The sequence below is a fragment of the Lemur catta genome, chromosome 7 (genome assembly GCF_020740605.2).
Source record: "Lemur catta isolate mLemCat1 chromosome 7, mLemCat1.pri, whole genome shotgun sequence".
NCBI lineage: Eukaryota > Metazoa > Chordata > Mammalia > Primates > Lemuridae > Lemur > Lemur catta.
The window spans coordinates 62,375,561-62,439,274 of NC_059134.1; the positions used below are offsets into that span (position 1 = coordinate 62,375,561).

General features: G+C 44.6%; 4 protein-coding genes across 7 annotated transcripts; 3 read left to right on the forward strand and 1 right to left on the reverse strand.

Annotated features, from left to right (window-relative positions):
- The first annotated feature begins 8,588 nt into the window (after window positions 1–8,588).
- On the forward strand, window positions 8,589–9,653 carry LOC123642347 (olfactory receptor 52W1). Its single transcript, XM_045557345.1, has one exon. It carries the CDS (start codon window positions 8,661–8,663, stop codon window positions 9,621–9,623), a length of 963 nt encoding a protein of 320 aa, XP_045413301.1. The 5' UTR covers window positions 8,589–8,660; the 3' UTR covers window positions 9,624–9,653.
- A 5,053-nt stretch (window positions 9,654–14,706) lies between these two features.
- C7H11orf42 (chromosome 7 C11orf42 homolog) lies at window positions 14,707–19,982 on the forward strand. The gene is made up of 3 exons (XM_045557346.1): window positions 14,707–14,798; window positions 18,686–19,484; window positions 19,758–19,982. The coding sequence occupies exons 1-3, from the start codon at window positions 14,727–14,729 to the stop codon at window positions 19,886–19,888; spliced, it is 1,002 nt and encodes a 333-aa protein (XP_045413302.1). The 5' UTR covers window positions 14,707–14,726; the 3' UTR covers window positions 19,889–19,982.
- A 235-nt stretch (window positions 19,983–20,217) lies between these two features.
- FHIP1B (FHF complex subunit HOOK interacting protein 1B) lies at window positions 20,218–43,286 on the reverse strand. Of its 4 annotated transcripts, none has more exons than XM_045557341.1 (12): window positions 43,152–43,286; window positions 33,396–33,723; window positions 32,630–33,268; window positions 32,121–32,279; window positions 31,844–31,930; window positions 31,469–31,636; window positions 27,794–27,873; window positions 27,424–27,587; window positions 26,196–26,975; window positions 23,581–23,759; window positions 23,259–23,421; window positions 20,218–20,740 (listed from the first exon to the last, which is right to left on the reverse strand). In XM_045557341.1, the coding sequence occupies exons 2-12, from the start codon at window positions 33,531–33,533 to the stop codon at window positions 20,379–20,381; spliced, it is 2,919 nt and encodes a 972-aa protein (XP_045413297.1). In that variant the 5' UTR covers window positions 33,534–33,723; window positions 43,152–43,286; the 3' UTR covers window positions 20,218–20,378. The 4 variants fall into 4 exon arrangements, with proteins under 4 accessions (XP_045413297.1, XP_045413296.1, XP_045413298.1 ...); XM_045557340.1 differs by having other exon boundaries at window positions 27,382–27,587; XM_045557342.1 differs by having other exon boundaries at window positions 20,649–20,851; window positions 27,382–27,587.
- A 4,058-nt stretch (window positions 43,287–47,344) lies between these two features.
- CNGA4 (cyclic nucleotide gated channel subunit alpha 4) lies at window positions 47,345–52,210 on the forward strand. Its single transcript, XM_045557347.1, has 6 exons — window positions 47,345–47,523; window positions 47,663–47,764; window positions 47,974–48,080; window positions 48,328–48,973; window positions 49,714–50,063; window positions 51,680–52,210. The coding sequence occupies exons 1-6, from the start codon at window positions 47,462–47,464 to the stop codon at window positions 52,138–52,140; spliced, it is 1,728 nt and encodes a 575-aa protein (XP_045413303.1). The 5' UTR covers window positions 47,345–47,461; the 3' UTR covers window positions 52,141–52,210.
- The last annotated feature ends 11,504 nt before the right edge of the window (window positions 52,211–63,714 follow it).

The window sequence follows — 63,714 nt, forward strand, 5'->3', positions numbered from 1 at the left end:
TCCAGCCCAGGCAACAGAGTGAGACTCTGTCTCAAAATAAATAAATAAATAAATAAATAAAGATAAAGGATGTAAATCATCAATATCAGGAATGAAATGGAGGATATCAGTATAGATTCTATTATCACCACAGGTAATAAGGAAATACTATGAACAATGTTATGCTCATAAATATGACTATTTAGAAGAAATGGATCAACTTCTCAAAAACTACAAACTAAAAAAATAAATAAATAAAATATATAATCTGAAGAGTCTTATAACCATTTATAAAAATCTAATTTGTAATCAAAAACTTCTGAGAAAGAAATCTCCAGGCTCAGACTGCTTCACTAGAGAATTTTACTAAAGGAAGAAACAACACCAGTTTTCACACTATCCCTTCCAGAAAATAAAAGGCTAGGGGGGACACTTCCTAATTTCTTTTTTTTTTTTTGAGAGAAAAAAGTCTCCCTATGTTGCCCAGTCTAGATTTGAACTCCTGGACTCAAGCAATCTTCCCACCTCAGGCTCCCAAGTAGCTAGGATTACAGGCATGTGCCATGTGCCTACTATCCAACTCATTTTACAAGGACAAGATTATCCTGAATGAAAACCAGATAAAGGCCATACAAAAAAGAAATCCTCAAGAAAATATTAGCAAATCAAATGCAATAATATATAAAAAAATATATACACCAGAACCAAATGGCATTTATTCCAGGTATGCAAGGTTGGTTCAAAATTCAGTAATCAATCAGTGTAATTTACCATATCAATAAGACAAAGAAGAAAAATCATAAAATCATATCCATTGAAGCAAGACAAAACTTTTGTCAAAACCCACATCCATTCATGACTAAAACTCCTAGCAACATAGGAATAGAGGGGAACTACTGCAACTTGATAAAGAGCATTTACAAAAACCTACAGCTATCATCACACTAGTGGTGCAGAAAGTAGCAGTGGCACACTGCAGAAGAGGCAGATTTAAGTAATGTGAAAACTGAGACAAAACTTACATTTGTAAGGAATCCTCAACCCCGGACAATGACACACTTACAGTGTAGCAACTTCTAGAGGGTATTTTACATTGCTGTCAGTACACAAGGGAAGGGAGAGGAGAAGGGTGCTGGCCAGGAAATTATGGAAGATTGAATGTGTCTTTAGGGAAGCTGGGAGTCACAGCTGTCAACCTTTGGCAGGGAGGGTCGTAGAATTCACAATAGCAACTACAGAGGGGAGGCAGAAGGTCCTAAATGTATCAAGAATAAAAGCTATAATGGAAAAGATAAAGAAGATAATTATTTGGATAGATGCAAGAATATTCAAGTAAATTCAGAGTTCAGGAGAAAAGCCATCTTATTTGCCTATAGTCTTTAGGCAAAGCAATGTAGCTGCTCCTTCAACCCTGAATGGTACATTGTTCTAGGAAAAGGAGAGGAAATTCAGTCTGAGGAGAAATACAATTATTCATGAGAAAAAGATGAAAATCAACCTTATTTAGTTTTATGAAGCCAGCATAACCTTGAAATTAAATAGCCATTAAGAATATCTGTTTTGAACTCACATTGACTTGGATTCAAATTCAGAGTCACTAGAAGTTTTCTCATCAGAAGTTACCTATGCCTCAGTTATTTCACCTGTAAAATGGAAATAACAATAGTGTCTACCTCATAGGGATATTATATTGAATGAGATGATACATGTAGAGTGCTTAACCCAGTGCCTGACTTACAGTAAGTATCCAATAAATCATACCTTGGGAGATGATACTAAGTGTTGTCAAGGTCTATACACTATAAAACCTCATCACAGGAAAAGACCTAATAATACACAAAAAGCACATGTCCTAGACGTGCTTTTGATTAAAATTCAAATTTTACTATGCTGTAGTTAAAATTAAAAGACAACAGACTGAAAGGCAATATTTCCAACATGAAACAAAGGATCAGTATCCAGTATACACAGAGAATTTCTACAAATAAATACGAGGGGGAAAAGACAACTTATTAGAAAAATGGGAAAAGAAAATGATAAGGAAATTTACATAAGAGAATCCTAATTGACCAATAAGCATATGAAAACAAGATAATATTTCCTATTAATCAAATTCACAAAAATATGAGAGTCTGATAATATAAAGTATTTTCAAGGATGTTAAAAAAACAGAATCTTTCATAGTGGGAATACAAATTGAAACAACTATTTTGAGGAGCAATTTGACAATATCTGCTAAAGATAAAAATGTACATACCTTATGAGCCAACAATTCCACTTCTAGATATAGTCTCAATAGAAATGTTCAGAGGTGAAAATGGAGAAATGTATAAAGATATCAATAGCAGTATACATAGCAAAATAATCAGAAACAATTTTAAGTCTATCAATAAATATTTGGAATAATCATGCTATAAAACTATACAGCAATTTAAAGGAATGATAAAGATTTATTTATATGCATAAACAGAACTCAAAAACATAATTTCCTATATATATTAGTAAATAGTTTATGTAAATATTTAAAGGCACTAACTAGCAAAAGCATTAAAAACTGAATTAGAAAGGTATAATCTAAATTCATAATTAAGGCCAGGCATGGTGGCACACGCCTATAATCTCAGCACTTTGGGAGGCCACAATGGGAGGATCACTTGAACCCAGGAGTCTGAGACCAGTCTGGGCAACACATCAAGACACCATCTCTACAAAAAAAAAAACTTTTTTAATTAGCCAAGGGTGGTAGCGCATGCTACTCAGGAGGCTAAGGTAGGAGGATTGCTTGAGTCCAGGAGTTTGAGGTTGCCATGAACTATGATGACACCACTGCACTGCAGCCTGGACAACAGAGCAAGACTTTGTCTCAAAAAAAAATTCACAATTATTGTCTCTAAGGTGACAGAAGGGGATAGTACAGGGGATAAAAGAGATTTAATTTTATCTGTAATTTAATTACCTTTATTTAAAAAGAGCTAAAAGCAAGTGGGACAAAATTTTAATAATTTTCAACTATGGGTATGTTGATACATGTACATGTTCTTATTCTTTGTACTTTTATATCTACTAGCCACTTCTCAAATAAAAGTATGGCAAAAAATAAAACACACAGGAGCATATTGAAGATAAGATCAGTCATGAGGCCGTTGCAATATTCCAGACTAAGGACATGAGGTGTAAAATAGGACATAGTCCAGTGGAGATAGAGAAGAGTCAGATACACAAGCTCTTATGGAGATTTAAATATTATCTTAGTCGACTTGGGCTGCCATAACAAAATATTATAAACTGGGTGGCTTAAACAATAGACATTTCTCTCTCACAGTTCTGGAGGCTAAGAAGTCCAAGATCAAGGTGCCAGCTGATTAGGTTCCTAGTGGGGCTCTCTTACTGTCCTGCAGTCAGCTGCCTTCTCATTGTGTCCTCACATGGAGTGGGAGGAAAAGAGGAGAGAGAGAGAGAGAGAGAAAGAGATATTTCTCTTTTTCCTTTATTATAAAGACATTAATCCTATTCATTAGGGACCCACCCTTATGACCTCATCTAACCCTAATTACCTCCCAAAAGCCCCATCTCTAAATACCATCACATTGGGTGTTGGGACCACAACATATGAATTTGGTGGGACACAAACATAACAAATGTAGTGATAAGAGAAGCTATTTATCTATCCATAGTACTTTGACCTGTAATGAGTTAATAATGTTTGCTGAATTCTGTAAATGACACTGGTCCTTTTCCCAGGTGTGAGTGTTACCCACGCAATGTGAGCTCAGAAGGGGGGAAGTGATGGTGGGAAAAGATAAAAGTGCTATCTATTACCTCAGAGAAGAACCTCATGGAATTGATTTCTTGAGAGATGGCCTCAACTCAGTCTCAACAAAGGGAGCTATTTCAAGAGCCATCTTCTAAATGCTAGAGAACTCTTAAAGGGAACTACTTGTCTTCTATTTAAAAAAAAAAAAAAAGACCCTTTGGAAGATGATCCCAGAATTCTTCTTCTCAGCCATTATTGGTCAAAGAGGCTTAATCAAAAAATACCTTTTCCATGCCTCACATTAAAAGGAAAAGAATGATTGGATAAGTTAAGGAGGTTTCAGGGTCCTAACCCAATCTTACAGGTATAGAGTTGCCTTGGAGACAAGGATGGCAACCGTGACCTCAGTAAGCAGGACAAAGGAGTCATGGCGGTCTAGGGTCAAAGCTGGTATCATCCCCAAAGATTTTGGGACTGGAAAGAATGACCCTATTGTAGAGGAGGGAGAAATGAATAAGAAGAGCAGACAATATTACAGGAGGATTGCTGTGATCTATTCCACACCCCTACCATAACCTGACTTCTACCAGATCCTATTATAAAGAGAGGGAGAACAGTTCCTCTCTCAAATCTACAACCTCAGTGCAAGCACATCTAGCACATCTACTATCCTAGGAACTGGGGACTCCCAGTGCTCCAAGCTTTATGGAATAATAAAGACTTTCTCACAGAAGGACTGGGAAGCCCGAGGTGGAGGGGAGAAAGTAAAGCTAGAAAACAGAATGAGCATGGTGGTTCCATGACTCCTTCAAAATCTCCATAGGGTAGGGCAACCTGATCTTACAGGATCCCTCTACCACCCCTGAAACTGAAGGAAGGTGAGGCCTGGGATACTGAGGTGTCACACTACTCACAAAAAGGTCTTACTGACCTGGGAACTGAAATTTGGTAACTGAGAGTTTGCCTTAGTAGGTTTCTAGAAGAGGATTCAGTGCAGTGTGACACCACTAGGACCTAAGAACTTCTGATCTATAACCTATTGCCTATTGTGTAAATGGATAATATACTCTCATGTGTTGTTGCTTATGGACCATTTTAAACAGAAAACCATAGAACAGGCCCACATGGATACAAGTTGGTATCTGAGAACTCTATTCTATAGAAGATATTGATGGTGGCTTCATTAGCCAAAGAAGTGAGGAAAATCAGGGTCAATCTCCAAAAAGAACCCTCCTATTCTATTTTCCATGCCAGCCTAGAAGCAACTGATAGGTCCAGTGAGCCTCCCTTCCTCCCCCTACTCCACCACACTCCTTGCAGAGAGCTGGCACGTAGCCCCACAAGGTCATAGGTGTATTGTCAAATCCTCTCCTCTAATGGCCAATATCACAGGAAAAGACCAGCCTCTTACTGCCCCTCATGTGTTCAGAGAGCTTCTGTAAGTATGGACTAAGGTCTGGGGGACCAACGAAGGAATTTTCTAGAGACAGAGTCAAAGATATCTTCCAATGTATCTTGTATTACTGGAGAGTAGGAAATGTAGAATACTTTAGATTTCCAAGAACTTAATGACCTTAAATTTGGACTTGTTGTATTTAAGGGCTTTGTGATTTATCTAATGAACAATTTGCACAAAGAGCAAGCATCTGAGACAGCCAAAAGTCCCATTAGTGTCCTCTTGAGGCTGAGAGCACTTCTACACAACCCTCTCCTTCACGGCTCTCAACCCACTGCTCCCACTTCCCAAGTGCTCCTCTCCTCCCTCAATGGATGAGAGATCACCAACCAATGCCAAAAAATTGTAGCTCTTTCTACACCTCTCTATTCAGAAATCTTAGTACCACTTGCCAATTCCAAAGTCTCCTGAATGCCTTCTCCCAGGAACAGGTGCATTTTTCCCCAAGTATTCTAAAATTTCCTACTCATGTGCTAAATCTCAGCTGAAATCTTTGAAGTAGCTAAGATCAAGTATGCTAAAGCCAAACTGTTTGAGTTAGTATCCTAACTATGCTATTTACTAGCTATGTGACCTTGGGCAATCTCTGTGCCTTAGTTTCTTTGTCTGTAAAACGGGAGAAAGAATTGTACCCACCTCAAATGACTGTTGTGAGGTTAGGGCTTAGAGCAGTATGTGCACCTAAGAAGCTCCATGGGACTGTTAGCCATTACAGTGATTCAGAGATTTCCCTGACTCCTCCAGAAGAGTGAAAGTCTTCTTTCTCTGTACTTCCCTCCTATCTGGTATTGACCTGAGTTAACACAACTACCTTAATAGTCCTTCAGTTACTGTTTACATTACTGTGTTTGCTAGACTGTGAACTCCTTGAGGGAAGCAGGGTGTTATTATTGCCACTGTATCCTCACCACGTGGCACAGGGTCAGGCACAAAAGAGATTCAATCAGTTCTGCCATAATGCTGATTTTAAAATGAAAATTTGTTCAAATACAGTTGGAGTATGCATTAAGGAATTCAGCGTGATGTGAATTTCATGTTTGCTTTTATGTGATTTCATTTTCAAGAAACTATGAACACAGAAAACTGTACCCAGTTGAACTGAACTGAGTAGGAAAGTCTAACATGCACACACCTCAAACGTCTATCAGCTACGTCAGTTCACCACTTGAGTTATGAGCCACACCCAACCACATCTGGGGTTACAACTTTTCACCCAGTTTCAGACAAGCCTCCTTCACTGCTTCACAATAATTCACAAGGTGCTTCCAACACTCACTTCCACAGAATAAACCCCAGACTTTTTCAAGGCAAAGTGTCATATTTATTGCAGTATTTATGTACTTTATAACCATTTAATATGTGAAAATTAGTGCTACCACTTTTATTAGGTTCCTGTCTTTTTTGAAATGTTAAGTTTGAATGTTGTTCCCCTACCCGCATTTTCCCAATAAGCCCTGTGGGTTTTATCGCATGATTTTGCATAGTGTGGTGCTTTAAGGATATGTCTCCTTATAATAGAAAGAACTGTACTGGGTAGATTTGTGGTTGATGGTAAATTCTTTCTCTTTTCCATGGATACCTAAGGCTCCTGAAACTATAGGAGCCCCTGTTAGTGAGCAGAGGCTATCTGGGCTAGCAGTTCTAGTTCTTCACAGCCAACTACATGCCAGACATTGTGATGAGCAGTAAAGATACTGTGATTAATAAAAAGCAATGCTTGTAACTCTTTCAGTCTAGTGGGAAAGAGATAGACAAATAATTACAATACAGTGGGACAACAGATGCTATTGAAGAACAAAGGGGGCCAGCACGGTGGCTCATGCTTATAATCCTAGAACTTTGGGGGAGGCTCACTTGAGCCCAGGGGTGCAACACCAGCCTGGAAAACATAGAAAGATCTTGTCTCCACAAAAAATAATTTTAAAACTAGCTGGGTATGGTGGCAAATGCCTGTAGTCCCAGCTACATGGGAGGCTGAGGCAGGAGGATCACTTGAGCCCAGGAGTTTGAGGTTGCAGTGAGCTATGATGACACCATTGCACTCTAGCTGGGACAACAGAGCCAGACCCTGTAATTAATTAATTAATTAATTTTCTCCCAGACGTCAGGGAGTCAGCGAAGATCTCCCAGAGAAAGTGTTCCACTTTCCCAGATCTTTCTACTCCATACTCTTTCCTTGCTTGCCCCCACCTCTGCCTCCTTACTCTACTTCCTGAGTTACTGGCCCATCAGCATTAAGCTAAGAAGCAGAACAGGGAAGAGTTAATGTGGCACAGGTGGGAGGGAGAAGGGTCCTGAGGGAAGCAGGTAGAACAGCCTCATAAAGGGCCCCACAGGCACTGGTCAAGACAAAGAGAAGCTGCCAACACACAGTGCTCAAGATCTTTCCCCAGTCCAACCTTCTGCTGGAGATTTCCTCCTCATTCTTTTATCTATTCAACATTTTTTAAGCTTCTGCTGCGGGCTAGGTTCTGGGAGGAGTCGGTCTACTTGCCTTGCCTCTTCCAACATCAGAGATGCTTCTTCTTCAGGTGGCTGCTACTCTGGATTGAGGGCCATTTTCTCCCTGTGTGTCACCTCTACTCCCTCTGGTACCCCAGGAATGAGACTCTAGTGGGACCCCTTTCTGGATTATGAAGGAGAGAAAGTAAGTTCCTTTTCTTGCTGCCATCTGTCTTTCTCTATTGCTCCCCAGCCCCAACCTCAACCCTCCAGCTAGTGTTCAAGTTCACTACTTCAGCATCAAGTTCAGAATAACGTAAGCACCCCATGCCCCAAAAACCCACCAAGTTTTCTTCTGCCACACCATGTCCCCACCTTCACTCCAGATCCCATCTGCCTCCCACTACTGTTTCTCCCTTTCTTTCCACCCTGCCTCCTTTCTTCTTAAAGGGTTGGTACCCAAAATGTTAGAGCTGAGCAACACTTAAGATCATTGTGCCCACCCCCACTGTACAGCTGAAGAAACTGAGGCCTAGAGGTCCCACCCAAGGATACACTGTCAGGGACAGGGCAGCCTGAGACCTGATCCTCAACCAGCACTGGCTTTCTCCCTATATACAGAGACTGAGACTGACTCTACTTGGACTCTGAGGAAGAAAAACATTTATCTCAACTCCACCTTCAGCTGACCTCCAATTGGAGGGCTCTGGCTGTACCAGCTACTGCAGCAGTCAGCCCTACCTCACTACCCCTTCCTCACAACCACTGTTCCCTGCTTCCTCCCCCTACAATATTATGGGCTTTTAGGAGCAAAGGATTCTCCCATCCTAGCTCGAGTTGTGGCCTTAATTATCCATCCAAAACCCCCACCCAAAGGTTATAACCTTGTGATTCTCCCAGCCCTGCACTACCCCTACACATACGCCATGGGTGGGTTTGTGCCACTGTGACACCCCCAAAATCTCTCCCCTTGTCCTTCCCTTATCAGGAGTCATGCCTCCATGATCTCTAAAGCTTTGCCCACCACAAATGGCAGAAACACCACAGCCCAACTCCACTTTCCTACACCCAACCTTCTTCATACTGACTGGCATTCCAGGGCTAAGAGGTGCCCAGACCTGGCTGACACTGGTCTTTGGGCCCATGTATCTGCTGGCTCTGCTGGGCAACGGAGCACTGCTGGCAGTGGTATGGATAGACTCTGTGCTACACCAGCCCATGTTTCTACTCCTGGTCACACTAGCAGCCACAGACCTGGGCTTAGCCACATCTGTAGCCCCAGGGTTGCTGGCTGTGCTATGGCTTGGACCCCAACCTGTGCCATATGCTGCCTGCTTGGTCCAGATGTTCTTTGTACATGCGTTGACTGCCATGGAATCTGGTGTGCTTTTGGCCATGGCCTGTGATCGTGCTGTGGCAGTAGGGCGTCCACTGCACTACCCTATCCTAGTCACCAAAGCCCGTGTAGGCTATGCAGCCCTGGCACTGGCACTGAAAGCTGTGGCTATTGTTGTCCCCTTCCCTCTGCTGGTGGCACGATTTGAGCACTTCCGAGCCAAGACCATAGGCCATGCCTACTGTGCACACATGGCAGTGGTAGAGCTGGTGGTAGGTAATACACGGGCCAACAACTTGTACGGGCTGGCGCTTTCACTGGCCGTGTCAGGTGTGGATATTCTGGGTATCACTGGCTCTTATGGACTCATTGCCCATGCTGTGTTGCAGCTGCCTACCTGGGAAGCCCGTGCGAAGGCCTTTGATACATGTAGTTCACACATTTGTGTCATTCTGGCCTTTTATGTACCTGGTCTCTTCTCCTACCTCACACATCGCTTTGGTCGTCACACCGTCCCAAAGCCTATGCACATTCTTCTCTCCAATATCTACTTGCTGCTGCCACCTGCACTCAACCCCCTCATCTATGGGGTCCGCACCAAGCAGATCAGGGGCCGACTCCTGGAAACCTTCATATTCAGAAAAAGTCAGTTCTAACAGACAGAACTGGGGATGGAGGTGGAGGTGAAGGGATCCTGGGGTGGAGGTGGAGGCACACGAGGAGTCTGAGGTCTGGGGGTGTGGATTATGTCATCTTTGTCCCACTGTCTGCCTATGATTGTGATCATCACTCAACAGATATTTGCTGTGAAGCCCCCACTATGTGCACCACTAGCATGGGTAGACTGTGGCCTGACCTTGTCCCCTGCATGGGAGGAGGCAGGGGTCATCACTAGAAGCACAGAAAGTTAGCACAACATGATGAAATAGGAGTATTTCACATGGCTGCTGCTGCCACAGCATTGAGATATCAAACAGGAAGTATCATGGTGTTGCCCATGGGGATTCATTTTCATCTAAGACTTCACCACTCTGGAAGGGACACTGCATAACAAAAGGTCTTTCACACCAGAATGGAGTTCAGAATGAGCGTAATTTTAGACAGAAAGCAGGGAATACTGCTATGAGGTCAGAGAAAGCTAGAGGCTGCACAGGCAAACCCAAGCTCTCCAGGAAAATTATCATAACCACAGGTATTGGAGTTAGCCATGAAGACCCAAAGCCAGGATCAACCCAGCCCACTCAGCACAGATAGCTGGACCAGGCAGCATGGGACACCACACAGAAGACACTGCAGATGAGAAAAGGCAGATGATGCCATCTCCAGTGCCACATGGGGGGTACCACCATGTCCTCATTAATAAGGAACTGAAGAGTCAGCCCAGAACCTCTGTGATTTTCAGAAGTGTCATCACATTGAATCCAAGTGGATTGGGAGGAAATCTATAGTCAACCCAAGTGTGGGCTCAGTCATTCTCAAGACTAATTTTTTTAATGAGGTTCTGAGTTTAAATGCCCTCTAAGCATGATTTTGTGTATAAGTGTGACAAAATTCTAATCCTAATGGGTCCCGAGTTGTTAAGATGTTCATATCCTTCTCTTAGTAATTCCCCTTTAATAAATCTGAGAAAATAATCAAAGTGTGAACAAAGATGTATGCAGTATGATATTTATTACATTATTATAAATATAAAGAAATGTATGATAATCCCATGGCACACATACGTACACACACACCATTTTTTGTCTTTCCCCTCTGATACATTAAAAGGGAAATTATATGCAGCCAATGTTCATAAGCAGTGAATTCTGTCACCCTCCCACCACAGGAAGATTCTTCTAAGGCACCTTCAACCTCTGGTTGTATACAACTCCCCAAAGCAGCTGGTTTCAAAGCAGTACTTTTTCCACTGTAAGAACTTTGTTCCTTAAAGCCAAAAATCCACCCCCTTGGACATTGTATTTTGTTGCAAATTGAGATTGCATACATACTTACCATGTGATATGTTTAGAAAACTTTGCCATACTTTCTCATTCCTCATGACAACCTGAGAAGAATTCATTATAAGCCCACCATCCCTTGTCTATAATTAATTCCAAAATAGAAAATCTCTGACAAGTTTTTTCTTAACTTTGGCCCAAAACCTGACCTCAACCATCATGACCCCATTTAGTATGAACATACATACATTTAATGGCAGAAATGTTGATGCATTTAATTACAGGGCACTGTTCTGAATCCCACTGGGTTATTCCTTAATATATAATATTTATACTATATTCCCTTTCTATAAACTGAAAAATTCTGAATACCAAAATATATCTGTCCCCAAAAGTTTTGAATAGGTATTAGAGACTTGTATGATTATCCTTGTAGCCTGAGAGAAGTGAAGAGACTTGTTAGGGCTCTTTATCAAGTCTTTACCATCAACACTATTCTATACTACCCTAGAGGTTTGTGCAGGGAATGTCATGTTCTCTGGATAAACAGCCCCATTTGTTTGTTCCTCTTAGGGTCTCCACTCAGGTCACTCTCAGATACCCTGCTGATGATCTGTGCCTCTTTACCAGAGAGACCCCAGAACACACCACACCAAAGGCAAACCCTACGAGCAGGATACAACCCAGACAGCCCAGACCTTGGGCTCACCAACTTCATCCAAGACTCAGTTGTCATCTGTTTTCCTTCTGTACCTTTCAGTCTCAGACTCTCTGAGCCAAAAAGAAAGAAAGACTTACTTAATGTCAGGGTAGAGCAGTATGAAATTTAGGGAGCCAAGAGAATCATGGGAATCAGACAGCAAGAGAAAGAAAACAGAGGTATGGGCTTCTGACTGAGGAGTTCATCAGTATAGTTTCCCCTCTTATCCCCTATCCATGAACAAAAAGCCTAACAAAATCCTCCTCATTCTACTGAGGATGTAAAGAGACCCTCCTCGTCCTCCTCACCAACAGCCCACCACCCCTGTACCTCCCTCATCCACCTCCTTCTCAAGCTGGAGTCTCCTTGGGATCTGGATATGCATCATTCTCTGTTTCTGCTTATCAATCACTTTCATTGTCTCTGTACTGCTGTACCTCTGTCTCCTTGCACCATCTGTCAGTTTTAGCCCATGTCTATGTCTCTTGTTCTTGTGTATGTCTCTCTCACTCTACCTCTGTCTGTCTCATTCAGAATTCCTTCCTGGAGAGAACAGAGATGCCAACTATACTACACCAGGTGACCTCTTCTTGTCAACCATAATAAAAAATGTGCTACAGGGGCATTAGGAGGAAAGAATTTGGTTTCACTTGTCTTAACAAGAAACTTGGAATTTCTGACTTGGTCCATTGTGGGTCCTCTCTCATCCTGCTCATTTCCTTTTCATTAAACCACTTTATACTTTCCACCTAGCATGGACCCCTCCCCACCACACACTAAAATGAACACAAGGAACATGCTGGCTTCTCCCTTCACCAAAAAGAATACTGTTTAATGGTTAGAGCCAGAGTTAAGCAGACTTTTTTTCTGAATCCCAGATCCTCTATAAACTCACTGTATGCCTTGGGCTAATTATTTAACCTCTCTCAGCCTGTTCTTTCACTTGTAAAATGGGATAGTAGTGCCTACTTCAAGAGATTATTAAAAGGATTAACTAAAATAATGAATTCAAAGTATTTGGCATAGCCCCTAGCACAGAATAGCTCAAGAAATATGATATTGGGCAGCTCGGTGGCCCATGCCTATAATCCTAGCACTCTGGGAGGCCAAGGCAGGAGGATTGCTTGAGCTCAGGAGCTCAAGACCAGCCTGAGCAAAAGTGAGACCCCGTCTCTACTAAAAATAGAAAAAAAGTTAGCTGGGAAACTAAAAATATACAAAAAATTAGCCAGGCATGGTGGTAAATGCCTGTAGTCCCAGCTACTTGGGAGGCTGAGGCAGGAGGATCACTTGAGCCCAGGAGTTAGAGGTTGCTGTGAGCTAGGCTGACGCAATGGCACTCTAGCCCGGGCAACAGAGTGAGACTTTGTCTCAAAAAAAAAAAAGAAAGAAAAGAAAAGAAATATGATATTAATTCCTCTCCTGGAAAAAAGGAAAATGTCCACTGTCAAACTTTTGCTCAAAGACCTGGCACCTATCTATATACCCATAACTCTGTCTAAGGAGAGACCCTCCTTCCCCTGAGGCCAGTTACTTCTCCTTTAGGAAAATTTTCTTGGTAACACTCTTTCCCACCCTTCCCTATGCCCCTACTCATACCACCTCAGCCAGCTCAGAAGACAGCCAACTTTGTGGGATAGATCTACATGTTGGCTGGGCTGGGGGAGGGTACTCCCTACACACAAGAGATCTTCCTGGGCACAAAAGAGACTCTGCAGAGGGACTCAGAGAGAGGACTCCTTGGATAGATAAGGTACAGCGTGGGAAAGTAGGTACTGGAAAGTTCTCCAAATAACCACTCTTCTATAGCAAAACACTAGGTGAGATTTCTGGACAAAGACACAAGAGGAGATAACACATAGATAAGAGCTGGAGTGGGAGTGGGCGAGGCGCTACTACACACAAATCAGACTACGACAAGAAGTGGACCATAAAAAAATAAATTCTTCAAATTTACCTGGGTAATTCTAGCTTGCTGAAAATTCTCTCCAGTTACTAGGGCAACATTATTCCAATTACATTCTTACTCTCCACATTGTCACTGCTTAGCATAGCACCCTCCTACACACACACACACACACACACACACACACACACACACACACACCCCTAGTTTTCATTGCAATTGTAATCCACCCATTAATAATGGGATTCAGCCTAAGCCACACATTAAAATTGCCTTAGGGGCTTTTAGAAATCATGTGCCCAGGCACACTCCAGACCAATTAAGTAAGAATCTCTAGAGGTAGGATCCAATAATTTTTAAAGCTCCCAATTAATTCCAAAGTGCAGACAAGGTTGAGAACCATTGCTGAGTTCTCAATATAAGTCCTGGTCTATACTGTCATAGGTTGCTTAACAACGGGGATATGTTCTGAGCAATGCATCATTATGTGATTTCATCATTGTGTAAACATCACAGAGTATACTTACATAAATCTAGATGGTACAGTCTACTACACACCTAGGCTATATGGTATAGCCTATTGCTCCTAGGCTACAACTGTGTGCAGTATGTTACTGTACTGAATACTTCAGGAAACTGTAACACAATGGTAAGTATTTGTGTATCTAAACATAGAAAAGGTATAGTAAAAATACAGAATTATAATTTTCTGGTGTGGGACTACTGACATAAATGTGGTTCATTGTTGACCGAAACATCATAGTGTGGCATGTGACTGTACTTTCTCCCACGTCCTTCAGGACCCCCATCCAATCTCACGAAGAAGTTATCTGCAGCTAACCAGATAGCAAATTACTTCATGGAGGCTGCTGAAGGGAAGAGAGATATGATCCTGTTTCCTTAAAGAACTCAGACCAAGAACTACACACAAACACACACTCATAGACATATACAAATGCTCCCTAACAGATACCTGTATTTTTCTGCCCCTAAAGCAGGAGGATGGATAGGTGACTCAGAGTATGAATTACAGGCTATAGTGAGGCTAGAAAAGTTACTGTCCTCTCCCTACTCATGACACCACTAACTAGCAGGACCTCTATGACCTCATGCTGCAGTAGCTCAGAGCCCAAGGCCTAGGGTCTCACCTCCCTGGGCAGCTTGGGGTTCCTGCAGCAGCCACGGCCCTGCCAAATCCCTCCCACACCCCACCATGTTGGTTGGTACCCCGCACCTGCTGACACTGGATGAAGCTGATGCCACTTGGACCCTCATCAAGGATAAGGTGGGTACAGTAAGGAGGCTAAAGAAGAAGTAACAAAGTGTGGCCTGGATGGATCTGAGCAGCCTGTGAGTAGGAAGGGGTGGGAAGCCTGAAGACAATAATAACTAACATTTACTCAGTGCTTGCTTATGTGCCAGGCACTGCAGTAAAGTGATTAACAATTGCAAAAACAGTAAAAAACGTTCCTTGAAAAGCAAAGTATGGGGAGCTATGAGAGGAGAGAGGAGAAGCACTAAGTCAGAGGTAGGCCTTAGGAAGTCAGGAAGGCTTCCTAGAAAGAGTAACATTCTAGCTAGTCAAATAGGAGTTACTCACACAAAGAAGGAGAGGAGTACCTGGCACATAAAAAGTGTTTAATAAGTATCTGAATGAGTTAATGAGCAGGTGGGTGGGTGAGTGTATAGCATACTAACTAAAAGTAGAGCATATGCAAAAGCCAGGAGAGGAAAAAGAAAAATGCATGTATGTGAACTGCAAATAGTCCTCAAGAGCAGAATCTAAAGAAGTAGGGGTGAAAATGAGGCCAAAGGGGTATAAAAGGATCATAAAAGACCCTTTAAGCTTCCTACAGAACCTGGACTTTACCTTCAACCCCTTCACCTATACTCCCTCTTCCTTAATTTCCACAGTATGAGAAATTTGGATTTTGAGTAAAATATGTAGATTTCAAGAAGGGAGATCACAGCTGTATCTGGGTTGCAGGTGTCCAACAAATCCCACTAAATCACTTGTCAGTTGCAGGCTACATGTCAGCAAATTTCTCACACTGGAAAATTTAGGGATAAGTTTCTGGCTAAGAGATATGAAGGAAAGTGAATTTAAAGCATTCATAGAAGGCAGTCTACCAAACTTAAGAAACCATCTTAAAGCAGTGCCTACCACACTCTAAGCAGCCTTAATGGTATGTAGCTCTCATTCCAAATCTAGTAGCTGCTCACCACAAAAGCCAACTTTCCAGGGAACCAGAAACAGGAGAGCCCAGGGTCTTCCCAAGTGTTATAGTACCTGGTTTCAGCAGTGTAGAGGGTTGATCCTGGACTAGATCAATCAGAATTAGGGTGAAAGTAAATGAAGTCTATATACTATCAGAAAGCTATGCCATCTGAGTAGCAGAAAAACTCACTATCCTATTCAAATGGAAAATTGTCAGGAAAAGCAGGGTAGAGATGTGCAAGATAAATCCCTGTTAGTATACAACAAATTTAAGTATTAGGGCACCTTTGAATGACCTGGTTTGCTGTCCCCAGAACCACTAACAGTTTATTGGGCACTCTGTACAACATTTGGCTAAACAGGATGGGGCTAAAGAGTTCCCCATTCAGAATTCAAAGCAACCAAGGTATATGTAGGAAGACAATCTTCCACCACAACTTTCCTGGGCTGCCCCTGGGAAACCTAAATTTGCTGGCCTCTAAGGTCTATATAACTTCTACCCAGAAGCAGAAATTCAGTAGTAGCAGGCAGTAGTCTCAAATGGTGACTTTACCAAGAACACAGAAAAAAGAACTGAGCAACTGACTTCATTATTTTTCCTATTTTAGGATAACCACTAGGACCTCAAGGGCAAGAAGGAGGGTTAGAGTTAGGGTTAGAGTTAGAGTTAGGCAAATTAACACCTATATGCTGGGGAAAAGCCTCAAGCTAAACCATAGATTCATCCTTTTAGCAGAAACTTGGACAGTAAGAACCAGGTATTTTAAATGTCACACTCCTGTTAGAGGGACCTCTCCTGGAGACACTCCCATTTGTCTTATTTGTACAGGATCCTAGACACCAAAGGAACAGATAGGGTGAGATTCTGAAGTTATGCTTAGTGACTATAATTTCATGGTCATGGGGCAAGGCATTCCATCCAAAAATGTCAACCCACCAGTGCTCTGTTCTCATCCCTGGAAACCCAACTGGCCCTTCTCAGAACCCTGTTCTTCAACCTTATGTCCCCACACAAAAGAAAGGTGTTCCAGGTCTCAGTGAAGCAAAGGAGAAGAAATGGTGGGAAACTCTTTCACGCAGACCAAGAAAGAACACCAGTTATTTCCTTGGCCTGGTAATAAAAGACAGTAGTAGTCTTCAAGCTACCTCAGCTTATCCAAAGTACAGATGAAGCTCCAGGCACAGTGGCTCACACCTGTAATCCTAGCACTTTGGGAAGCCGAGGCAGGAGGATCACTTGAGCTCAGGAGTTCAAGACCAGTTTGAGCATGGTACCCTGTCTCTATCAAAAATAGAAAAATTAACCAGGCCTGGTGGCACACATCTATAGTCCCAGCTACTTGGGAGGCTGAGGCAGGAGGATTGCTTGGGCCCAGAAGTTTGAGGTTGCAGTGAGTAATAATGATGCCACTGCCACTGCACTATAGCCTGGGCAACAAGGGAGACTCTGTCTCAAAAAAAAATAAAAAATAAAAATACCTCCAGAGTTACCTACCCTCCTCTTATGCTAGGGGACAGCACTTCCAAAACAGCTTTATGTAACTGTTTTGGGGCCTTAAGGGGCCATTGGTGAATTCTACCAGAAAGCCAGCAAAGTGGGCAATGCCATTCATTAGTAGGGGCACAGACATGGGATCTGGAGCTGGAGGTAGGGAGTAGAATATAGTTCTTTAAGCATGGGGCTCAAATATGAAAGAGGCCCAAAGAGGAACTTTTGTGTGCCCTTGCTCCCTAGCAGAAGAGACAACAAGTCTCAGCCAACAAAATCCTGAATGGGTCAAGATCATTAATACCTAAGTACAATTACTAGAGAAAATCTTACAGGGTTTCACAGTTGGTCATGAAGTAAACTTTCTAGAATTGGGTTACTAAGCCCAAAAATGCCAAGACAAAAAGGACAAAAGCAAGAGGAACTAAAATTCCTAAAAGCATATTAGAACATTACAAAGATGAGGCCTGAAATTTCCTAAAAGAACTACCCCCTACAACTAGGGCAAAAGGTATATATTGAGAGGTATATATATAGTATAAGAATGGACATTCCAAACCTATTTCCGTGTACCCATTCTTGGCCAATGACATCACCTATGTAACTGGTCACCTAGTAATGATCCTGAGGATTCCTTTTCCCATACCTCCTAAGTGACCAAGCTCTACTAATTCTAAAACCTAAATATCTCTAATATCTTTCCCCATTATTTTAGCTCAGGGCCTAATCATGTCTTGCCTAGAGTATTGCAATACTCTTAACTGATCTCTCCTTATTTTATGACTTTCCATTAAAAATTAGCTTTCTAAAATACGTATCTGATCCTGTCCCTCCTACCCAGAGCCCTTGAAGTAGCTTCCCATTCCCCTCAGAACAAGATTCCAGCCACTTAGTACAGTCACAAGGCCTTTCATAATCTAGTACCTGTGTGTCTTTCCCTCTTCATATCCTACATGTAAGTAACATGAAATGGTATTCCTAAATGTGCCCTTCCTGGTTTGTAAGTTCAGGTTTTTTTCACTGGCTGTCCCCTCTGCCTGGACTGACCATTGTCCTATCTGGCTAATTCCTTCAAAACTCAAGTATTACCACCTGAAAACCTTCTTTGATCCTCTTCCATCAAAGACAAAGATTGTCCAATCACTTCTTATCTCCTTCTCACCTTGCTCTCTATTATTTTACTTAGCTGTTTATATTTTTATCTCCTCCATTAGACAGAACTATATTAGGACAAGGACAAAGTCTCATTGTTTTATGTATCCCCAGTATCTAGCATAGTCTGGCACATAGTAGACATTCAAGGTTTTGCTACAGGAGAGAACTGGAAGATAAGCAGGAAGTATAAGTCTGAGCACACTGCAGAAATGTAATTGAACAGTGAATGGTGGGAGAGTCAATCTAGAATAAGCAACCAGTCAACTCCTGACCCTAATCAGTTCCTGACCTATAAACTGGACACCTGCAGGTCATCGAGGAGCGCTTTGGGTCCAATGTAGTGGCAGTACCTTTCCTGTCGGATGCAGCCTGCTATGACCTACTGGGCGTGCTAGTCAAACAGTCCCGCCCTGCCCACACCCGCTTGGCTTTACCAGGTTGGCAGAGCCGGAGGGTGCTGAAACCAGTAGGGCCGCTGCCAAACCTCCTGGAGCAGACAGGGTCTGAGGGTACCTTTGCCCACTGCACTCGGGAATACTCACCAAATGGCCGAGCAGACATAACCTATGAAGAGATGCGAATGCTGGATGGGCACCCCTGCCGGATCCATCTACGTATGGGTGGCCTACGCAAGAAGGTAGCCTTCCTATTACTGCCACCAGGGCAGGTGAGCCTACAGCAGACTCTTCCCTGGCTCCGAAGCACCCACAGCATCTATGTGATCTACCAGGTCTTCTCCTGCTCTTGGCTGCAGCTGGGGCTACTGACTACAGCTCGTGAGCCCCAGCTGCTCCGGTTACAGCGATCACTGCCTATTGCCTTCTCCTGCCTCAAGTTTTCACTGCAGCCCAAGGGTGTGCTGGGACCACAGAAGCCTCTGACCAAAGACCCATTGCCCCATGGGGCCAACTGGGTCAGACCCAACCTCAGCATCATGCCACCTGTGGCCCCTACATCAGCACCTGCCAATACCTCTGAAGCTGCTGATATGCCCCCACCTGTCCCAGCCCCACCTACACCACCTCCCCAGGAAGGGCCAGAGGGCAGACCCACCAGATTCTCCTACAAGGGCCGAAACCCCTTCCGGAGGGGGCCCCAGATGCTGTCAGGTACTGCTGGGAAAATGAAGATGAAAGGGATGGGAGGGACAAAGTGGAGGAGGGAGAGGGCATGAGGATTATAGCCTAGGAGTGTGTGGGGAATCCATGACTCAGCATAGGACTCTAATAAGGGAGATGGAATGAGGGAGCCAGGGGAGGGTGAGATGGAATGAAGGGGCCCTGGTGAGGGGGTGGGGATGCTACAGAGGACCAGAGGGAGGGACGAGGGGGGCAGAAACACCAAGGCATGAGTCAAGCTGTGACTATCCCCAACCCTGGCAGAGAACTGGCTCTTCAGCCCCCGCAACCCCCCACCAGGAGCCCAGGGTGGGGACCCCGGGGACCCCGACCGGCACTCCATGTCCCTGCCCCTGCTGCAGGGTCTGTCCTCGGAGTTCGACAGCGACGAGTGAAGCTGAAGCAAGAGATGCAGGGGGCAAGGCCCCCAAGATCTGACATATGGATAGTGGTCCCCAATAAACATCAGCTGCTACTCCCCCCAAACCATCCTGGTCCCATGCTGCTTATTCCTTCTGGGGTGCAGAGAAGGGGGAGAATCCCATTTTTTTCCCTAGGCTTCAAGTCCCTTCACCCTCTAGGGGCATAAGGAGTACCTTGAATCCCTGGCATTAAAGTCTTCACCAAAGAAAAAATACCCCTAACCACCTCCCCATCTATGTACAACCTTTTCTGGGGCCCCAGCCCCATTGAAAAAAGGTGGGAAAGAAAAATGAGCACAGAATAGAGATTTCCCTTTTATACATATTGCAACAAGTTTTCCATAAAACATTCATCTGAAATAAATTAAAAAGTCCTTTTGCCATTGCCTCCAAACATAAAAAGGAGCCTGTGCCCTAGCCCCAGCCCAGGCCACCCATGTCCCTGATTGTCCATGGAAGAAAGTTAAGGATTGAGGGGCCCAAAGCCTGAGACGGGAGGCCCAGATCCCTCCTCTGAAGTATCCAACAAGAAAGGTGAGGTGACAGCATGGGCCTGGGAGATGGCCGCCAATTCCTTGAGAAACTCAGGGAAAATGACTGCACAGTAGACAGCATTCTTGACTCGAAGAGCCTCACCTTGGCGCTCAGGGGCCCCGCCCCGGGGGGCTAGAACTGGAGTTGAAGCCCCAGGGGAGCCCCCACCTAGGCCAAGTCCTGCTCCGTCTCGCCCAGGCTGAAGGACCAATTGTGCCGCCTGCCGGGCCCTGGTTGGACTGTGTGCATGCCGCAGGAGTAACTCCCCCAAGGATGGCCTCCGGCTCTTCACTGGGAATAAACAGGGGTATCATGAAGGTATTGGGATCAGGGAACAACATCCTTGGTCTGGGAAAGGAGATTCCCCCACCCCCTAGGTTCTTGGACTTCTTCACTAGGGTTCTGAAGAAATGGAAAAAAGAACAAAATGGACCAGAAATGAACCTCAGGTACCATTTCCTGTCCTGTCCCTAAAGATGACTCTGAGGACTAGCCTGGGGAAGGGTTCCTTCTCACTCTAACACCAAAATGCTGCCTGCCCAGGTTTTTTCCCTCTATCCAGCCTCCCCACCCAGCCAACCATCATCCTCAGTTTTAACCAGTCAACACTTCAGCCACTTCATTCTAAGCCAAGATCCCTTCCTTCTCCATGCCCCCTCACCCTGATAAATTCTCCTCTTTCCAGTCACTATTCTAAGTGACCAAGCTATTCTCCTCAGTCTATAACATGTCCTTACTTCATGCTTTCCATCACCCTTCAGAACTAGAAGCAACCACTTCCATCTTCCCCGCCTATCTATAACACCTGACCCACATCCTCTGCTTCTTCAATACCCACAGGGGCTACATATGCAATAGTTCATTGCTATTTCACTTCTGTCACACTCGTTTGTCCCTCCAAGATCTGCTCTCCTGTACCACCACTCCACCATTCAGCACTCCCTGTCCTATTACCACCAAAGCCTCCCTCCCACTGGTTGCAGCCAGACAACTTCAAGTCCACTTAGCCTGAGCCATTTAAAACATTGTCCTCTCTCCTCTAATTTTCTGCCTAGATTCCTGGGTCTGGATCCATATCCACTACCTAGACTCTAGCTTCTAGATCATGATAACGGTTCCCATTCCCTACAGCTAATATTAGCTACAGAGATGCTATACAGATCTATTAAACCCAGCATTCAGAGCCCTTCACAACCAGGCTCACACTCCAATCTCTTCTCAAATTCTCCACACCCCAACTAGCTTGTACATTCACACCTACCTTCTTGGAAGGCACTTTTCATGCTTCCATAGTTCCCTCTCCCTAAATTCTGGTCTATTTTTTTCATCCACCCTGGCTTAATTGTACTATCCTCACCTCTCTGGGAAACCTCACTGCCTTCCACTGACTTCCTATTTTGCCCTTATCTCAACATACTTCAATAATTTCTTTCTATGTTTTCTACCTCATACACTATTCTGTGAGCTTAAGGGCTTGGACTGTGTCTTATCTTCCCTTATGTCACTGGCCCCTCCACAGTGGCCCCAGTGCCAGAACTGTAGAAGCAAAAAATACTCCCAGTACTAGACCATGAGCAAATCATGCAAGGAACCTCTGGCTGGGTCTTCACAACTGTGCAATAACCCCTGTGGTACTCTCTTCCCAACCCACACATTTTTTTCCTTAAGCCTCCATTTCACCTCTGCTCTAATATATACTCTCAGCATATCATTTTGCCTCCTATTTTGATTAGCAAATAAAGGATGTCATGAAATTCTAACTTTCCCCTCCACACTTGACAACTCCATTGGCACACATGTCATTTCCTCCTTGCTCTCTTTTGCCTCAAAGGAAGAAAAAACAAAACGCCTTTTCCTGTCCAAAGTTAATCCTTTTCTGGTGCTCTAGATCCCATTACTTTCACCACCTCCAGGTCCTTGCTCTCTCTGTTACTACATTCCTCTCCAGATTTTATGTTCTTTGAAGGCAGGAATCACATCTTGTACTGCCCTGAATCCCCCGTATCAAAGACACTGCCCAGCACATATGGCAAGTGCTCAGATACTTGTTAAATGAAAGATCTTTCACAGCTATACTTAATTCTTCCTTCTTCCTTATACTCCCAACCACTCACCAAATTCTGCCAATATTTCCTTTCCATTTCTACCCCATCAATGCTTCCTTTCTATTTCCACTATTCTAATTCAAGCCTTTCTGGTAACATTTGCATTATGACAGAAGCCTCCTGACTACTCTTTCTGACTCCCTTTCTCCCTAGCTCTAATTCACCTGAACTAAAATACTCATCTCTCCACTTAAAGATTGAAGAACCTCCAGTGGTTTCTCAATGCCTAAAATATCACAACTTCTACCCAGCCCAACTTCTACTCTGAGAACCTTCTGTTCTGGCCAAATCTCTCCAGTTTAGCCACCAACTGTTCCCCCACCTTTTAAATCCCCTGCTCCAACCAAATAGTCCAGGATGTCTCCTGACAAAAGAATAAAGACCTCCCACTCTTTTGTCTACCTAAGTCCTACCCTTCTCTCAAGGACCATGTTAAATGCCATGTCCTTTACAAACTGTAACAATATCTCAACCTAGAGACTACTCTGTTCCCTTGCCTTCCCATAAATCCTAGAGCATTTTTTGCTGGTGACTGCTGATTTGGCTCTTAATAGACAGAATTATGTTCTACAAATATTAAGACTCAATTTTCTACAACTTTCCTAGCACAAAGTTTCAACCTTAATAAGAGCTCAAATAACCTGGGCTAATAAACTATCTAGGGAGGGTGGGCAGGGGGGTGGTGGTGGTGGGATAGGCCTCACCTAGGGGATCGGAGCGGCGGGGGGCAGGTCCTGCTGCAGTGCCCTCAGCCCAGTCCAACTTGCCACGGGCAATGAGGTACTTCTTGGCTTTGGAGAGCAGTGCTGGGAAGTCCTCCTGGGAGGCTGCAAAGCTCTCAATCTTATTCTTCACAGAGCCCAGCACCTATGAAGCACAACTCCATGACATTTCTGGGTGGCTCTAGTCTGACACAGTCCTTTCTAGTCCCACTGGGCCTGTTCCCAGCCCACCCAGGGTCACTCCAGCTGCGGGCCTGGCCCACCATGGAGCCTGGACGCACCCATGCATGCATGCATCGCACACCTGCAGCAGGGACTTGACACTGGGCTGGAAGACCATGTTGGTGTTGAGCAGGAAAGAGCGGAGCAGGGGCTGGGGGTGACAGGCCAGCTGGGCCACCAGCCCCGTCAGCAGGAAGTTGACATAGACGGAGTTCTGCAGCATGTTCTCAAGTTTGGCAAAGAGCACAGCCATGAAGGGGCCTGGGAGGGATGGGCACAAGGATACAAGGCCTGAACACAATGCACATCGCACGCATTCCTCCCAAAAACAAGAGACCCCTCCCACACTAGATGAAAATTATTTAGGTATGTTTAAATATCCCATGACTAGCAATTCTGAAGGAAATAAGATGGCAGACACCATATGGACCCTGAAGAGTCCAGATGCCAGCTTTACACACACTCAAGCTGAAGAGCCAGATCTTAGGTAGGCTCTGGTGTTACAGAGGTCTGGTTTCAAATTTCAGCTTAACCCTTTACTAGTTATGTTATTGGATAAATCAAAACTTTCCAAGCTTTAGTTTCCTACTTGGTAAAATAAGAAAATATACCTACCTTATAAGGTGATGAAGAAGATCAAAGTGATATCAATATAAAACATTTAGCCTAATATCTAGCAAATTTTAAGTGTTCAATTATAACCATAAGCTACATATTTCTCACTTTTTTAAAAAACTTCATCCAAGAGGCACAACAGAAGAACAAATAGGCAGAGAAAGTGATTAAGACCAAAAAGAAGAATTAGGTTTCACATAAGACATAGAAGAACACTAAAGCTGGTCTGAAAGAAAAAGAAAGTGTTACAAAGACAAAGAAAGTGACTATGTGAGCCAGTTTTCAGGGGAGAAATCTTTTTGGGAGGCCAGAGAAGACATAGCTCTGTCTTTCAGAATCTGGGAACCAAGAAGACGGAATAGAATATACAGTAAAAGGATCACTTAGGGGCAAAGAAAACTGATTCAGAACAGACTCTTAAGATAACAGAAGGGATTAATTAGCATTACCTACTGGGAGAACTGGCTTCAATTAAGCCAGATCGCCAGATCACCAGCACTAGGACTCTAGAACCACCAGTGCTGATCAGGGGAAAGGGAGTGTATCTAAAAACTGTACTACAAATTGAGGCAGATGAGAATGATGAAGGGCAAGAGGCAGTGAATTCTGAAAAAGATCCTAAAACATCGTGAACTCCAGCTCCACACGACTAGTGTTGGCTTCAAAACAACTCTAGTTTAACAAGGTCCTAAGATACTCCCTAACTTTGTCTTTCTATTCCTCTCATTTCCTGGGAGTTTCTGGCAAGAGACAATTCTAAAAGCTCAGATAAGTTTATAAAGAAGAAAAACGACAGGAGCTGCAATTAATACTTCAAGACTGTGGCAAAACCTGCACATTACCTCCTAGTGGTATTAAGCAGGAAGGAGCAGATCAGAGACTAGATAAACATTAAGATGTATTTTCCATAGTCTGCAAGAAGAGGCAGTTGGCATTACTCAAGAGCAGAAGCCTTGGCACTGTGCCAGCAGGATGCCCAGCACATCCCAGGCACAGTCAGGACATGAACTGATCAAAGCATGACAACTTGACTACAAACTGAAAGGTGGGTGATTGCCTTGGTCAACTTAAATCTGCCATGTACCCAGAGATGATAATCCTAGTGAAAAGCTACCACTTGCTGAGTTCTCACAATGTCCCAGCATTGTAGTAAGTGATTTCTAAGCACCAATGGCAGAAATGGGATACTAACTCAAGTTATGCCTAATCCAAATACTGCAGTCTTAGCCTTAGCCTCTACACTGCTTCCCAGAGGTATGTTTTTGGGTTTTTTTTGGTTTTCCTGGAATGGGGTGTAGAATGAGGATTAGAGCCAGAAGAGGGCTAGGCTGGCCAACAAAGAGGACTTGGCCCAACCATTCAGATTGGGTCTAGCTCCAGGGACATTCCTGAAAGTCCAAAATAACTCAGCTGAAAAGCTTGAGGTCAAGCTCTATCATTTGCCCTCAAAGAGGTATTTCACCCTACTACTAACCAAACCATAATTCTCTAAATAGTCTTACTGGGAGTCATGCCAACCAAGAAGGTACAAGGAGAGTGGACAGGAAAAACTTGAAATTGCGTCTTCCTTTGAAGAGGTAGGAAGGAAGCTGAGTAGAGGGGAAAGCACCAGAAGAGTTGACACTGGGCCATAGGAGAGCTGACAGAAGACTCAACACCCAGACAGATAAACTGGTGGGAACAGCATGGAACAGAGGGTTTACAGGTGCTTCTCATACGGAATAGCACCTATATCTTCCAAACGGTTCAGAAATACTTGTTGTGAGTCACCAAACACAGACTATCCTAATCACAAATCCCAAGACATGGCCAGACTAGGGGAACAGGAGGAACATGCACATAAGACATACAAGGCTCAGATCTAAGTCAATACTCAAACCAGCACAAGCATGAAAGACATATAGACAGACACAGGGACACAGTATGACATGAAATGTATCTGGAAGTGACCCAAGCAGAATGGATGAGGGGTTAGGCAAGTACACAGAAATGACATGGCCAAAAAGTCTCAGAAACCAGCACAAACATGTTGAGAACATGCAAAGAGTACACAAAGGAGAAGGCCTAGGCTAAGTTGCTTACCAGTGAAGGGCTGGCTTGGCAGCTGGTTGAGAGTCCGCAAAGGGCTGCTGAGGAAGGGGCCAGGGGGCTCAGGGGGACAGGTGAAGCTCTCGTAGGCCTCCTCCTCCTCAAGAGGTAGTGGAGGCTCTAAGGCAGACTCTGAGCCAGCTCCCCCATTGCTCAATGCCACCTCCAGCTCCCGGAGCTCCTGCCCAAAGCCTTCTAGTCCTGCCATACCCTCAGAGATGCCCTCTAGTAGTTCCCCAGCTCCCTCCTGTGGCACCAGACGAACCTTCTTGGCACCCTCATGCCATGGTCCTGGTACCCCATTGAGCTGGGGAGGGGGCAGGTGGCCAGGGCCCTCCCCTGTAACTCCAGCCAGCCCCCTACTCCCCAGCTCTTCCTCCTCTCCTTGCCCCACATTGTTCCTGTCCTCCTCAGGCAGCAGGCTGCGTTTCTTAGTCCGGGAGCCAAAAGGACTGGGCTCGGGAGGGGGCCGCTCGCCATCATAGGGGGCAGACCAGGTACGGCAGGCTCGGACACAGCGGTCCACACCACGGCGCGCCTCACGCAGATACTCCAGGTAATTGTCTTCCAGCTCACCAGGCTCCTCTGCAGGACTAGGCCGTCGGCCAGGGCTGGAAGCTGGGGATGCAGCAAGACCTGGTGAGCGAGGGGCTGGGCCCGGGGACTCAGAGCCACCCAGGCTCTGCTGCCGCAGAAAGAGAGCCAGACGAGATGGTGTGGAGGGCCGGGTTACTGTCACCACAGAAGAGGAGTCAACACTTGGGCTTCCAGGGCCTACAGAGGAAAAAAATATAAGAGGAATCAAGGAGACAAAGGTCCAGAAGGAGAGAGAAGATAACTAGGGAGACTAAGAGGGAAGGTAATGGGGAGGTAGAAATATGGAACCTGTTTAGACAGCTGATTCTCCAACCTCCAGATTAACCTTATCCTCATCCACCACCCCCTCTCACCACCACCACCACCAAAGAAACAATGGAAACAGGAAGAGTAGAGGACTAGAGTGAAGAAGAGGAACAGCTCTGCCCAGAAGTCCCACTCTAAATTTCTTTGATAAAGTTAAGGATCCTCCCTGCAAGACCCTAATCAACCTCCCCAAAGACAGAATGCCATTCATGGCCACCTTCCTCCCCTCACCCTAGCCCCACCTTCTTACTAGGCTCCCCCAGAACCCAGGCCATACCCGTGATGTCCTCCCTTCTCCCTGTCTCTCTGCTAGGCCCACCTCGTGCCCATGAGGCATGCTCTGGACGAGGTGGGCTGGGGGCACGGTGACGACAACAGCGTGGGATTAGGGAGAGAAACTTGTCAGCTGCTCGTCCATATAGGTCCACATCACGCACAGCTGGCTTCTGGCTCAGCATCACGTGATTACATGGAACAAGATACCTGGGAAAGACAGCAGAAAAGCGACACACGGTGAATCAGGAAGAAAGAAAGGGCCCGGGCAAACATCAGGCCAACAGAACTATATAGCTAAGCCAGGCTCCATGTGGATCCTCATGAGCAACCCAAATACTACCCATCACCCCAGCAATTCACAAGGCCCTGACAGTTCCAAGTCAGCCATCCCTCAGCCCTGCCCCCACAGGTACCTGAGAACCAGCTGCAGCAGTACATCCTCACAGCTGAGGTTCAGAAGGGTCCTGAAGAGACTCAGAGAGACCATGCAGAGCTGGGCAAGTGGGGGAGAAAGGAGGGAGTCACTATAAGAGCGCTCAGTCCTCCAAGCTGTTCAACAAATAGGAACCCCACCCCTGACCTCAGCCCCAGGCCAAACCCACTCCTAGAGGAAGACATGTGCACCAGGTCTGGTCATTCAAGTATTAACTAGATGATCATATGACCTTTTGGGCAAGACTTCACTACTCACAGATAGGAATGAACCGTGTGTCAGACCTAATGGATTTCTATCGACCGTACATATATCAGCACACTCTCTGGCTATATATACCTGTCAGCGGAGACTCTAGCAATACTTGAATGAACACCCATGAAAAGAGACACTAAGAAATACTGTGAGTGGATGAATGACTAACATGAGACAACAGCAACATGATAATTAAGTGAATACCTGTTAGCAGGCACTGTAGTAACAAAACAAAGTAACTGAATGTCTACCAACAAGAAACCAGAGGGAACCTGGAAGAATCCCAACTGGGAAGTGGGTGGGGCTGTGAACACGGAGTCTGAGTCACCTCTCTAATACCAGTATGTCTCTCAGAAGGTAGGATAAAGAAAAGCTCAAGGGCAGCTAACAGGAAAAGGAAAAAGGAGGTGGCTTCAGGGCAGGGGAAACCATTTGTTTTAGAAAAGGAAGAAGGGAAGTTCATCTCTGGCTAGGCAAAGAGAACAGACACATGTAAGCTCTCCCTCACTCCTCTAAATCCTTCATAGCACTTTCTCTATACTTCCCTTATGGCAAGTATATCAGACACCTTGAGCTCCCTGAAGACAACTAATGGGTCTTAGTCTAGGGTACTACCGGCATAGTCTGGATGTTTATTATTTGGTAAATGACTGTGGGAGAATTAAAAGTCAACCACCTAAGTAGAATACAGATAAAATAGCAGTGCACATTTTGAACAGCATTGATGTTCAGGAGGCTATCTTAAATGACCACTTTAACTAGCAATGAAAACACTGACTCACTGAAAAGTAGTATGGTAGGTAGAAAAGTATTCATATCCCAAAGATGTTCATATCCTAATCTCCAGAACCTGTAAATATTTTACCTTATGTGGCAGAAAGGACTTTGCAGATGTGATTAAGATTATGGAATTTGGGATGAAGAGATTATCCTATATTATTCAGGTGGGCCCAATCAAATCACATGATTCCTTAAAAGCATAGACCCTTTTCCAGCTGGGTCAAAAAGAAGGAAGAGAAATTTAAAGCATCAGAGGGATTCAAACCATCATTGCTAGCTTCAAAGATAAAAGAAGGGGACCAAGAGCCAAGGAATCTGGTTGCACTAGAAGCTTGGAATGGTCTTCAGCTGACAGCAAGAAAAGAGAGGTATCAGCCCCACAAATGCAAGGAAATTAATTCTCTCAATAACACAAATAAGCAAGAAAACAGATCCTCCCTGAGAGCCTCCAGAAAGGAACAGAGTCCCCCCAGCACTTTGATTTTATCCTGGTGAGATCCATGTCAGACACATGACCTACATAACTATAAGATAATAAATCTGTTTTAAGCCACTAAGTTTGATAATTTTTATGACAGCAATAGGAAACTAAATACATTAAGTGAATACAGAATAATTCATTTCAAGGCACAAAAGACAGGCTATATGTAAGTTACAAAGTCAAGCCAAAGAATCAAGCTTGAAAGGACCAGACAGTGGGAAGAAAAGCATCTGCATGTTTAATGTGGGCATCCTGACACTGGAAGAGATCTGGTTCCTTTAAGAACCAGAAACCAAGAAGAAACACCCAAGAACACAAAAGGCTCCTAAGACCAGGGGATCAAATGGGAGGGAGACTAATAGAAATAGGTACTAAGGACTAAAGATAATGAGGGAGAATCAAAACAGTTAGGATGAGATTAAGATGAAAGGAAGATGAATAGAGCCAACACAAGGGGAAAAAAAAAAAATCAAGCTCAAGAAGAAAATCAACTGCCTATACATGAACAGGACAATCCATAAGGCCAAACATATAAGACCATGGTCTAACTTTAGCATAATGAGAAATAAAACTTGTTGATATCTTTGTAAAATTAAAGCTTTGAAAACTATTCCCTCTTGGTTTATACCAATAAATCTTAACCTAAGGCATGTATTATAATTACTTTTTGGAACATTTTAAAAATGCACATGCCCTGAGCAAAGATTATAATTCAAGAGATCTAAGGTAGAGCTTAGAATTTATTGTTGTATTAACAGTTGCTATCATGTTCAAAGCTCCACAAATGATTCTGAAGTATATACCTGGTTTTGAAACACTGATCTAATCAGAGCCAGTCTGGATTATCTCTTCTATATCCTCATTTAGCTATTCAGAAACTGCACCTATCCAAAACACAGCTATCCAGGAACCTCAATGACCTAGAACCCTACTACCAGGTACATCAATTATCTAGAAGTTTTCTAGATATCAAAAAACTAGTGACCAAAGAACTTCTGTTTTAAAAACAAGGATCCAAGGAACTTCAACTATTTGTAATAAAGGAAGGAAATAAAAATGGTTCCAGAGCCAAAATAAATGCCATAAAGTCCATGGCTAAACTAATGCTTTATTCTCCTAGAAAGCCTTCAGCTCTTTATCACTTGGAAACTATTCACTCCCATTTCATATACATTTCTATTGATTAATATCCAAACTACTTACTGTGGTCTGTCAGGCCAAGCATGATCTGAATCTTATCTACCTCTCTACTTCCATCTCATTCCCTTCTCCCCCTTGCTCACTACACCACCAGTCACACGGGCCTTTCATTTCCTCAAGTACATTCAGCTCTTCCCCCATTTGATGTCCCTTGCATGCTGCTCTCTCTGTCTAAAATGTTCTTCCCCTTGAACTTCTTCACAACTTGTATGTCTCAGCTCAATGTCACCTCCTCAAAAAGGTCTTCCTTGACCACTTTTTATTTTCTAACTATGTTTTTTTCATAACACTGACCACAATTTGTAATTATTTTATTAATGTCTTCACTTGCCTACCTTCTCTATAGAGTGAGCTCCATAAAGTCAGCAACAAAGTCTACCTTGCTTATCAGTATATCCTCAGCACTAGCAAACAATACGGCACATAGTAAACATTCAATAAAAATGTTTAGGAGGAAGGAATGTAAATAGGTGAGTGGATGAGTGCCCCAAGTTATGGTTCAGATGCAGTAAATCCAAAGGAGAAAGAAAGTAAGCCTATCAGTAGCCACTGGATCACCTATCCAAGTGGACACAAAATCTAAAGTGATCTCAAGTCACCCATAGCAGTCCACAGTGTGATAAACGGCTGAAATGAACCTCAGGCCAATGCTACATCACAAACACAGCATAGTGGCAAAACCTACAGTCATGAGGAACAGCCAAAGTTAGACAGAAAGGTAACTGTGTTCTAGATTCATGTATTATAAAAGAAGGGGAGTAGATTAAAATCTGTACCCAAAATGGTTAAAAATTTAATGCTAGAAAGTAAATGCCACCTAATTTTGAAGTGATTTCTGGAGACAAAGGTCAAAGAAGGGTAGAAACATCCTTCTGGAACAAACGTCAGAGAGAGAAGATGGCTCACCCAGGTAAGCCAAGACAGAGGTAAGGGCCATACCCGGGAGTTGCTGCCAATACGGGCAACGAGGGTGTCAAGGATGGTGTGGGTGTCATGCCGGTGTAACAACAGGAATCGCAGGAAGGTACGGAGCAAGGCAGGCTCTGAGATACTCCGTAGGAAAAGTTCCAGATAGGCAGTACTGGCGATCATCTCCTCCACAGAGGTCTGGACGAAGGGAAGGGAAAGTTCGGAAATTTAGGGCTTCCCTGCACATACACTGAGTCATTTTCCCAGGGTTCTAAGGAGGAATTAGGAGCAGACAGGGAAAAAGGGAGCAGTTACCCCACCCACTGCCTCCCACATTGGTCCTGGCACTGAGGTTACCACCCTGCAGCCTCGCCCCTAATCTGCCTTGCCACCCATGACTCTCACCTTGTGCAGGGCAGGGCCCATGACAGGCACCAGGAACCCATTATGGATATAATCAACCAGCTGCTTCTGCACCAGGGGGTGAGCCACCTGTAGGAGTGCAAGAAAGAAGGGGGAGCACTATAAAAAGACCACTGTCTGGAAGGGAGTAGAATGGTGCAATACGGGTAGGTATCCTACCCCCAAGATGGCAGAACAGTAGAACTCTAGGGAATGCACCCCCATGGCCCTTGGTCCTAGAATGACCAAGGGACAGACCTCCTGGGAATTCCAGTCCTACCTGAATGACTGCATTGCAGAACTCTAAGGAACTCATGAAGAGTGCAAGGGCTGGCACTCCCAGCCAGTCTTCCCGTCGCAGACAGTGCCAATCATCTCCTGGAACCTCAATCTTTCGAGGCAGCGAGGAGTACAGGGCACTAAGACCTGTGGCCAGCACCTAGGAAAGGTTACCAAAGGCTCAGACAATATAAAAAGTGGGACAGAGAAGCTATTAATCCAGAGTTTTGATGGGAATAGGGGTATGGGCTATTACCAAAGCAGGTATTTAACTACCCGATGTGCCAAAACCTAACCTACTAATATTGGCCCACAGAGAGCCTTAGTACCCACCCTAATCATCTAAGCCCATGTGTCAACCCCACTCCAACTCCAAGGGGGTGCTTTCAAATCCAGGAAGTACTGGATTGGTACTGCCCTGGTAAATAGCCTCTCCACATCTCCTGGATAGGAAGGTGCTATCCTGTGTCTATATGCCATACCATACCCCCCATGCCAGGGGGTGCTAACCGGGCAGAAGTAAGAGTGATCCGCGATGTAGCGGCCCACTGTGGGGCTCCCAGCTGACAGAGCCATGAGCAGAAGTAGGGCATCACGGGCCTGCTGGCCCAGGGTGCCCTCTCGATGGACGAAAGGGACAAGGCGAGAAAAGAGGAGAAGACGGGGAGCAGCTCCAGGCTCAGGTGGTGGCTGCAGGAAGAACTCGAGCAATGAAGGTTCCCGGGCCACACACACACACAGCTGGCTGAGAAGCAGCACCAGGCCTTCATCCAGTGCTGGGCTACTGGGCACAGGACGGCCACAGGCATCTAGTAGGGTAAGCAGAGCTTCACGAACTGGACCATGCCTCAACAGTGGCTGGCGAGCTTCGCTCACTAGCATCTCAAATAGTTTCAGTTGCTCAGCCCGCCGTTCCTCGACCCCATCCCCAAGCTCATCCCACTGTAGCTGCCACGCCAACAAACGAGTCAGCAGATCCTCGCGCAGAGCAAACTCCAATAGGGGCCCTGGGCCTGTGGGGGCTGAGGCAACTGCACGATCCTCTGCCAGCAGTGTCAACATCTGGTAAGTGTGGTTGCGCACAGCACTGAGATCATCTGCACCCCCAGGAGCTGCCCGAGGGCCCTGCCGCTCCAGGATTCGTACCACCTAAGGGAAAAAGACAGAAGATACAAGGAATCTAAGTTGATAAGGTGACTAAATGGGATGGTGATAATACAGGTTAGGAGGACTCAGGTGGCCAGCAGACTGGGCTCTCTGGCAGACATTCTCCTACCTGGGACCAATGATTCTTGAAGACCATGAGGCAGGTCTCAGGATCAGCGGTGACAGGGGTCTGCAGACTGGCCCCTTGAGATACACGGTGCCCAGGGCCCCGGGAGGCCAGTCTGCTCAGCCAGTTCATCCTCTCCATGAGGCAGGCTGGGCAGGGCCAGCAGCCAGAGAGCTACACTCTGAGGATTTGCCAGCTGGAGGCTTTCTCCACCTGTGTCTCCAGTCTGCTTCATCCGGTCTGTAGGAGCCAGGAGCTGGTCATGGAGCCAGAGGTTACACCAGGCTGGATGGCAAGCCCAGAAGTCACTGTCCAGTCCAGACTTGCAAATCTAATTCAAAAAGAGAGAATGGAAGAGATAAACAGAAGCTCACTTCTCTCCATTCCCTAGCAGGAAGAATTCAGAACTTTCACTCTGCTAAAAACTTCACGTATGCACACACACACACATACACACACACACATACACACACAGTCAGCACCTGACATGTCTCAAATGTTTAGACATGAAACAGAACCCATGATTTCTGCCACCAAACCTGTTATTCCCCCAACCTTCTCCATCTCAATAAATGATACCAACATTCACCTACATGCTCAGGCCAAAAACCTGGGCATCATCCTTGTTTCTTCTTTTCCTTACTTCCAATAGCCAGTTCATTCACAAACCCTATCATCTCTACGCCCAAAACATGTCTCACTATTGCAATAGCTTCCAATATGGTCTCCATGCTTCCACTCTTGCATCCCTGAGCATTTATTCTCCACACAACAACCACAGTGATATTTTTTAAAACTAAATTATATTATCTCTCCTCTGTTGAATACCCTCCAATAATTTTCTATCACACTAGTATTAATAATAATCTAAAATTCTTACCTGGGCCTTTAGGAGCCTAAATAATCTAATTTGTATAACCTCCTACCATTCTCCTCCTCCCTCATACTTTAGTCACAGAGGCCTTCTTGAATACTTTTTGATCCCTCTGCCTTGAATGTTCCCCTGCTCTCACATTGCTCTCATTACTCAGTTTTTTTTCAAACACCATCTTCTCAGAGAGGCTTTAACAATTCTATCTAAATAGCACATCTTCCCACCTTACTCTATAGCTTCCTAACCCTTTCTTCTTAGCAGTTTTCACTATCTAAAATTATATATTGGTTTATTCATTTGTCTATCTTCCCAACTAAAAGGTAAGCTCTTTGAGGGCAGGGTTTGTCTGTCTTATTTACTACTCCTCCCATGCTAGAGCAGTACCTAGGGACTCAGTAAGTATTTACTGAATGTATGAATGCTTAAGTGAGTAAATGAAAGTAAGAATGAACAAACACAATCCTGATCTGACTCCAGCCTTCTGGGATGACTGAGGAAGAAATTTATTTCTTCCTATCACATGTCCCTCCCTAGAAACCTACCCAGTATCCTCTGGGAGATGGGCAAATAGACCCTTAAGTGACTCAATATGCTTAAGAGGTAGAATTCAGAGCCAATCAAAAGAGTAGAGCTATTTTCATTCTACCAAAGAACACATGGACACATTCCCATATACACATACAGTACCTACTCCTGTCAGATGCATTCAAAACTCACTCCCAGGGATATGATAAGACACCCTTACAAGAGAAAGGATAATAGCACCAGAAGAGCTGGCTCTTGGCCCAGGCCATGACCCAAAGTTTCTTCACCATCATAGCCATTACCCCCTTATCAGTACTGTCCTTTAAAAGCATAAAACCTTGAGAGGAAAGGTGTGGTTTCATTGTCCTTCCTCTTTATATACTCAACAAAGGCTAAAGGAACCCAGAGACCTGGCACAAGCCCCACATTTTACCCTAAAGTTATGTTAACCAACATCCCCTTTCATTTAGATACTCTCTCTCACAATTATCAGCTCATAACTAAAAGCAGGTAGCAACTATGCTTAAGGAAGCCTTCTGTAGGATGGGTGACAGTCTTATTAAAGGGGGCTGGGGTAGTCCTAAAGAGCAGGCAAGGCTTTCTCATTTAATAATTCAATGTACATCATCCATATTGACAAAGTACTGGGCACTATGTTAAGTAACCCTGGAAATTCAAAGAAGGATAAAAACAGTTGAGGAAGCATAAACATAAACTCCAACAAATACTGTAAATAGAGGTATTTATGAAAGTGTCATGGGGGCATGAAGGAAAGGAACTAACTCTGCCTAGGGCACTGTAAAAGGATTCCAAAGAGGTAATATCTTTGGAATAGATAGATCTTTGGTAGATCTTTAATGAGATACCAGTTACACAGAGAGCAGAGGAAAAGGCTTTCTTCATATTAAAAACAGTATAAACAAAAATATGGCACTGTGAAAGAACATGACAAATTTAAAGAACAGTTGCAAATTCAGTGTGGCTTAATCACAGACTATTCAGAGACACGAGGTCTGATATTGAGTTGAAGAGTAAATACAGGTGAAGGTTATAAACATCACTGAGTATCATGCTAAAGAGTTTGGGTTTTATCTAGCGACACCCTGGAGACAAAGGTTTTGAAACAAGGAAATGACAAAATCAGATTTGCCATTAAAAATATGTTGGATAGTAGTACAAGGTGAAGCACAGAGAGACAGATGGCAGCGGACAATTTATAAGAAGCTGTTTCAATAATTCATATTAAAAAGTAATGGCATGAACTAAGGTAGTAAGAGCAATATTAGAAAAGATAAATCTGAAATTCACCTCTATCTTAACATGTTCCATGTAATACTGAAATTATTTACATCTGTAATGTCTCTGCCAATAAATAGCAAGTGCCTTGACAAAAGAAGACCTATTCATTCTTCTTTGAAATCCCAGTGCCAACATAGTACCTCTACTCAAAAATCCTATGGAACTGAATGCTGAATTAATAACAATTATAGCAGCTAACATATACTGAGCACTTATTACATGCCAGACTCCCTTCTAAGAACTATTAATACATGAAGTAGCTCATTGAAACCTCATAAAACCCTACAAGTATTATTATCCACATTTTATACATGAGGAAATCAAAGCCCAGAGAGGTTAAATAAATTGCCCAACCTGAGCCAGCTGGTTAAGTGAAAGGCTGGAATGCAAATTTAAATCTAGAGGCAGAAAATCTGCCTCTAGATTTAAATTAATCACAAAGTAAAAGTAACAAGACTTGGCAAATGAATGGGTATGAAAGAAGACCATAATGGGAAGTATAGGAGACTCAGTAAAACATAATGCCATTAACAGACTACAAACACTTAACTCAGGGAATTGTGTTTTAGAAAAGAAGATGAGTATAGTTTTGGACATGTTAAGTTTTGCAACACCTATAGGATATTCTTAATGTCCAGAAAGCAAGCAAAAATATCATATTTGAGCTCAAGAGTGAAATCAAGAGTAGAAATATAAATGCAATAGTTACCTTTGCTCATAGGTACCATGAAGCTATGGAAGTAGATAGAATTATCTAAGAGATCAGCAGATCATAAAAGGAGTTAAGAGTAAAATCCAGGGGAAAACCAGGATTTAAGAAAGCAAAGGAGGAGGAGTCTTTAAGGAAGACTGTGAAAGTAGCCAGAAAGGAAAAGAGAAATCCAAGAAATAACGATGATTTAGATATCAAAGAAAGGAAGTTTCAAGAAACTGAAGGTTGCCCGCAGTGTATAGCTCTATAGAAAGTTCAAGTAGAATGAAGACTGAAAATGGTCCAATGGTTTCAGCAATCAAGTTTTTGATAAACTTAAGAAAGCAGTTAGTTAAAGAATAAATATAATTCAAAGAAGTGTAAGACACACTTTCAGAAAGTCAGAGATATAAGAAAGGATAAAACAAGGCAATAGTTTAAAGAAGCTGGAAAGCTGGGATAGTGGGAGTCAAGAGAAAGAGTTATTATTATTTGTTTTTATTTTGTTTTAGGATGGGGAGCCTCAAGGATGTTTGTCAAGTGAGAAAAGAAGTCTGAAGAAAGTGGCACATTATAAATAAATAAGATAGGGATAACTGACAGAAAAATCAGGTATCATCGGAGAAAAAGAGGTATACCACTTTCTCTTAGAAAGCAGGAAAACAAAAAAAAGAAAGAAAAAAAAAAGAAAGCAGGAAAACAGCAATAAACAAAGGATGGATACCACTTCAGGTAAATCTGAAAGTGAAGAAAGAGGGAAACTGACATCTATCACCACTCCCACCCCACCTTCCCTTCCTCACTTACTCAGGTGAGTGGAGGTAGGGGAAAAAGAAGGAGTGAGAAGGCAGTAGAGCCCAGAATGGATGTTCAGTCTTTCACACATGGTTTCCTATAAACTATCAAACACAATCCCAGGGACTAGCAGCTATTAGCAGCACAGATGCTGTGGAAAAAGCACTTGTCCATCTGCCTAACTACTTACAGTCCCAAGTAGGCATGGAAAGGCCAACAGTCGAGAAAAGTGGTAAGAACTGTCCCCTGTTATTAGTCCCTCTTACTGTTATCAGCCCCAGGAAACTGCACCATCCCTTGTCGGTTTCTTTAAACCTTGCCCATACCTTTGTAAATATAGTCCCTTTATTAAACTCTTCTCAAACCCAGCTTGAGCCATCTACAAACTGCAAGGAGTCTGACTGATAAAAGAGTATTATTGTTTACAGAACACTTTTCTCAATCATATCCCATTTGAAGACTGAAAACAAATAGAGACTCTATGGTCAAAGAAGAATAATACAAAATAGTAGGTAAAACTTGAGCTTTGGAGTACCTCAGAGGTTTGAATCTCAGTCTATCATTTTCCACTTGTGTGACCTTAAACAAATCACTTAAAACATCTGAGCCACAGTTTCTTCATCTATAAATTTCTGATGAAATAAATATTGCTAGTTTTAAGAATAAAGATAATAACCTATGTAGCACTCTAGGCATAAAGCAGGTCCTCTATAAATTACATGTTCCTTTCCTCCTTCCCTCTGCTGATACTGTTTGACCCAGGTACCCATATCTCTGATTGAGAGAAGAGATATAAACTGCTCGGATGTGTCTATCCTCCCTATCTCACATACATACCTCAGTGAGCTGAAGAAAGTCCAAGCATACAGTCTCAGCAAATGAAGGCTTTAAGATATCTAAAACTAAACTGCCTCCAGCTTCTGCAACTCAATTCCAAACAATAACAAACTGCCTCCACCTTTCAATACACCTGGGGTGCCCATTACTGCCCTACTGCTTGACCAACAAAGGGCACTGCTCATAGACCCAAGGAAAACTGGCCTCTAGAACCTTTTCTCACCATCCCCCCAATCCCTTTTCAAAGACCTCAAAGAGAAGGGCCACACTGGAATCAGCACCTCAAAACTCAAAAGCCAACACTTAATCTGGGCCCTGCTCACATACTCCAAAAACATAAAAGAAGGCCATAGCTTAGTGTTCCTGCCATCTACTTAGACTTTCTGAAAAGTTCAGAACAAGACAAAGAAGGTAGAATCACTACCCTTTTATGGTGCCCTTTCCTCCTATAGCAAAGTTCAAAAAAAAGTAGACCCTTTCTCTTCCCAGATTTACCTTCAGGCTCAGTCACAAGGAAAAAAGAGGAAGAAGGAGCTAATCTCTCAAACTCACAAATGGCCAAGGTCAGGCACTTACCTTAGGGTCTAGAATACAGCCTTACAGACACACACACCAAGGTATTGTCAACCAACCTCAGAACAACAGACACAGGACAGGAAGTGCCTCAGCCTCACTTATGAACCTTTGCCCTGGGAGAGGCAAAGAGAAGGAGGGAGGTGGGGGCAGAGATATATCTGCAACAACACCTACATCAGACAGGAAGAAACCAAAACGACCTTCCAAGAACAGGTCAGTAAAGTCCTGAGGTTTATCTCTCCTTACAATGGCCCTTCTTAGGCAAGAAAACTGATGGTATGGATGAGCTGTTACCCTAAATATGAAAGTAGAAAGACCTGATTAAAACCTGATAGGGATACAAAAGGAAAAAAAAAAAAAAACCACCACCTAATAGGAGCCTACCAATCTAGAGCTTAGCTTACACATATCTTCCCTGGGTTTCCATCCCTCAGACAAAAGGGATATCAGGGTATAGTTCCAACTCACTCCCACCCTTCCCCCCATTACTACCTCTGCTTCTTCCAGAGATCTCCTTCTCTGACTCCAGTGAGCCCTTAAAATTCACAAAGTGAACCTCTAGCACACAGTGACTCCCCTTTACAACAGTGAATCCTCATGTCACACAGAGTTATCTCTACCCCTGTTGTGTGAGGGTGACAAAGAAGATGTCAAAGAGGAGGTAAAACTGAACCAGATCCTAAAGGATAAGGAAAGTTCACTGTGCAGAGAAGAAAAGGCATTCTTAGCAGAGGAAGCAGCTACTACAGAGATTTCAAGGCTCAAAAAAGTAACATGTTTTTAGGGAACTGTGAACAATTTATTGAAGCTAGAACACAAAGTAGGGAGAGGCAGGAGATGAGGCTGGGGAGGTGAGTTGAGGCCAAATGATGCCCTATTAAGGAATTTGGAAGTTGTCCTACGGGACATAAAGAGCCAAAAGTTTTCAAGCAGAGTTCCATGATCAGATTTGTATTTTCAGAAAGATCATTCTAGGGATAGACTAGAAAAGAGCAAGTTTTAAGATAAGACACTGTTAAAAAATAAATCAGAAGAGATGAGGAGGAGCTAAACTGAAGCTTTGACAGTGAAGATGTGGCAACGGAGATAAAGAGAAGAGAGATAATACAGAAGGAAACGTTTTAAGATTTTAGTGACTGATTGAATGCAGGGGGGTGAAGGAGCAGAAAGAATGAAAGCTAACACTGAAATCCTTGCCTGGAAAGAGATGGAGAATATGGGTACAAAAGCACACTGTCGGGGTAAAGACAATGAGTTCTGTTTTTGATGTATTAATTTTGAGATACCTGTGGAGATATACAGTAGATCAATGGGTATATATGTTTGGAACATAGGAGGAAACTGAAATTAGATCCAGAAAAGTAATCACCTCATTATATTTTTCTATTAATATTTCACATTCTCTCCCTAAACTGAAATTATCTTTTCATGTGTCTATCACTCTCAACCAGACTGAATATTCCTTGAGACCTCAGGGCCATGTTTTATTTATCTTGTTATCCCATAAAATGTGAGCTTAACAAGGGCAGACTATATGCTCAATAACTATTTGCTGAATGAATAAATGAATGAATATATGAATAAATTAATTTGCTCTCCCAGCACTTAACAAAGTGCCTGACACGCAACAGATATGGAATAAATGGTTAGCACAGCCTCCTAAACACGTTTCTACCTCTACATCCTCATCTTCATCTGTTTCACCCACTCAGACCTACCACTCAGCTACATGTCATTAATCAAAATCCATTACAGGTAAGGCACTACTATTTCAACAAAGAGTTTGGCAAACAACAGCAAAGAATAAGCTTACCAAATCCAGTGCTTTCTCCAATATAACGAAGAATATGGACAGTCCCTAAGAACCTTCTGACATTTGACTTGATTCATCCTATCACTATCATGATGTAATCCACTATCAGGATGTGATCCAAGTATTAGGTGTAACTGTTTCCATGTTATTGCCATAGTATAAAACATAACCCTCATCCCTATGTCACCCTCTAAGTCCCTCAGTCTCTTTTAAAAATCAACCAATTACAAATCATAAAAAAATATTCCTACATCACTTTTACTCTCTGTTTCAAATCTTCTTTCCCCAAGTCACTCTCACTCTCAGGGAACCAAATTTTGGGTCCAGCTTTGCCATTTTATCCCTATGTGACCTCTGGCTTCTGAATTGGATTCCTCATCTATAAAATGAGAATTCCTGTTTTTGCCTACAAGATATCTGTGTAAATCCAGTAACACCTGAAATTGCTATGTAGAGCATGAATGCTGTTCAGATGTCAGAAATTATACAGAATTACTGTACAAATGTATGCTTCCTCAACCTAATACAACAGCCACACCATCACCACTCTAAATTTCTGGAGTTCATTAGCCAGTAGAAATAATTTTTTTAATTTAAAAATTAAAATAGGTTGTCACCTTTTATTTTGGAAAATAATACCATTTTTTAAAAACCCACTATCTACTCTCACCATTATTTCATCAGTGAAAGAATACTTCAACACCAAAAGAATAGGAATGATACTCTCAGAATAAATTTATCTTCAAGAAAAATTCACTAGGCTGTCTTTATTTCTCTCCTTCCACCTTGGATGGATGAAAACTTTATCATGGACCAGGTTCTTGGCTGTGTTTAGGAACCACTACTCTAAACTCTGAATTATACATGTAGATCCTATAGGGTTCTGACTGTCTGGCAGGCTGCCAAAGGTTCCACCAGTATGAAGACTTGTTTGGCCTCCAGAGAGAAGCAATGAAAACATACCACAGGATACAATAGTTGGTTCTGAGGATGAGTTTCTGGAATAGAATGGATAATGAGGCTGCCTAATTCTCAGGGAATGGTCTGGATAAGAAAGGCCTAACTCTTCCTGAGTTTAGAAAGAGTCAAGATGTCTCAGCTCTACAGTGTGAACATGGCCATTACCACTGAGTACCAATCTAACTTTCCAGAAATTTCAAAATTTTCATGTGCATATGAGTTGGTGGGGAGAAGGGGATATGTACAATGCCAATAAAGTGAACCCAATTACAGGATGTGGAGGGAGGGATGATTGCGAAGGGATAGGAAAAAACTTTGAGGATGAGCAGAAATGCTCAGTATCTTGAGAGTGATGCTTTCATCAAACATGTACATTTTAAATATGAACAGTTTACTGTACATAAATTTACCTCAATGAAGTAGTTTTTCAAAAAAACTTAACTATGAGAAAAAGAGAGTAAGGCCATCTTGGTGGGAGCCAAAATATAGTGCTGTTATGTGACTAATCATGTGACCTCCATGAAAGTAGAATTAGCAACTGAAAGTGGTCAATCCAATCAAAGACCCACAGTTCAGCACAGGTAAGTAGCAGCAGTGGAGGAAGGTTGTCCAGAAGCAGATGGAGAGAAAACAAAAATAAGGAGTCATAGCCAAAAACCTTCATGAGAGGGCCCACCTTCAAGTATGCAGTCCAAAGGAGGAACTCGAAGGAACTGGGGTTCCAGTGATTACTCTGAAGACTGTGCGTCAAATACGATTTTCATCACCGTAGCTATTATACTATCGCCCATGAAGTCTTCACTGTTTTGTACTACAAAATATGTGGAGTTCACACGAGCAAGGGAGTCAAGCGCACAACACTTCCAGCCAAGCTGCCCTGCTTAGTCTAAAACTACTACACTAGGCAGGACAGGCCAATGAAGGAGGCCTCAGAACCAACCTCTCACCCTTATCCAAGTCTAACAATCCTCATTCCCTACTCTCATGCCCTGCCTTCAGCTCTCTCACCAACTCGTCATCGCCCCGCAGGTTCTCGCCTTCGCCTTTACTCTTCCCCTCCTCACACAGACCTTAACCCCTCAGTCTGGTCGTAGGGGTGTCCCTCACCCCTGCCCTCGGTAGCCCCAGTCCCTTAGTACACCGTGTTCAGGAGTCCCTTCAACTTGGCCCCTCAGAAGGCATCCTGGCCCCTCATATAACCAGCCCCGTACTTGTCCACTCACCTCTAGGCTCTCATCCTGCTCCGCTACCTTAGACACTCACAACCTGCCCCTCACCACCTGCCAGCCCCTCACCCTGCTCCCTCACAACAAGTCACCAAACCCAATGCCGTCATTTCCCAGTCCCTCATCCCGCCATGCGCCTCTCCGGCCCTCTGGCCATGAGTACCGTTCACTCACAGAACGCCGACCCTGGCCAGGCCCGGTCGTAGCAGCGCTGCTAGGTGAGTTCAGGCCGCCGCCATCGCTCCTCAGGCGCCCCAGCCGCGCCCCGCCCCGCGCCACACGCAGCCCGCACCCCAGCGCACCACACGTAACCGCCCAGCGACGCACGACTAGGCAATGGCGTACCAGCTCATTGGTTGGGCCTGGCCAAAACTGGAGCGTCGACGCTTGTTTCCTGGCAACGGTCGAGCGAAGGGGCGGGGTCGCTGACGCCATTCCGAGGGAGGAGTACCGCCTCTCCTCCTAGGTTCCGCCCCTTCGTGCTGTAAACCCCGCCCCTCAGAAGGACTCCGGCGTGTCATAGGGGAAGACCTCTGGGGAGGCGGAGGCCCGGGGGGGCCGGGTGGAGCCTGGGAAGGAAAGGTCGAACCAGAGGGCAGAAGGCGGGACCGAAGGAGGGACGGGACGCTTAGAGGAAAGACCAGAAGGGCGGGGCTTAGGAGAGAGACGGGAACGGAAGAAACACTAGAGCGAAGGGGCGGGACCACGGGTCCTGGGCGGTGCTTAGAGGGAAGAGTGGGCCTGGAAGGGGCTGGGCTAGTACGAAAGGGTGGGTCTGAGGGGAGGAGTCAGCAGAAGTCCAGAGGGGAGGGCCTGTAAAAAAGCCGAGCCCTAAGGAGGCTGACTACAATCAGGTTCATTTTTTTACCCACCTTCGCGCATGGCTGGAACTCTACTTTAGTACCCTTGCGGTGACCGCCCCGGGCTCCCCTAACACCTATGTGTTGTGTTGCTTTTGTGACCCATTGGGAACTATCTCAGAAAAAGTGCCTACATGTCAGGCTGTATTCCAGATTAAGGAACTCTGTCATTCAGGACTTCAGCCCTCTAACCAGACACAGACAATTGCAACTTAGTGTAATAAGTTCTATAGTAGGAGAGCCATCTAGAAGCAGCACTTGGCATGATTTGAGGATATAGAGAATGAGCGGAGAGAAAGGCAAAGGGGTTTAAGGGAAGAATTCCAGGAGGAGCTGAGTCTTGGGAATCAAGCAAAAGTAAGATAAACTAAGAGAAATGGAAGTTTTGGATAAGGTCTGTAGTTTAAAGTATTGTATCAGTGTTGAATACATGTTTTTGATCATTGGTTGATCTGTGGTTGTATAAGATGATAACATTAGGGGAACATGGGTAAGGAGTTTACTAGAACTCTCTATTATTTTTGTAACTTTTCTATAAGCCTCAAATTAGTTCAAAATAAAAAGTATTTAAAAATAAATAGAAGTTTCAGCCCAAAGGATCAGCATATACCAAGGCAAGGAATAATAGACAACATGAAGGAGTGTTCTGGAAAGTGCAATAAGTACATTGTATCTGAAGCCTAGGGACATGCAGAGGAAACATTGTGAGATGAGGCTGAAGGTATAGACAGGCATCAGGTACTAGAGAGCTTTGCAAACATGTTAAGGTATTTAGATTTTCTCCTTGGGATGATAGAGAACTATAAAGAATTTTATACATGGCCAGATGATAGTGAGGGGGCCTTTGCAAAAGGCCAGACAAGAGCGGATAAGGCCCAAAGTAGAATAGTAAAAATGCAGAGAGGTAGACCTGTGGACATTAGAAGGTAGGTCCCTGGGACTTGATAATTGGGTGCATATGAAAGAAAAATAAAGAGGAAGGATTAAAAATTGATTCTTAGCTTATAGACATTTGAAAATAGGCAAAACTAAACTATGGCATTAGAAGTCAGGATAGTGATTATCCTTGGAAAAGAATTGACTGGAAGTGGGAAGAGTGGGGCTCCTGAGGCACTGGGAAGTTGTTTCTTGATCTGAGTGCTAGTTGCATAGGTATGTTGACTTTGTGAAAATTTATCAAGCTATATGCTTAGGAAATGTGCACCTTTTTATATATTTGTTTGTTCTGGTTACTGTGCTGTGTAACAAAGCACCCCAAACTTAGTGTCACAAAACAGTAGCCATTTTTTATGCTCCAAGAGTCTGAAAATTCGTAGAAGACACAACAGGAATGGCTTGTCTCTATTCCATGATGTCTGCGGCCTCATTTAGGAACCTTGAACACCTGGAAGTGGCTTGAGGCTGATGGCTGGACCATATAGAGGCTTCTCTAGGCACATGTCTAGTGCCTGAGCTGGGACAACTCAAAGGCTGAACTCAGCCAAGAACTATCAAACAGAGCTTCTCAAAATGTGGTGACAAGGTTCCAAGAGGGAGCAACCTCAGAGGGAGCTACCAGACGACAAGCATGTCAAGAGAACCAGAAAGAAGCTGCATGGCTTTTTATGATCTAGCCTTAGAAGTCACACAACATCACTCCTGCTATCCTCTGCTGGTTGAAACAGTCACAAAGTAGCAGTGTCAAAGAATTTGTGGCCATTTTTTTAAAACTGCCACAATGTTATACAATAACACTAATAAATACTAGTCCTAGGTTTCTGGGTAAAAGGACAGAGATGGGAATTATAAGAGAAAAAATAGGTAAGGGAATATAATGAGCTCAGTTATAGACACAGTGAGTTGAAGGTGACTGTGGGATATCCAAGTGGGGATATCCAGTAAGCAGTTAGCAATGTAGGTAACTGCAGCTCAGGGAAGTTCTTGGGAGCCATTAGATGGGAAATAAAGTCCTGTGGGTGACCAAGATCAACCAGAAAGAGTTAGGAGGATGGAAAAAGAGGAAAGCCTAGAACAAAGTCCTTAAAAACACTACATAGAAGGGATGGACAGAGGATCTTATGAAAGAGACTAAGAAGAAATAAATAGAAGACCAAAAAATTATGGCATTACAAAGGATTTTATTCATTTTGTTGCATTATTTTGAATATCATCTTTTCATTTCAATAAAGTTATAGTATTTTTAAAAGAGAAATTATGGCATCATAGAACAACACAAATCTGATGGCTATCACTTATTTGTGCAAAACACTTCACAGATTATCCATTGTCTTTGGGCAAAATCCAAGCTTTATAACATGGCTAACAAAACTCTTCTTGAGCTGCCCTCTGTATATCATCCAGCCTCATCTCTCACCACTACCCACCCAGCTCCTCTAAAATAAGCCAAATGATGTTCCCCTAGTCACCCCTGCTTCTTGATGTCTCTATGCCTTTGCATATTCTGTGCACTCTACCTCTAGTGTTCTTCACCTTCCCATCTCTATACCTAACTCTTATTCATCCTATGGAACCCAGGCTCAGTTGGGAACCCTTCCCATGCACTGTAATAGCCCTCTGTGTATCCACCTAATAGAGTACTCATCAGTACACTGGCAACAACTGCCCCTGTGTAATTTCCTGATGTGTAAATTACCTGTTTACCTATTTTGCCTACCAGACTGTGAGCTTCTAGAGGGCACGGAGTGTGTCTCATTCACCTTTAATCCTCAGGATTTAGCACAATATTGGCCTGGCATATAGTGGGTGTTCTGGTTTTGACTTATTGACTGAGAACGATGATAGTAGGCAAAGGTACATCAGGTTAAGGGAGAATTTATAGGATTTTCGTTTGTTTTGGTATGGAATATATTAAAGCATGTTCACAGAAAGGGAAAAGCTGAAAGAGGTTGAGGAGCCATAACACACATAGAATACCTGGTGGTATCAGGTACTAGAGGTAACAAGAAGGGACAAGGACAAAAGCACCGTAGGATGGCCCCCATCACACCACCCAGCAGTAAAGAGGGAAGGCAGACATGGATGTAGATAAGGGTAGGATACAGATAAGGATGTAGATGATGAAAACAGAGCTTATATCTGATGTGGGAGGCATCTCTGTCCCTAGAGACTACTTTAGCACCTGACATAGATGAGCCGTTCAGTAAATAGTTGTTAAATAAATAAATAATGAGGCCCATGCAGAGAACTCTCACAATGTAAAACAGAGTAAGTGTCTGAGCCTACACTAAAATTCAGGTTCCCCTGAACTAGAGGACCCTATGTAACTCAGTTTGGGGTGCAGGGAGGGGAGAAGGAAGGCAGAAACAAGGCCAGGCTTTGCTCTGAGGCATGCACCTCCCTACCTTCTCCAGGGACCTCATTAGAGGTGTTTAGCTGGGAAGGTGTAAGCACAGGCCCTGGGAGACAGGGCAGGGTACAGGAGCTACACTGTCTCCGCCCCTTCAGTAGCTGCTAGCCCTGGCTGTGTTGCTAAGAGCATCAAAGACAAAGAAGTCACAGCTGGAACCCAAGGGCAGCTCTTCCAGGCTGTTAGGCACTGGCCCCCACCTCCCAAAGCCGCCTACAGGCAGAGAGGCCCTGGATATCTCACATCCCAGCAGCAGGCCACAGAACCATGAGCCAGGACAGCAAAGTGAAGACAACAGAGTCCAGTCCCCCTGCTCCATCCTCGGCCAGGTGAGAAGTCCTGGTCCCCTGGGTTGGATCTGTCCACCTCACTCCACCGAACCTCATTCCTCTTGGTGCCTTCAGTCACAACCACAGCATGGAATATCTGGTGAATAAATAAAGCAAGACCTCCCTTCTTACTCAACAGGAAGTCCATACCTGTCCTGGACCCATCTGGGGATTACTACTACTGGTGGCTGAACACGATGGTCTTCCCAGTAATGTATAACCTCATCATTGTCGTGTGCAGGTTTGGCTGGGGCGCTAAGGGAGGGACCTTAAGGCGACAAGAGGGCTAAAGAGTGAGGCGGAGGAGAGGGGCAGGCCCTTGGGCGGGGCTCTAAGAAGGGGCGGTGCCCATGCGAGGGCCCAAGGCAGAGTACTGAGGGGCCTGGGGACACTGCCTCACCCACACAGAGCCGTGCCCTTAAGCCAGTCGCTTCTACCCCCGCCCTGCAGAGCCTGCTTTCCTGACTTGCAGCACGGTTATCTGGTGGCCTGGTTGGTGCTGGACTACACGAGTGACTTGCTGTACCTACTGGACATCGTCGTGCGCTTCCACACAGGTCAGTGAGCTCCTAGGATTGACCCTTTGCTCCATGTTCCCTTTCCAAAGAAAGCCTCTTAGTAACAAAAAAGAGCCGCCCTCCCTGATAGCACTTTCATGTGCCTCTGTGCTTGACATCTCCATGCTCACCCCAGAAACCTTGGAGCCTTCACCCTGTCCCTGTGACCACCTCCTTGTCCTACTCTGGCCTGCCCACCCTCACCGACTGTTGACCCCAGCCCATGCCTCCCTCCCTTTTCTCCCAGGATTCTTAGACCAGGGCATCCTGGTGGTGGACAAGGGTAGGATCTCGCGACGCTATGTTCGCACCTGGAGCTTCTTGTTGGACCTGGCTTCCCTGGTGCCCACGGACGTGGCCTACGTGCGGCTGGGCCCGCACACACCCACGCTGAGGCTGAACCGCTTTCTCCGTGCGCCCCGCCTCTTCGAGGCCTTTGACCGCACAGAGACCCGCACAGCTTACCCGAACGCCTTTCGCATCGCCAAGCTGATGCTTTACATTTTTGTCGTCATCCATTGGAACAGCTGCCTGTACTTTGCGCTGTCCCAGTACCTAGGCTTCGGGCGGGACGTGTGGGTGTACCCGGACCCCGCGCAGCCTGGCTTTGAGCGCCTGCGACGCCAGTACCTCTACAGCTTTTACTTCTCCACGCTGATCCTGACCACGGTGGGCGACACGCCAATGCCGGCCCGGGAGGAGGAGTACCTCTTTATGGTGGGCAACTTCCTGCTGGCTGTCATGGGCTTCGCCACCATCATGGGTAGCATGAGCTCTGTCATCTACAACATGAACACTGCAGATGCAGCTTTCTACCCAGATCACGCGCTGGTGAAAAAGTACATGAAGCTGCATCACGTCAACCGCCGGCTGGAGCGGCGAGTTATTGACTGGTGAGAAGGCCGGGGTTCCAGACCAGGACAGGGACAGGGTACGCGGTAGAACCTGAGGGAGGTGACTGGGCTCGCATTGCTTGTGGGCTAGACAAGGCAGTCAAAACGTGGCATTCACTGGTGGGACTTGAAAAGGAATGTCCTCAAGGAAGGGAGTCGGGACTTGGGGGAGGGGTGGGTAAGAGATGGATAGGGAGAGGAGCTCATGCACAAGGAAGGATAACAGAGACCAAGGAGTGGGAACTGCCATTGCGTGGGAGGGCTCAGAAGGCTCTGGAGGGAGTGGGAGAAGGGCAATACCACCCTCCCAGGAGAGGGCCAACCACAAGATGGTAAACTGTGTATGATGGTAATCTATACTCTGGACTGAACAAAAGGAAGTGTCACAAAGTTGGGGAACCAGAGCAGAGAGTCTCCAGAGAGGATAGGGGCTTGGTGACAGAAGTAGCTGTCAGTGGGGGTGGTACAAGACATCACAGATAGGTCCGTCGGGTAGAGTCTGACAGGAGGTCAAGGATATCTTATTCATTGTCAAGTGATGGAGGCAGAAGAGGTGAGGTAGAAGAGGTCAAAACATCTCTGTGACTGGGAAAGGAGATTAGCCAACTGTCAGGAACTTCCATGCCCCCTGTGAGATCTCAGTATGGCTGGACTCTTGGCTGAAGCTGAGCTGAGCCCTAAGGGGGTGGAGGCAGGCATGTGGGGGGCTGGTAAGGAAATGACACTGCACTTACCCCCAGGTACCAGCACCTGCACATCAACAAGAAGATGACCAATGAGGTAGCCATCTTACAGCACTTGCCCGAGCGGCTGCGAGCTGAGGTGGCTGTATCTGTACACCTGTCTACTCTCAGCCGGGTGCAGATCTTCCAGAACTGTGAGGCCAGCCTGCTGGAGGAGCTGGTGCTGAAGCTGCAGCCCCAGACCTACTCACCAGGCGAATATGTATGCTGCAAGGGGGACATTGGCCGAGAGATGTACATCATCCGCGAGGGTCAACTGGCTGTGGTGGCAGATGATGGCGTCACACAGTATGCTGTGCTTGGTGCGGGACTCTACTTTGGGGAGATCAGCATCATCAACATCAAAGGTGGGCCCCTCAGCATTTGTTCCTAGGACAGGGCTGGGAAGGAAGATAAGGACAGCAGAACCCAGTGCTGGGACCAGATGGTACTTCAGGGCCTACAGAGTAAGCAAACCTAGACCTTACCTGAGTCACTAGATGGCTCAGGAGAGAAGCAGGACATGGAAGATCTGTTCCCCGAGAGGAAGCTGGGCCAAGGTCAGTGAGTAGGCTGGGTCTTGGAAGACAGAGTAGACATGCTCTGTGGGTATTAACCAAAGGCACCAACAGACCAGTGGAAAGTGACAGAGATAATAATAATTGCTAATATTTATTACATGCTTACTATATGTTGTGTTCTAAGTGCTTCACATGTATCAACTCATTAAATTCTCATAGCACCTGTATAAGATAGATATTATTCATATCCCTTTTTTCTTAAAGATAAGGAAATCAAACTCACAGAGGTAATTTGCCCAAGGTTACACAGTTACACACAATTGGAATTAGTAGAAAGAACAACTCTCTCACAGCCAATTGGAAGGGTAGAAGAGAGGAGATTCCCATTTACTGACCATCAACTGTGGGCCAGGCCAGTTACTCTACACTGGCTCATTTTTTCCTCTTGTCAGCCCTGTGCAGTAGGAGTTGTTATGCCTAATCACAGGTAAAGGAACTGGGCCATGGAAGAGGGGGAAACCTACAAAGGGGGTGAGTGCACCGTCACTAACTAGGGCTAGACATACTCTAGACTGGCTCTCTGAGCCTGAGGATTCCAACCTCAAGTAGTTCTGAAGGCCTCACATCTGCCTTCACCAACCCCCTCAAGCTCCATATCCTCTATGTGGTTTGCTGACTTTGGACAAGTCACTTCCCTATTTAGATCTCAATTTTCTCACCCACCTAATGAAAATGACATTGAAAACCCAGAGTTATTTATTTGTGGAGAGTAAATGAGCTATATGGGTGAGACATCCAGTACAGTGCCTGGCACATGGCAAGTGTTTAAGAAATGGTAGCTCCCCTTCCCTTTTCTAAGGCCCTTCTAGCTCTGAGACTTTGTAGCATTCAGCCTATCCTGTCTTCACACCCACTCCCCACTGGCATAACCTAACTCTCTCCTCTCCCCATTCTCCCCACCCCCTGCATTTTGGCCACTCTGAACTGCTGACTGTTTTCTGCATGCACCTGACTCTTTTCTACCTTTTTTCCTCTGCTCATTCTCCTCTCTCTGGCTAGAGTCCCTCCCCCATGCTCCCCCTCCTCCCCTAGTTATTTTCGACTCTGTTCAGGCAGCCTTTCCTCCAGGTTTCCCTAAATTCCCTGCCTTACAGCTTGGTAGGGGTTCTTTGCCTATTTTCCCACAATAACCTGATGCATATGTCTACAGTGTAACAGCCATACTGTTATGTAACTATTCTATTACACTCCTATCTCCTCTAGACTGTGAATTCTTTGAGGCAGGTCAATGATACCCACCCAGCACAAGGCCTGGTCCCCAGTACATTACTGAATGAAGGAATTAATAAGGCAGAAGAAGAGGTTCAAAAGCACAAATATGGAGTTGGGGGTCCTGGTTCAGGAGTGAAATGTCACCACCCTGCCCCGTGCTAACTATCCTCCCATCTGCCCATGGGCCACAGGGAACATGTCTGGGAACCGCCGCACCGCCAACATCAAGAGCCTAGGTTATTCAGACCTGTTCTGCCTGAGCAAGGAGGACCTGCGGGAGGTGCTGAGCGAGTATCCACAAGCCCAGGTCGTCATGGAGGAGAAGGGACGTGAGATTCTGCTCAAAATGAACAAGTTGGACGTGAATGCAGAGGCAGCTGAGATCGCCCTACAGGAGGCCACTGAGTCCCGGCTGCGAGGCCTAGACCGGCAGCTCGATGATCTACAGACCAAGTTCGCTCGCCTCCTGGCTGAGCTGGAGTCCAGCGCACTTAAGATCGCTTACCGCGTCGAACGGCTGGAGTGGCAGACTCGAGAGTGGCCGATGCCCGAAGACCTGGCTGAGGCCGATGATGAGGGAGAAGCTGGGGAGGGAACTTCCAAGGATGGGGAAGGCAGGGCCGGCCAGGGGGGACCCCCAGGTCCAGAGTGACTACATCCCCATCCCCAGGACTCCCACCTCTGAGTAAATCCAGATTTGTAGGAAAGCCTGCCTGCAGAAATTCTTCCATCCTGTCTGCTAGGTCACAGAGATGGGAGCATATTTGTCTATAGATGCCCAGCTCGAGGTGCAGGAGTATAGCACATATTCATCCTCCACTTACCAGTACACACACACACAGTTGCACATACAAATGCTGGTCCCAAGACTGTGCATTCCATCTAAAATGCTCTGGAGTTTCCATTCGGAAAGTGTACATGCTTTCTCACAAGCACAGATATGTCTTACATTCATATAATATATACACACATTCAGCCATGCTCCTCCTAAACACACATATGCTGACAGTCGTACACCAATAGACACATAGGTGCTCTCCACAGGTGTGCACACACTTGTGAAAACACACTCTGAGTCCTCTAGGTCCAAGATTTCCTTTGAATAACCCCCATATGGGTGATTCATAAGTGTACCATGAACAGTACACTTCAATAAAATATTTGCCTCCTCTCTAAGCATTTATGGGGCTGGAAATAAAAGGCAAATCCAGTGGTGGGCCAGGATGAATTCTGTCTGAATTCTGAGTCACAGAGTTGAGGGGCCTGTGTAGTAGTTCATGGGTTAGATTCAAAGAGGTTGGGGTTCCCAAAAAATAGAGAATCAATACTAGCCAAGGCAAAGCAGGCTTTTTGCATCACACTGCTGCAAGTGTAATATATATACATATACATGCTGGCCATTGCATCCCACACCAGAGTGTATGTTCTCAACTTTGTGATCTCTGAGGGACTTGTTCTAGTTTAGTGAGCCAGAACAGATACCTTGGCTTCTTTTTTCTCCCTTGACCCAGCCCTGGAGCCTGTGGCTGTACTTCTCTGCATTCAGAGCTGATCCCAAGGAGAGAATAGAGCCCAGAACCACTTGCCTGTCCCTGTCCCACTATACCAGTTGTTGGAGCTGGTTTTGGTGCTGGTAGAAAGAAATCCAGCCTTCCTTCTTTGCATGGTATTCCAAAATATAGGGAGGAGAGCAGAGAGTAGGTGGAGTGGAATACCATGGTCAGGGACAATTAGAGATGAGTGTGTGTCAGGAGTTTTAGAGTAACTTTGGTGTACTTGGAAGGAGGGCTGCATGTTTGGGGCAGGGAAGATGTTGTACAGTCCGTGGGGAGGAGTCTGATGATGTCCTCTCTGAATCAGATTCACCCAGGGTCCCCATTTCAGCTCCTCCAGGGCCTAGCCAGTCTTCAGATCTGAGCTCTGCCAAGTGGTATTTTTAAATGTACCCAGGATTTAACTTATAGGTATAACTGAGTGAAGAGTTTCTACCCTCAGGAGAGATTATAAGGGCCATAGCACTTTAAATCATTTTAAAATATGTAGTTATTTTGTAACATCTTCCTCATAAAACAAGATTCATAAGGCTGGCTCTTGATCTGTCTTGTTCATCTCTGTGTCCCCAGGGCCAAAACTGTGCCTGGCACTTAGTAGGTACCCAAATATATATTTGCTAACCAAAGAAAGAGAGTTGAACCAGGTAGTGATCAAATATTGGAGGAAGATGTGTGTAGATTTCTCAAGAGGTTTTTCTACCATCTCTGCCCTCAAATCACCATGAATTAGAATGAGTGATATGTTGTGAAGGCCATTTTGGTGGTAGCTGAGGGATATAGGGAGCTGAGAATAAGCTTTTCGTTGACACATTACAACACTACATCCTGTCCCAGTGAAGGATCTCTTAGAACAGGCGGTCCCTGCTACTCTATAGAATCATGGTCTAGGGCACAAGTAGGGGGATAACTGACTACTTAGCATATTATAGATGCAGAAATGGCTCCTGCAGGACTATAGCCTCAGAGCAGTTCTTCTAGGGGTGGGCAGTCTCGAACAAGGAACACACCAGCATCACCATTATGGTCTGAAGGTCAGAGGCCTGGCCCCAGATGTCTGTCCAACATAAAACCCCCAGAGACTTTTGCAAGACTCTAAGTTGGGGAAGAGAGTGGGAAGAAAGCCGCAAAACACAACTAATACTAAATCTCCCATAAAGTAGTTGTTGAAAAGCTTAGGTGAGAATTGTCTGACAATCAAGGGAATGTCTAATAGTTTATACACAATTATACAATCATTCATAACATTCTGCTACACATACATTATTTCATTTGGTTCTTGTAACAATGTTAGGAAAGTTAAATTATTGTTATGCTCATTTTTCCAGATCAGGAAACTGAAGCCCACATAGCAACTAAAAATAATAGATTTGATGTATTGAGAAATTATTAATACTTTGTGCCAGAGCCTGGGATAAGTGCATTTTCTCAATTAGTCCTTACAATTATATGAGAAAGATGCCATTATTACCCCATTTTGAAACCAAGGCTCTGGGATTAGATAACTTGCCCAATATCACAAGGCTCCTAAGTCACATGGAATGAAACCCAAGTCTGTCATACTGTTTCTTTTAGGGAGATAAGGAAAGGAGCTACATCAGCTTGAGGCTAAGGCCAGGCCAGCTCATTCCTTTCTTGAGAATGACCATCATGGGCAGTAACTGTGGTAACTAGGGGAGAAGGAGCCAGTTGTCAGGCAAAGCTGAGAATCACTAGCAAGTCTGCCTGCAGGCAAAGACAAGGCACTGCCCACTGCTCTGGAGAAGAGTTGCTAATTCCAGCCCCAGAGTCTGCACCCACATAGCAGTGAGAGGAGGGCAGGGGTTTGGGAGCCACTGCTAGACTTCTACAGTGTTTTCAAAGCTGTTCCAAGGGCCCTCCTGCCGAGAGCCCAGATGCTTCTGGCTTAGCTCTCCTTCCTCCCCCAGGACCTAGGGCCTCACCCATTTCTCTCCTTGGTGCAGGACCCTGGAATGTACACCCTGCTCAGTGTTCCCAGTTTGCTACTCCCCCATGGCAGCTTCTTTGGCCCACCCCACCCCACCCTTTTCGTTCTTAGGGTTTGGCTGCTAGCCCCAGAAGACTGATGCAAATAAAGTATCAAGCTTGGGAGGAAATCAGATTCCTAGGGAGTAGGGCCATTCAACCCAAGGAGAGATCTAGTGCAAACACTAGGAGCCAGGAACAGGTGGCAGTGTGGGTTGATTCCAGTTTGAGGCTGAAGCTGACGTTTGGCTGGAGGTGAGGATCAGAGATGGATGATCAAGCTGGGTCAGAGCTGGGATCACAGCCTAGCTCACGTCAGGGCAAGTGTTAGGCTGGCTGTAAAGTACAACAGATGGGAAAGGGCATGTATTTGGAGCCAATCAGAGTTGAGTTTTAGTTCTGAAACATTGCACCCCAGCTGGCGGACTCTCAGACTCTTCTACAAAATCTTTCAGGGTTGTTGAAAGAAATGCTGAAGACTTAAAATATAAATAAGATAATGAATGTAAACTGCCTACCAGTGCCTGGAAGATAGCAATTTCTTAATAATGAATAGCAGCTATGACCATTACTCCCGTCCTGCTGGCAGCTAGCCGTTGTGTCTTTGAGGGCCCTGGGGCACAGGCTGTCCTGCTCCACCTGTCTCAGGCCTCTGGCTGGGCCTCCAGATTGTGCCAGCAATGCAAGGTCTTGGCCAGCAGAGAGCGCAAGACACTCCTTCCCTTCCCTCCTTTCAGCTCCCTCCCAGGCCTCAGGATTGCATCGCCTGGAAAAGCTGGGAGAATTTCCCAGGGAGAAACGCAATCACAGGGACAGGAAACAATGTTGGGGAATCGTGATCTCAATTGGTCTGTGAAAACTCTTGTTCAGATTTTTTCACAAAGACTAAAATACATCAGTGGTGATGCTGAGAGACGTTACTGAGGAGGTCATGCCCAATTAGCAGCCCTGTTGCAGGCAGCACCGCTGAATGGCTGGGAACATTCAGGACTGCCCTCCACACAGATTGAAAATTCCTTGTGCTTTTCACCTCCAGAATGCCTGGACCCAGAGGCCCAGGGGCCCTCTCTGTGTCTGTGGTTGCCGTTCCAGTTTTGGTGCCTTGGCCTGTTATCCTCAGCCTTTCCCTTCAGCAGCAGGTCCCACAGGGCCCCAGAAGCTACTAACTTGGATGCATTCATTAAAGCCCTCTCTCTGAATGAGCTTCCTTCGGCTTTTTTAACCTTCAGGTAAGGCCCTGACCTGGGAGATCCAGGCCCCTCATGGTCCACCTGTGAGGGCCTATGTCTGAAGCATGACCATCCAGCCAGAGCCAGCCCTGGGTATATGTTCTCCCCCAGCATAAGCTCCAGGAACCTAGAAGGCAAGTCCTCGCTTTGGTTTCTTTTCTCTGCCCAACATTCCCTGCCTGCTCTGACTCTAGCTCATCTGCCTTCTCAGCCAGCTCCCTCTGTTTAATTATCCCAAGAGAAGGGCCTCCTGTGTGGGCAGGGAACGCGTGGGCAGGAGCTCAGTACAGAAGCATATCTGCATATCACAAAAATGCGGAGAAAAGGCCTTGAAAGATGTGGAGAGAAGGCAGCCTAATCAGACGCAGAGGGAGGATCTGAGCGAATGGGGAAAAGGGCGAGCTGAGCACCCCAAGGACCAAACTATGGCTGGTTTCTCTCCTTGCACTGGATCCCAGCTGCAAGTGTGTGCATCAGAGCCAGGGTCCTGGAGGCAGAGCCTGTAACATGACCCTCATGCTACTATGTCTGTGAATACCAGGTTTCCTGGGTAAAACACTGATATTTTGTGGACCTGCAAGCTACCTAGAATAAGCAGTACCTTACAAAGCAGGCTATCTGGCTGTGCACTAGGCACTATATTCTGCTCTCTTTGGTTGTTTCCCCTGAATATTTACTGAAGTGTTATTTAAATGTTCCCCTCTTATCTCAATTGTGATATAGGATATTGAAAGAAGGATCATGTGCCCACACTTAGGCTAATGGGGCAGTGGCATGGGTGATTGAGACTCCCCAAAGGGGGAGGTAAATTGTTCTAGCTACCAGAGTTAAACTAGGTGGTCCAGAATCCCCCTCAAAACAAAACAAAACAAAAACAAAAACAAAGAACAAATAACCTTGGCAGGTCAAGGCCTGAGTTTAAAAAGCAGCTTCTCTCAGGACTGAGCCTGGCCCTACTTCAGGGCCTCTTGCTCTCTTAGGTTTCTGACTTGTTCCTGGACAAGAGTCCAGGTCTCTCTCCTTTGGCTGCCCATATGGACTTTGCAGTTCCCTCCTTCTTCTGATCTAAAGCCTCCCTATTTCCTGGCCATGGGTAATCCCATTCTCTCCAAAGGCTGGCTTATCGCTGACATAGATGGAATTTCCTGATTTTGAGAAATGAGCTTCTACTCCATTTGCTACTGTATTTTCATTCTCTCCCGCTCTCTCCTCTGCTCATGATATCCCTCCTCTTCTTCACTGTAGTTATTACTTAGGTTTTTTACTCTTTACAAACCATCTTCTTAAAATCAGTCTATACCCACCAACTCCTGGCCCTCACCTCCCATCACCCATCTGCATTTAGTTGGAGGGGAGAATGTGAGCAAGGTACAAAGGTGAACAATATGGCATATACAAAGAAACTATAAGCAATTCAAGGTTCCTGAAGCCAAGTATGACCATCCAGCCGGAGCCAGTATCTGGGTGTGAGAATAAAGAAAAGATATAAAATAAGTAATGAGAGTAGTGTGGAGAGTAATTTGAGAAACTGTTGGAGAATGGAGCATGTATTAGTCAGTTTAGGCTGCCATAACAAAATATCACAGGCTGGGTGGCTTAAACAACAGAAATTTATTTTCTCACAGTTCTGGAGGCTGGAATTCCCAGATCAAGGTACCAGCAGATTCAGTTTCTGAGGAGGGCTCTCTTCCCGGCTTGCAGACAGCTGCCTTCTCACTGTATCCTCATGTGGCCTTTCCTCGGTGCATGGCAGCAGCCAGGGAAGGGGGAGATCTCTGGTGTCTCTTCCTCTTCTTATATGGACACTGGTCCTATCCAATTAGGGCCCCACTCTTATAACCTTATTTAACCTTAATTGCCTCTTTAAAGGGCCTATCTACAAATACAGTCACAGGGCAGGAGCCAGAAAAGCAAAATGACAATTATAAGGCATGTAACTGTAAGAATTACTATGAGAAGTAGAGGATATTACAGAAGCACACAGGAGAGACACCTAACCCAGACTTGTGGGGTTAAGGAAAACTTCTCAGAGGAGTTTTGTTCTCTTTAACTCCTTTTCCAAGATCAGCAGACTCTTAGATCCTCAACTTCTTTGAACACTCTCCCAACTCCTTTGTTAACCAAAATAGCAGTCTCCTAAGGATGGTACATCCTCTGCAGAAAGGGGTGGTTTCTCATCCTCTCGCAACCCTGTACCAGAGTTGGGGTCCTGTACTCACTGATGCTTCTTGATTCTCAGTAGACCCCAGCTCCTTGAAGTTCATACACATTCATTATGCTACCCTCTTCCCTTCCCCATTGCCAACAACTGCCAACCTTCCGGTGCCTACCTATTACTCACTTTAGGCTTTGTCACTTTAGGCTATAGTTCTCTCTTCTCCATGACCAGCTGAGAATTCATGGCCCATTATTTCACCCTGATCCCTTTATTTTTCCATCCCACCTACTTGGTAAAATCCCATCTTTAGATGAACTGAACCATCAACATTCTCCATGCTTGCATCCAACCAGCTGAGCTCTGCTGGAGAAATTGATACCACTAGAAATTCATGGTTATCAACACTCAAGCGGCCCCTTAATACTTTCCTATTATCTTACTACTTTCCTCTAGTATCCACTTTCCTTCTCCCATTATATACAGTTTTCTTAAATCATCTTAACTCCTATAATTTCAGTCCCATACACACACACATACACACACACACACAGCACTCACTGATAACCAGATCTCCAACTTTATAGAGAAAATAAAAACTATTAGACAACAGTTTCCCACCAAATCTACAAATCTACTATCTTAAGATGGAGAGTAGGTTGCTATGACAATAGAGAGAAAATCACAGGGACTCATGATTGTAGTTTCTTTCTTTTTCATGCAGCAGTACCAGGGATAGTAAAATGGCTTAACAGTATATAGGAGACCCAGACTCCTTTTGTCTTGTCACTCTGCCATCCCCAGCCTGTTACCTTCACTGCATGATCAAATGTGGCTCACTCTCACACCCACATTGAGCTGCAGGAAGAGGCAATGAGGAAGAGAAGGTCTACTTCTCTGTTTGAAGATTTTGATCTCGAAGCTGCATATATCACTTCCACCTACAGCCACTGTTCTAGTCATCAAGCAGTTTTTGTACTTAACTACAAAAACAGTCTAGGAAATATAGCTGTTATCCAGTTGGCTATAACTTATTTTCATCGATAATCATTCTCTTCAACTAATTTCTTCTCACGGTTTAGTCTACTTCCGTCAAAAGCTAGGACCCTCCACATCTGCTCTTAATTCCCATATCCCTGTTACCATATAAACATAATACTTCCCTGACTTCTCAGGAACCTTGCATTATTAATTAGCCACTCTGTCTCTATCCTATATCTTTAGTCTTTTCTATATATTGGGGTAATTCCATCTGCCAAAAAATAAAAAAGATCTAGTTTTTCCATCCTAAAAAAACAAATCATTCCACACCTTCCGCTAGTGCTATTCTCTTTCCTTTTCTTAATCCCTACACTTCTTAAAGAGTGAAGTCATTCACTCCACTTCCTCCTGTCATACTCAGTTTTCAGTACACCCACCCTGTCTTCTGCCTCAACAACCTCACCAAAATGGATCTTTCTAAGGTTGCCAAGGCTCTCCGGGTCGCTAAATTCCGAGCACATTTCTCAGTTCTCATTTTTCTTATCCAGGAGCAGCATTTGAATGAGTTTGACACTTTCTTCTTGAATCTCTTCTACTTTAATTTTTTTTTTTTTTTTTTTTTTTTTTTTTTTGAGACAGAGTCCCCCTCTGTATCCCCGGCTAGAGTGCAGTGGCATCATTATAGCTCACTGCAACCTCAAACTCCTGGGTTCAGGCAATTCTCTTGCCTAAGCCTCCCAAGTAGCTGGGACTACAGGTGCAAACTATGAAACCCAGCTAACTTTTTCTATTTTTAGTAGAGACAGGATCTTACTCTTACTCAGGCTGGTCTCAAACTCCTGAGCTCAAGCAATCCTCCCACCTTGGCCTCCCAGAGTGTAAGGATTACAGGTGTGTTCTACTTTGACTTTTATGATGCTTTGCTCCCTTGTTTTCTTCCTTTCTCTCCGCTCTTTCTTGGTCTCTTTTGCAGGCTGGTCTTTCTTTACCTAGGCTTTAAATAATGGCCTTCTCCAAATCTGATCTGGTCCTATATTTCTTCTAATTCTATACACTCTCACTAATTCTGTGGTTGCATTACTTCTTATACAATGTGTATAGTCAGCTTCCTACAGAAATTTCTACTTAGATGTCTACTAGGCATCTGAAACTTAACATGTCCAAAACAGAACAGATTTGCTGGTGGGAGTTGCTCTCTGCTAGTTACTATTTTCTCTATGAAGTTGGAGTCTAGGTTAACGGAGAGTGAAGGATGCTTTGTGTGTGTATATGTGTGTGTGTGTGTGTGTGTGTGTGTGTGTGTGTGTGTATCAGGGTGGGAAATGAAATTAGAGATTTTATGAGTCAAGAAAATTCGAAAAAAATAGTGTGAAAAATGTGAGAAATAAGGTTATCAGAGGAATTTAGTAAGAATTCCACTTATTCTGGGAAGCACCATAGTATGAACACCTAAATTCTAATTTCCAAAATCCCTGACTTTGAATTCTGACTGTTTCACCTAGTAACTTTGTGGCTTTAGGAAGTTACTTAAACTCTCTCCAAGCTACAGTTTTTTCATCTAAAATGGTAATCAATAATATTGGGCCTAAATGTATAGCTCTTTATGAGGATTAAATGTAATTAAAGGTAATGTGCCTGGAACATAGTAGGTGATCATCAGTTTCTGTCCAGTTACCAGAAACCTTATTCATTTTTATCTCAGCTTCCTCTCTCACTCTTCATATGCAAACAATCTCTAAATTCTGTCTCTCTACCTCCTAAATAGCTCTTGAATTCAACTTCTCCACCACCTACATAACTTTAGTTAAAGCCACTATCATCTCTCATTTGAATTACACTCATGGACTCCAAATTGGTCCCACCTTTTAAGTTGCTCTCCACACTAGCTGCCACTGCAATCTTTCCAAAGATTTCTAAATCTTAACAAATTTCCAATGCTATCACTTCTTCCTTGTATGGCTTGCATAGGTCTTCACTGACTGCCTCCTGAGATGGGGGCTGCATTATTTTTCTATAGCTGTGTAACAAATTACCATGAATTTAGTGGCTTAAGACAACATTTATTAGCTCTCGGATCTGTTGGTCAGAAGTCTGTGTACACAGTATGGCTGGATTCTCTGCTCAGGTTATCACAAGGTTGAAGCAAGGTGTCAGCCAGACTGAATTCTCTTACAGAGACTTGGGGGAGGACTGAAGTCCCTGTTCTTTTGCTGGGTGTCAGCTGGGGACTGCTGTCAGTGAGAGAGTACTCTTAGGTACTTGTGCTGTGCCCTCCTCCATCCTCAAGCCAGCAACAGCCACAAGCACCCTTTGCCACATTGTCCCCTCTGCCTTCAAGCCATCAGCAGCATGTTGAATACTTCTCATTCTTCAAATATCTCTGATTTCCTCTTTTGCTGCCACCCAAAGAAAACTTGTAATTTGGTAAGGACTAGTCGGATAATCTATCTTGAAGTCAACTGAATTAATAACATTAATTCCAGCTGCAAAATCCCTTTTGCCATAGAACATAACCATGGGAGTAGTATCTCATCATATTCACAGGTCTACTCACACTTAAGAGAAAATTATACCAAGGTGAGAGTCACTGGGGGTCATCTTATAATTCTGCCTATCCTGGGAGAGGAAACCAGGGAGAACATCCCTGAGGGCCCAGGCATGGTGACTCACACCTGTAATCCTAGCACTCTGGGAGACTGAGGTGGGAGGATCACTTGAGCTCAGGAGTTCGAGACCAGCCTCAGCAAGAGCAAGACCCCATCTCTACTAAAAATAGGAAGAAAAAAAATTAGCCAGGTGCAGTTGTGTGCACCTGCAGTCCCAGCTAGTCTGGAGGCTGAGGTAGGAGGATCACCTGAGCCCAGCAATTTGAGGTTGCAGTGAGCTACGATGACACCACTGACTCTAGCCCAGGCAACAGAGTGAGACTCTGTCTCAAAAAAGAAACAAAACAAAACAAAACAAAAACACATTCCTAAGGAATTGTTGCTTGAGCTGAGATCAGATGAACAAGTAAGAGTTAATTAGATAAAGAAAGAAAGGCAAAACTTCTAGAGAGCATACACAAAAGCCATGTAACTGGAGGACCTATAGCAAAGAAAAAAAAAGAGAAAGAGAACTAAAGAAAGACCAGTGAGCCCACAGTGGAAAGAACAAGAACGATAGTGACTTGAAATAAGATGGATAGAGTTGTCAGTAGGAGTCAAACCATGTGGGCTTTGTAGATACTGTTAAAAGATTTTCTCGATCCCAAAAGCAAAGGTCAGAAGAGTAGCATAATCAGACTTGTATTCTAAGCATATCACTCTGGCTATAAGGTGGAGGGTAGGAATGTAGTGCAAGGATAGGGTAATGTCAGTGGATGTACAAGCAGATGAATTCAAGGAACACTCAGTAGCTAAAATCAACAGGACTTCGTGATTGATTGAATTTGGGAGTGATGTAGTTATGTTCCCCAGGAAGCAGACTCTAAAACAAAGATTACTATGGAGGATGTTTACTAAGGAGTGTTCTTGGAGTCAACACCTGCGCAACAGAGAGGATGAAAATAGGATTGGGTAAAAGGAAAAGCTGAGCAGTAATTCAGTCCCAACAAAGATCTCAGTCAACCCCATGAGGAACTCTGAAGTTGTGAACATCTTTCAGAGTTGTCCTCCATTGGAGTAAGGGGACTAAACCTTTCTACCTCTGTGCTGATCAGTCATTGGATGTAGGATGCCCCAGAAAGGGAACATGACCTTGAATGAGCCAGCTTTCTTCTGCTCAGGCAACTCCTGAAAGGGATTGACAGTTGAGCACCATCCTTCAGCAGCACTCTCAGTGGCTGGAGAATTAATTCTTCATTTTTGAAAAGGAGTCTGGCATTTGTGTCACAGCCTCCACGACAGAGTTGAAAGAGCATAAGGAAGCAAGGCATCAAGGGTGATTCCTAAATTTCTGATGTGTGCATCTTGGTGGACGCACTTAGCAATCATAAATTGGAATCATTTACTTGGGAAATCCCCATTAGAGTGGGTGCTACTCAGGGACAGACTGTATTGGACAACTACTGCACAGCCTTGCAACTGGAAAAGTTTGCTGAATAAGTGAATGTCTGTCTACTTCTATTTCCACTCTTCTCTCCCCTACATTTTCCTTTGTTCCCATGCCCCTACATCCTACCACCATCCAATGTGGGAAAAATCCAGCAGGTTATCTGCGGCTCCACCTATGCTGCAGCTGAACAAACAGCTAGTCAAGCTTCTCGTGCAGGGCTCTCTGATGTGCCAGGCAGGCAGTGCCAGGAGGAAGAGGGAGCAGGTGATGACATCCCCACCCACCCCAGG

Bases quoted from the DNA above. Each gene is read 5' to 3' on its own strand.
- LOC123642347 (XM_045557345.1), top strand. From the start codon at position 8,661: ATGGCAGAAACACCACAGCCCAACTCCACTTTCCTACACCCAACCTTC.
- C7H11orf42 (XM_045557346.1), top strand. From the start codon at position 14,727: ATGTTGGTTGGTACCCCGCACCTGCTGACACTGGATGAAGCTGATGCC. The intron at 14,799-18,685 runs GTGGGTACAGTA...GGACACCTGCAG, and splicing joins GGACCCTCATCAAGGATAAG to GTCATCGAGGAGCGCTTTGG. The intron at 19,485-19,757 runs GTACTGCTGGGA...CAACCCTGGCAG, and splicing joins GGGGCCCCAGATGCTGTCAG to AGAACTGGCTCTTCAGCCCC.
- FHIP1B (XM_045557340.1), bottom strand. From the start codon at position 33,533: ATGGAGAGGATGAACTGGCTGAGCAGACTGGCCTCCCGGGGCCCTGGG. The intron at 27,588-27,793 runs GTACCTGTGGGG...TGTCTTTCCCAG, and splicing joins CTGCTGCAGCTGGTTCTCAG to GTATCTTGTTCCATGTAATC. The intron at 20,741-23,258 runs GTGAGGCCTATC...GTTTATTCCCAG, and splicing joins CCGCCGCTCCGATCCCCTAG to TGAAGAGCCGGAGGCCATCC.
- CNGA4 (XM_045557347.1), top strand. From the start codon at position 47,462: ATGAGCCAGGACAGCAAAGTGAAGACAACAGAGTCCAGTCCCCCTGCT. The intron at 47,765-47,973 runs GTTTGGCTGGGG...CCCGCCCTGCAG, and splicing joins CTCATCATTGTCGTGTGCAG to AGCCTGCTTTCCTGACTTGC. The intron at 48,974-49,713 runs GTGAGAAGGCCG...ACTTACCCCCAG, and splicing joins GAGCGGCGAGTTATTGACTG to GTACCAGCACCTGCACATCA.